At 41.9% G+C, this 72,089-nt stretch overlaps 1 long non-coding RNA gene across 1 annotated transcript; it reads right to left on the reverse strand.

The window, feature by feature from the left end:
* Positions 1–9,026: 9,026 nt before the first annotated feature.
* On the reverse strand, positions 9,027–58,212 carry LOC122459501. The gene is made up of 4 exons (XR_006280239.1): positions 58,131–58,212; positions 36,051–36,097; positions 11,285–11,365; positions 9,027–9,226 (listed from the first exon to the last, which is right to left on the reverse strand). It is a non-coding gene; the product is annotated as an uncharacterized LOC122459501 (long non-coding RNA).
* Between the last annotated feature and the right edge of the window lie 13,877 nt (positions 58,213–72,089).

Below are 72,089 nucleotides of genomic sequence, written 5' to 3' on the forward strand. Positions count from 1 at the left end.
CAGCTCCAGTGACCTATGCTTTATAGTGCAAAACTTCACTTCATTGCCCAGTGGCAAGAGTGCAACACTGAGGGGCACTGTTAAAACTGCCCCTAAAGAGAAAAGTGTATGTGTACATTCCTGCAGAGAGCTCCAAAGCAAGAAGACCAGTAAGATATCATTGAACAGACTGTCAGTCACAGTTTAGCATTGAAGTGCACTTCAACATTACCCTTAATGAGTCTATACACCATTACATGTGCATTGTTGTGCCCTAACGTCCGTCCCCCACCCCATTGTCCACATCTGAAACCCTGAAAGCATGTTGCTGAAGAACAGTCTAGTGGGCGAAGGCGAGCACGCATGAGGGGTGTGCCTATGTATACATCTCTGCTGTGGCATGGCCCCATATCCAATCTACAGAGCAGTGTGGATGGGGGCAGGGGATGTGTACCAGGTCATGAGTATTGATAGGCCTCCCGGGCTATTCCCACAATGTATTGATCCCTTTTCTGCCATACCCTTACCAAAGGTATAAAAGTCCCTGACCCATCCCTTGCCCATGGTAGTAGTGACCTGTGCTGGACACTTCAGAAGAGTTTTCTGTTAAATATATTGATCAATACAGGTGATCATGGTCTGAGAGCAGCTGCTTGGTCTCTGGAGAACACACAGGTGCTGATCAATTTATTCAGAGTATGCCTTCCTCCACAACTTTACCTGGGATGGCAGGAACACTCATTGCATGGAGAGATTTCACGGCAGTTGGAGGAGGCTGGCATTCAGCAGACTCTGTCCCAGGGCTGGGAGCACAGGAAGCACCGGAGGCTCCTGTACCAAACGGTGAAAGACTCCGTTGCTCTGGGGGGGGGGTGTATCACATGCCCATGCTATGATGAACTGGACCAGGTGCTCTCCACAGCTTCAAATATGGAGCCTGAAGTGACTCATGATCCCCTCCTCAGTCCCATTGGCCTCATCATATGATGGGATGCCAATTGGGGCAGGGCAAGGAGACAGCAGGAATCTCGGAGAAAGTCCTGGAGGAAGCCAGGGAGGAACAGGAGCATGCAATTCTGCACCTCTATCCAGTGGACCTGGTTGAGGAAGCCCCCTTTGAAGATCCTCAGGACCTAGAACCACTGCAGGAACCAGAATCTGATGCTGGTAAGTTTTACAATGGATCCCCCCACTGTCCCTGACAGTATCCCCTCTTCTTCCAGTGCTACATGCCTCAGCCCCACCACACCACACCACACCACACCTCATCTCCACCCCGACATGGTCCCAGAGCAACACATAGCTGTAAATCAATGATTTGATTGAAATCCCATGAAACACCATAAAGCACTTAGTGGAAGCTATAACAGGTTATTAACAAGCAGTCCCTGTGACCATGTCTGTGTAGTTTTTGGACAGCACTGACAGCAATAGTCCCTGGGCTATGCTAATTGGAGGGATGAGGGAAAGGATGGGTTTTACAAGGGCCCTGATGGGGGAAGAATAGTTTCATGACACTTATGGTTGTACGAAGATCCAGCACCACATCCGACCCACCTTCTTTCCTTCCCCTGGCGAACAGGAACCATGCAGAAAAGGGGGAGGGGTGGTCAGTGGCTTGTGTGTGGGCCTGCCTAGGTCTGTGAAGGGAAAGGGAACCATTTGGTGGTCCAAGGAAAGTCAGAGTTGTACATTCTCCCTGTGACTATTTCAAGTGTTTTGCACCATTCTCAGTCGCTGGTGTCTGTCCTTTCGCCATGCTGAGTCACTCTGCCAAAGCTGTTGTGGGTGAAGCAACTGCTCCACTGGTTGCACATACACAATGCCTTATCCCTTAGCAGTGGAGAGGTGACTGGCCTGTGGTGTTAATCCAAAAGTTCAGGGAAGAAAATACACTTCTGGAGTCACTCTCGCTGTTTCTCTGTCCCTTTCAGTGCTGTTTTCTGGACACAGGGCTGGACTTTCTGGTGATGTAGGAGAGGTGGGGTAGGAGGATGTTTTCTATGATTCTCTGTTCCTCTTCCATGGGAACTCCATCGGCAAGCATAGAATACAGTCAGTTTCCTCTCAAATCGCCGCCCAGTCCTGTAAGCACAATTCAGCAAGTTTTTGGTGTAGCAGAAATACAAGCTGGTTCTTCAGGTTTAACAGGAATGCAAAGGTGTTTTGTCCACCTTTCTAGCTCACCAAATCATTTCACTCAGCAATATGTGTGTGTCAGGGGGGTCACCATTAACTGAAATATTGCTCTGGCAAGGTGGCCGGGTCTTGTCTGCAGTACTGAAAAACACTTTTCTTTTCCATTTCAGTACCTTCAAAACTGCTTTGTTCTCCAAGTGATGGCCAGCCATTAAAGAAGAAAATGGTGACTGATAACATTATTTCTGAAGGAACGGAACTCACCCCAACTCTTGCTGCACTGTGAACATTACAACCTTTTAATAACAGAAATGTAGGTATCCTACCATTTTTACCCTCGGGTCCTTCCTCGTGGACTGTGAGAGCAGTCTGAAGGAAAGTGGCTGTAAAAGTTGCATTCCTGGGCTGTAAAAGATATCAGTATTGTGGCCTTCAGCCGCACAAGTAGGGGGATTTAGGTGCCTTCCAAAGAAAAGTAAAACATAATGCTACCCTTGTCCTTGACCTGGCAGGATGTCGCAGTACTCACAGGAGAACCACTCTGCTGGTAGGGTAGGAGCAGTACCACAGACACAGCAGAGGAACATGCTGAAGGACCCTGAAGACCTGCTTCTTGGCATAGGTAGGAGTCAAGAGCCATTAGACTTTCTTAGGGAAAGGGAGGATTGAACTCTTAGGCCGGATGAGGCACTCCTGAAAATGGAGAGACAGCCCAGGCAATGGGAGTGTGCACTCATGCTGTCCCTAGTCCAACTGATGGAGGAATGCTTCCAGGGCCCACCCGCCTCTGCTCTTCTATGGGAATGTGCACTCCTCCTCCTGCTCCAGCTGCCACCCAGGCTGCTGCTCACTCCATGACTCCCACCCGCTCCCACCCCAACAGGGAGGAGCATGCTGAATGCCCAGCACAACATCCTTCTCAGGTACTTGAAACCCTTTGCAGGGAACCTCCCAGAGCATTCAGGGGGAAACAATGAGCCCAATCCAGTCCCTGTAGCCCAGCCTGTGTTCAGTCCCCAAACCGCATCCAGGAAATGTCCTTGTGTGTCCCCTCCAACAGTGTTATGCAGCTGTTCCTCACCATGTCAGAGCAAGGGGAAGGGAAAGGGCGAGGAGATATGTCCACAGAGATTAATGTTTGCCCTCTTCTCAGGGAATTTGACTTTTTTTTCTGGTTCATTTGTTCCTGTTATGAACCATTTTAAGTCTATGTTAGATGCATATATGTAAACAAAAGTCACTATTTGCTGGTGTGTGCACTTTTTTTTCCGAGTATGATCAACGTGATACTTCCCAGAGGTTTGGGATAGGGTAGCAGAATTCACAGCACATGGCTGTGATTTCTTAAAAGGTGGGTGCCATGGAAATGCAAACAATTTCATTCCCCTCCCTCCCCCCGCCAGCCATGAATTTGCTGACATTTTTAAAAAAGGGTAGAGGTTCATGATAATGAAGTAAACTATGAAATAATTGTTATTATGCAAATCACAAGAATAAAAAAACAGAAGATAAGGTAACTGAACTATCTTTATGGCTTTGTTAACTATTTAAGTAATAACACAGACCACAGAAAAAAACTCATTAACAGTGAAGTTATCTGACACTAAGCAATGCTTTTATGACCCCCCCCTCCAACCAGACATGCATCACTGGAAACCGTGGGAGTACTCATTCATAGTAACTGATAAGCACTCTGAGCAATGGTGTCAGAAAACATTGGGAGGAAGGAATGTATGAAGTCCCTCCCAAAAGTTACTTTAACAATGCTTAAGTGCTCCCCATAATGCAACCCAAGGCAGAGCAGTTAAGGTATGACAAAAACATGGTGCAATTATGCCCTGAAAGTGTGTTAAAACTCTCCTCAGCACAAAAATTACAGGCAAAGGTTTTAACCTTGAGCCCCTCCACAAATTATCTGCTTTCAATTAGTATATTAACATCAACTGCACGGGTTCGAAACCCACTAAAGTGTCTTGCAAAGAAGGATGCAGCAATGCTCTGTTGACCTTTTCCAGCACCACCACAGTGTCACAATAGTGTCCCTTGGCACAGCTAAAAGTAATCATCTGGCTCCCCGCTGTTCCTTGATGTACAAGCACACAGCATCACGAATTTGCCTGGCCTGCTGGAAATCAAGTGCTGTTTGCACCTGGGTGGGATCAGGCTGCCTGTATAAGCTTTGAAAAACAGATCTGTTCAGTGCACACTTGCTATGGAAGTATTCCCTTTTGGCCTCACATACATTGTGCAAGGCACACCACGTCACAAAAATCCAAACCACATTGGCCACACTGGCATCTAGATAGGTCCAGAAGCATAATTAATGGACTTTCAACTGCCTAAAGGCCACTCTACCACCATTCTGCATCTACTCAGTTTGTAGTTGAATCCCCTTTGCCTTGGGTTGGTGATGTCAGGTCTGGCTTCATGAGAGCAGGTCTGAGGGGTCCCCCAAATAGAAATGCCATACACATTATTTTGGGGCAGTAAAGTCCTTTCCTCTTCCTCCTCCCCACCCTGAGGTACAACTTTGACCTCCTGAGTGCCCATGTGTCCAACATTCATGTCCCTGAACTGACCTCTGTGGTTCACTAAGCCTTGGAGAACCAATGAACTTTTCAGTTCATGTATTTACTGGTCCCTTTCGGTGGGCAAAGTATAGGGATGTGTATTCTATCGATGGGTCCTGCACAGCTTAGAAATCCCATTTTCTGAAATCCCATAATTCAGGGACTTGAGTTATGGCAACCCCCGTGAGGTACATCATAGTACTGACGATCTGGCAAACTTGAACAACCACTGCCCCGACAATTGAATTCCCAACCCCAAATTAGTTTGCAACTGACTGTTAGGGCAATAGCCACCTGCTTTTTCACTGGTATGGGTTTTGAGTGGTCTGGCACTGGAGGGTTGTTGCAAGTGGCCTGCACAACTCCATGAAGGTCTACTTCCTCATTCTGAAGTTCTGCAGCCACTGATCATCATCCCAGGTTTCCAAGATGATGTGGTCCTATCACACTGTGCTGGTTCTCCAGGACCAGAGGCGATGGTCCACCCAGTGTTGCAATCCCAGCACTCAACATATCTGTTCCTTGGGACTATGGTAGATTTTCATACTGTCTCTGGGTCAGCAATCTTTGCTGACTCAAATTTTTATGGACCGATTCTGTCCAGTATCCGGTAATGCCCCACATGAATATTAGTCCAGAAAGCAGGAGCACGAGGAGAACCACATCATCATACACTTGCTCCACCTTTCAAATGCAGTTTAGCAGAAGGGAGAGATGAATGGGGCTGCTGTCACCAAATGCGTGAAGGTGGCATACAGTACCAGCAACACGCACCAAGATGGTTCCCAGAGTGTCTCTGGTGACACATAGGACTTCAGGATACTGCCCCTGAAATAGCAATGCTGCTGTCGTATACTACAAAGGGGTTGAGTGGATGTGAGTATTTGCCCGTGTACAGTGTGTACCCACGCCCACCTCAGCATATGTGGACACTTGGCATGGGTACAGGGTGTCTGGGCTAGAAGTACATGGACAAATCCCCAGGGAAGCACGCAAGTGTAGATGTAGCCTTAGACCCAAGGCTTACAATTGCCCCCCACTTAAAATTTTTACTTACAACCACCCCAGTTCATCTGAAGTCCCCTGCCACTGGAAGTGGTATTCTTCTCTTCCTGTCAGAAACAGTTGTGTACACTCGCTGGCTCTGTTATAATTGGTCAAAAATTTTCCAATTAAAACTCTTTTCATTAGAAAATAGGGTTTAATCAGAAATTGAATTTGTAACAGAAAAATTAGGGTTTCTGACAAAAATGTTTGCTTTCTGAAATTTTTTTCAAAACCAAAAACATGAATTTTTCAAAATTTCAGGAGGGATTTGGGGGGAGGGGGAATTTTTGAACATTTTTATTTTGAAACCATGGGCTTTTCCCCATTTTCTGACATGTTTCCAACTTTTGCCAGTTGGCAAACAGTCAAAATGGGGGGGAGGGGGTCAAAAGTCACCTTCCAAACTTTTACCATTTTGCAGCTTTTGCCAGTGTAAATTTTTGCAGGAAAAATCCTGTTTTTCCAACTATATGTACTGCAATGGCTGCCATATCATGCTCTACCAGGACATAGCCTTAAGCAGATGCTCTAAGCAGAGTAGAGAACAAAGATAATTGAGAAAGAAAGAGAAAAATAAGGTAAGGGGGGAAGATTAAAAGTAAAGGACAGGGAAAGAGGGGAATAAAAGGATAGGGATGAAGAGAATGAGCTATTTTTTTACCTTTTCCCATCCACTCCCTACTCCCATTGTTTGGGCACAGAAAATTTCTATTCCCACGTATCTAATCAGTTGCTCACATCTGGTTCATCAGAAAATCACCTCAGTGTGGTTTTGGAATATTGGAAAGCACTTAGCTGGGTTTTTTTTGTTTTTTTTTCAAGTCAGAAGGTCTCTCAGGATAAAATTCACCCTTTTGTAGAGGGCTTGCAAAAACATATGCACCTCTTAAATCCTATTTTGAGATGTTAAGTTGGACTTCAGTGGTGCAAAGGCCTTGAACTGGCCCTCTGTACAAGAATTAATGTCACCCTAAATGTGCAAGACCAGTGGCTGGTTGAGATCCAAGGGAGGAAGGAATAACAGGGGTATCGTGCACAAATAGGAAGCTACATGATTTGGAAGGATCTTGGGATGTGATGGCGCCAATGACATATTGCATGGTATCAAGCAATCACTTCTTTTATTATGTCTCAGTCAATGCAGCTAAATCACACACCCCCACCCCTGCTTGACATACGTTTCACCAACATAAGCGCTGGTGTGGACAGCGCTATGTCGGTGGGAGAGCTTCTCTCACCAACATAGCTATCACTGCTCACAGGGCTGGAGTAGTTCAGCTGACAGAGAGCTCTCTCCCATTGGCCTGGAGCAGCTACATTAGAGAGCTTACAATGGCACAGCAGCATCGCTGCAGCTCTGCCGTGGTAAACTCTCTAGTGTAGCCATGCCTTAATTAAGAAATATCTGTCCCGTGGTGAAACAAATTACAAAAGTAAAAAAAAAAACCCTCTAAATGTTGCTTCCCTTAAAAAATGAATTCAGGCCACCTGGGAAGGTTTTGAAAGCTACAAAGGATCGACACACAGATGCACACTCTGCAGGATAATCTCTGAAAATCCCAAAGGGGATAATCTTTGAACATTTCTACTGGAAATTTGAGACACTCCAAAAAGGGCCACACCCAAAAGCAGAAGGTCTCAGACGTTCAAAAGTGAGCAGACCCACCCTATTTCTTGGAAATGAGTTTACTAGTGTCAGTCATAGGAGAAGCAAATGCCTCTTGGTGTACCCTAAAAATTGCAAGACTAACCTTGATTTTGATCGTCTGAAAATTGATTTGGTGGGGATTCATTTGGCTGAAAAGGCACCTGCAGCACTGAGTTTCTCTCTTAGAGAAGAACAAGAGAGCAGATGTAGGGCCAGTGTAAATCCAAATTAGCAGCATAACTCTGAATTTACACAAGTGTAAATACGAGCAGAATTTAGCCTATTGATCTATCTTGCCATTTTATTTTCAGCTGTCTAACTTTTTCTATTCAGAAATAATTTTGGACCAGAGAGAAATATTTGAAACATCTTGCCTGTGGGGTCTTTATCAATAAAATGATTATTATGTATTGATGAACTGGGGGCCTGTCAGGCTAAATAAAGACAGCATTCTATCTCTCTTCCCCAGTTGAAAAAATAATTTATTGAGAAATTCAATCTGTAATGAAAATTCATTCTCAGGGTGAGCGGTTAGCTGTCTGAACACATACTATATCTGACTCTTATATTTTTCAAAGATAAGGAGAGTTAAGTGGAGGGAATAGTGACACCGCTGCAGCATTTTAAATGCAGGCAAGCCCTAAGTTATATACATGTGCTTTATGCCTTTAGGATAAGTAATTTCACTCCTGTCTGTGATACACAAAACAAAATGAGTCAGATCCTCAGCTGGTCTAAATAGCATTTAAGTCAGTGGTGCAATGCCAATTCACACCAACTCAGGATATGGACCAATGCTAAAGCATGTGATAGCCAGTAATATCTTTCAGTATTACTACAGTACCTTTCACTTGAGGATCTCAAAGCACTTTATAAACACTAATGATTAATTAAGCCTCACCATGTCTCTGTGAAGTATTATTATCTTTGATTTAGAAATGAGTGTCAGAGCAGTTAAATGATTTTTGCTGATCATGCAGCAAACCAAAGCAGAAGTAGAAATGTAAGACTTTCGGGTCACCTGCTCTAACCTCCATAGCAGCGATTCTAGTCTCCACAGAATCCTCAATGGCTACTGATCCTTCTGTGAGTAGCTCGGCACTAGACCACACACTTAATGATTATATGGTAGCTGAGTGGGTTTTGTTATTTAAGAGTGGTTTTATGGGGCAATACACATTGTTGCTTTTCATTAAGTTCAGGCACCACCTCCCTGCATTCTTATCAAAGCAGGGTTTTCTGGCTAACACTTTAGCAGGTTCATAGCTTAGCAGGCTAGAATCCATCAAAAGAAAAATACTATTTTAAACATAACTTCTATTGTTGTTTGCAGCATTGTTGTAGCTGTGTTAGTCCCAGGACATGAGAAGAGACAAGGTGGGTGACGTAATATCTTTCATTGGACCCACTTCTGTTAGTGAAAGAGACAAGCTCTTGAAGACAAGCTTTCTTCTTCAAGAAGAACTCAGTGTAGTTCAAAAGTTTGTCTGTTTCACCAAGTTGGTCCAATAAAAGATATTACCTCACCGACCTCGGCTCTATTTTAAAAGTATACAGTGATAGAATACGAATGGTGAAGGGTGAAAGAGAATAGAGAACCCTAAGAAAATATTTGATGACTCTTTTATTGTAGTTTCCTAAAAAGGTATTAAAAAGTTCCCTGGCACATCTAATTATTACCAAATTCGTTGCAACCGCAAACGTGTTCATGTCTTCCAGAGTGATCTTTAAAGTCACAGGTGTTCTAGGTTTCTGCTTGTGCAATATGTAGTTTTTATGAGTGCATATGGAAGCCAGGATCTTAAACATCGTCTTTTTTTCAAGTTAACCAAACTTTGTCATCCTAAGAAACAGAGTAGAAAAAAAAGACACTTCTTTGGTAACCATAGACAGTCCCATAGCTATTTACAGTAATACATATCCATGCTTTCAACTTTCAGGTATTAAAGAAAAATGTTTCTATTGACACTTACATGATGCTTTGAGCTGTTTGGAGGTCAAAGGAGTGGTATGTCATTTGAAGGAGCAGGTTTAGACCGAGAGGTAAGAGGTCTAAGGTTAAGGTAGGAACTCATTATTACAACAGTATTCTGCAACAGTTTTCTTACATGCCAGAAGGCATTAGACTCACACTGGGTGTTTGTTAGCACAGAGAGTTAAGCTGCAGGTGTTCTTCACTGTACCAAGTCTTCAAAGATCAGTCTCAAATGTTTCTGTTACTATAAAGAGGATTAAAAGGATTTTAAAACATAGCAGGTTGGCTTGACAGCTAGCATATTTGCCAACATTTACAAAGGGAAAAGAAAAGTTATATCAGGAAGAAGAAATGGTAGTTTGGGGAAAGCCATACGCTATCTTTCAGGGGTTTTTTATGACCCAAATGTGGAACTATAGCACTTTCAACTGGAACTCATTAAGAATTCATGGGGCAGAAAATGCAAGCGGTTCTGGAAATGAGGACTTTGAAAGGCCAACCGTGAGCCATAAATAAAATGGAGTGGATATTCAATTTTGGCTATTAAACATTACATCAGACTATTTTCTCAGATCACGTTTTTAACTAAAAATCCTCCACCCCATTCTTAAAATAAATGGACACATAGCAGGACTTTTACAGACTCACATAGTTTAGAGAACTGATGGAGACTGTAGTTGGAGACTAATCTTTTAAAAACCAATGTCATTAGAACATATAGATAGTAAATACTAAAAGGCACCTTTCATTTGTGCTTTGATTCAGCACAGCACTTAAGCACATGTTTAATTTTAAGCATGTGCTTAAATTGCATTGACTTCAATCCCCACTGATATCTGTTGCTGAATTAGGCCTTTAGGAAGACACAGATTTCCTCTAGAGAACAAAAGAATCAGGGGCACCTATGCTCTATTAGGTCAGCAAGGGTACATAAGGGTTTTGAGAATATAAAGCTTTAAGAAATACTGTACCAGTCTATTGTAGGGACCAAATCCTAACTTTCTTCCCATTACAGATTCTGAGATTGTCACACTGAAACTGGTAATTATCCCCCCAATATAATTTCTAGAAGACAGGATGCAAGGCTTTTGCCGTTAGGAGCTTTATGCTTTGGGGAACATTCTACTCTTTGGTATATTCATTTTTGGAATCCCTCTGATGAAAAGGGATTTTTATTTCCATTTTATTTCCTTTTTAGTATTTGTCTCAGGATGCAAAAGCCAAATTAGTTATGGGGTTTAGGGTTGTGAATTTTGTCTGTATGCACTGAAAATATGATTTGGGCCAGACCTCAGATCGGGCTCCAAATAATACAGGTGCAATTAACAGTGCCTTCAATTTAATGCCACCTCAAGTAATGGCACCTGCACTTGCACCCATTTATTTGCCCAAGTAGCTGATTTGCAGGTGCAATTTTGTGCCTGCATTTAACTGTGGATGCAACTTTATGTCCTAAATTTTGAAGGTCATTTTTGAAAGTGTAGGCCTTTATGTATAATGTACTCTAGGTTTTTATTTGGTAACTATTGGTTCTAGCTACATTTTTAAAACACTCAAAAGCCTTTGGGGCCAAGTATCTAATAAATTATTTTATTTTTATCATTAATAATGATGATGACTAAGTAATTGGTAGCAACATATCATGGTTACCAAAGTTACTGAACAAATAATGAGGAACAATACTACCAAATTTAGGGGAATTTACGTCTTTCTGTGAGCTGGGCTAGTCTGTGGAGAATGCAATTTAATGCAAAGAAATGTGAAATATTAAATCTGTGAGTAATAAATTAAAAGAGGGGATACAGTCACTCCCAGTTATGGGAAAATCTGTTAAAAGAACACTAAACTTATAAGAACAGCTCTCAGAGGAACTGATTACTGCCTGTGATTTTCAGTGGTGGCGTTTCCACTTTAAAGAACAGTTACCAGCTTACAAGAACATGTTGAAAAATTTCCCTTGCAATTTCAGTTCATTTTTTATCCTCTCCAGTCAGTCTTTCTTGCTTCCTGCAAGAAGTGAGGCCTAATAAATCTAAAAGGAAATCCTCCAGACCATCCATGCAATCTGCTAATCTGTACATAATGAAAAGTGGCTGGAATTTTACTGAGGTGCCATCTGCCTGAATCACCTGTTGGTAATTCAGCACTGTCTGACTACAAGAACATTCTCTCTGAATATAAGAATACAGCTGGGTTCACCTACCTCACTGTTCCATTGTGAGACTCAGTTAATGTTTGTGAAGTATTTTGAGATCCTGTATGGAAGCGCAAAGCATCAGAGTTTAAGCAGAGACAACAGTACATAGCAAATATGAAAAAGTGACTTCCAGCTAGACAGCTAGTTAGCAGGGCTCCTACTGACTTATTTAAGGTAGAATTTCCATTTAGGCTCACCTAATTCAACTGTGGTCTTCAAACTATGGTATCCCATATTTGAATATTGCAGGTTGCATACAATGAGTCCAATTCCCTACAACCTGTGAACACCACAATTTTCAGAAGCGTTCACTAATATAATGTGTCTCAAAGATTGGGTGCCCATCTTATAATGCCTAAAACCTGATTTTTGTTTAGTACTGCTGAAGACTCACACTGCCTATTGGGAGAATATGACTGCATTGCGACTGTGAATGAGCAACACTTATTGTGTATGATTACTGTGGCTTGTGTCCAGCCACTAAGCCAGGAGGTGGTAGCCATGTTTGCAAGGCAGCAGCAGCTGCATGTGTGGAAAGAAGAATCTTTGGAACAATCCAATAGACAGAAGAAGCAGGGAGAGAAGAGGAAGAACTGTCTCCAGTTTCACAGAAATCTTGTAGAGACAATACCACATTTATATGCAAAGTACCCAAGCTGCTAACAGACTCCTCTGCTAAGCCAGAGTCTCTCCTAGATATATAAAGAATCTACTGCTTCTTGACAGTTGACTGGGTCTTTTGCTATTTCTTATAGGCTGTGAATCCAAAAACTAACCAGGGCATTTTGGGTTTTTGTTGAAAAGCTAGTTCAAGATATAAAATAAAAAGAATCATCAGCAAAGGGCAGCTCTCCTACTACTTATCTCCAGGGACTGGGACTATGTAGAGATCAGCAGCACAGCCCCTCTAGTCATATAGACTTCTCTACCTTGCTTAGACAATACACTGCCCCAGCCTTGTGTGGCAAGACCGTGTGGCATACTACCTTGACCTTGTGCTTATATCCATCCTTTTCCAAGCAGAGCATACATCATAAACAAAGACACTCAGGGAATGAGTGAATTTATTGAGGGTGGAATTTTCAAATGTGAATAGCCGTGGGATTTATGTTCCTAAAAGACTTTTGAAAAATCACACCATGTCTGTATGTTTTAATGTCCAAAAGGAACATTACAGTTCAGCCAACAGTTCACATATTCTCCCTATTTATTTCTTAGTGAAATTCATTTTGTATCCTTACCTGGCCTCTACAGAGGTGAGGCCAGAAACAGACAGGGAAACATAGGTTAGAGAGGGACTAGTTGGGAGAATAAGTCAGAGTTGCACTTTGCCCCATTTCCACCCCTTCAGTTGAAAACTATTCTGAATAGTCATATGGGAATGCTCTCTTTCTGTTGCTCTGCTCATGAGACTGGAAAACAGGAAAGGGAAGCAAAAAGGCTGCAGTCTCTAGTGGGCTGTTGGACCCTGAAACAGAGGCAGGTTTGCAGTGGGACTCCACAGGGTGTTGGCAGAGGTCCTCTTTGTGGAATACCTGTCCCAAATGTTTCAGAAGCGAGAACTATCCCCCTGCTGCAGAAATTATGGTTTTTGCATCAGTGGAGGTGGATGCTGGAGAGGAGCTCCACCCTTAAAAATATGAAACGAATATTATGACTCAAACTATTTCCAGGTCCTTTTTGTCTTATAAGTATGAAATGTTGGGCTCTCTCATTCCTTCCTACCTGTCAATGATCTGGCCTTTCTTCTCTGTTCAGGCCACCAGAACTTTTATCTAGGCTCTTATCATATTACCTCTTGACTTCTATAACCTCTTCCTCTCTGATGATGAGTTCTGCAATCTTGCCTCCTCAAAATGCTAAGATCAATTTATTGACTGATTGTTCTAGCCAGCTCACTCCCCTACATTAGTTCTCCTTGTCCATTTTCCTATGTACAATCTTCTTATGCTTATCTTCAAGACCTTTCCAAATTTGGCCCCACACTACCTGTTCATTCTATTATCTAATCACATCATCAACTGTCCCCTTCATTTCAGTAATGATGCTGGCCTTCACTGCTTGTCTGTATGTTTCTCCCATAAGCACCTGTGCATTTTCTTCCATGCTTCCCCTTATGAATAGATTAACCTGTCAGAAAACTTATTTGTAATGCTACCATACGATTCTTTCTTAAATCTCTCATTAGGACTCATTTCTACCCTGGCACCTACAGAACAATATATGCTGATAAGAGCTATGTAGGTGGCAGGCTGGGATTACTTCTAGTGACCTGCTTTTTTTTGGTCTCTAACTTAAAAACAAAACCTTCTTTACATATAAACTCCTCACATGACAAATACACCGCTACTACACCCTACCCTATATTTGTTTCACTCATCTGTTACATCTTGTTTTCAACTAAGATTGAAAGCTGCCTGCTGCAGGGATTGTCCTGGTCTAGGTGCTATTGTAATACTAAGACTGCATCATCAGCATCAGCATCTACTACTAATAATAATAGAAGATAACTATAGGACCAGAAGCAACTACCTGTCTAGTCCTCTACTCCGCCTTCAGTAGAAGTCCATAATAGATGCTTCTGAAGGTGGAAACCACTGTATAAAGCACCATAACAAACCATTTTTTCCATTACTTTTGCATAGAGGGAAATTTCTTCTTGACTCCAGCTGGGGATCCACCCATGTCTTGGAACATGGGAACTAACAGGCCTTTAATTTTCAGTAGCTCCCTTTCAATACATGAATGTTCCTCATTCTCTCTTGGTGTTCTATGTTACCCTCCCCAAAGGAGTTCCTTTCACTGGTTTACTGTCCGTTTCCTCATTACACCAACACTCCTTGTCTTTATCTTCTGGGGCCTATGTTAACCATCTCCCACTTACATATGAATTCTCATTTCCCTCTATTCCCTTCCTCTACATTCCTCCAAATCTTCTTTGCTCTTTTCTTCATATCCTTCTCCCTTCTTGAGTCTGCACTTTCTTTCATGTTCCCCCTTACACTTGGAACACTGTCCCAGTTCTTGTTTTCCAAGCATTCTCTTTCCTTCAAAACACATTTCTTCCAGAAATCCTTCTACCTTGTGTTGCTCACCATGCCATCTCCAAATCACTATTACCTAAACTGTAGTCTTGTCTCGCATAGTAAGCTCTTTGGGGCCGCAAACATAACTTACTTTGTGTTTTAGTAAGCACAGTATACATTTGCAGCATATAGGTACATTTGCAACATATAGGTATTTTGGAATAATAATAATTACATTATATGATATTGTATTATTGCATAGCATATTCTTAATCATAAATGTCTAATACTTACTTAAAATCTTACTAAGGTATTTTCCTCAGTAACATCCTGCATAAATGAGTTCAACAACTTAATTGTAAATTGTTTTAACAACTTATTTCCTTGCATCCATTTTAAATTAGTTCCTTTTAATCGCATCAAATCTTGTCCTGTTTTAGCAGTAGGTGAATAGGAGTAATTAAATAGTTTTCTTACCCCATTTATTATTGGATACATTTTTATCCTATCTTCTCTCAAACTAATTTTCAAAGTCAATAATCATAGCCTCCTTCATCTCTCCTCAAATGAATTTCTCTTCTTAATTTTCATTCTCAAGATAAACTGACCGGAACTTAGGTGCAATGACAGCATAGCAATACATCATATAATGGCACGTTAATATGTTCTGCATTATTATTCCTTATTTTAGTACAGCCTTAGTGTTATTTGCTTTTTTGACTGTCACTGTGCATGGAGCAGACATCTCTGTTGAGCTGGCCACGGTGATCTCTGCATCTTTGTTCTGAAATGTAGAGTTAAAACAGAACCTACCAGTGAATGCATATAATTTCTTCCAATGTGCATTACCTTTAAATTGCAGCATCTACATTGAATTTCATCTACCATTTCAACTACTACTGCAGACAAAAAAATGTTTAGAAAAATGTGTGTACTGTTTTTAAGTTTGGACCATCATTCAGTCAGCTGGTGTATTATGTATCTGTCCTGTATTGTCTGTCTAACGTAAGGCCTGATTCATAGATTCATAGATACTAAGGTCAGAAGGGACCACTCTGATCATCTAGTCCGACCTCCTGCACAGCGCAGGCCACAGAATGTCACCCACCCACTCCTATGAAAAACCTCACCCATGTCTGAGCTATTGAAGTCCTCAAATCATGGTTCAAAACTTCGAGGGAGCAGAGAAGCCTCCCTCCAGTCAACCATGCCCCATGCTACAAAGGAAGGCAAAAAAACCTCCAGGGCCTCTCCAATCTGCCCTGGAGGAAAACTCCCTCCCGACCCCAAACATGGCAATCAGCCAAACCCTGAGCACATGGGCAAGATTCACCAGCCAGATACCCAGGAAAGAGTTTTCTATAGTAAATCAGATCCCATCCATCTAATATCCCATCTCAGGGGATTTGGCCTATTTACCCATAATATTTAAAGATCAATTACTTACCAAAATCCCATTATCCCATCATACCATCTCCTCCATAAACTTATCGAGTAGAATCTTAAAACCAGATAGATCTTTTGCCCCCACTGCTTCCCTTGGAAGGTTATTACAAAACTTCACTCCCCTGATGGTTAAAAACCTTCGTCTGATTTCAAGTCTAAACTTCCTGGTGGCCAGTTTATACCCATTTGTTCTTGTGTCCACATTGGTGCTGAGCTTAAATAATTCCTCTCCCTCTCCTATATTTATCTCTCTGATATATTTATAGAGAGCAATCATATCTCCCCTCAACCTTCTTTTAGTTAGGCTAAACAAGCCCAGCTCCTTAAGTCTCCTTTCATAAGACAAGTTTTCCATTCCTCGGATCATCCTAGTAGCCCTTCTCTGTACCTGCTCCAGTTTGAATTCATCCTTTTTAAACATGGGAGACCAGAACTGCACACAGTATTCCAGGTGAGGTCTCACCAGTGCCTTGTATAACGGTACTAAAACCTCCTTATCCCTATTGGAAATGCCTCTCCTGATGCATCCCAAAACCGCATTAGCTTTTTTCACAGCCATATCACATTGGCAGCTCATAGTCATCCTATGATCAACCAATACTCCAAGGTCCTTCTCCTCTTCCGTTACTTCTAATTGATGCGTCCCCAACTTATAACTAAAATTCTTGTTATTAATCCCTAAATGCATAACCTTACACTTCTCACTATTAAATTTCATCCTATTACTATTACTCCAGTTTACAAGGTCATCCAGATCCTCCTGTATAATATCCCGATCCTTCTCCGAATTGGCAATACCTCCCAGCTTTGTATCATCTGCAAACTTTATTAGCACACTCCCACTTTTTGTGCCAAGGTCAGTAACAAAAAGATTAAATAAGATTGGTCCCAAAACCGATCCCTGAGGAACTCCACTGGTAACCTCCCTCCAACCTGACAGTTCGCTTTTCAGTAGGACCCGTAGCAGTCTCCCCTTTAACCAATTCCTTATCCGCCTTCTGATGTTCATATTGATCCCCATCTTCTCCAATTTAACTAATAATTCCCCATGTGGCACGGTATCAAATGCCTTACTGAAATCTAGGTAAATTAGATCCACTGCATTTCCTTTATCTAAAAAATCTGTTACTTTTTCAACCTGATTAACCTGATTAGGTTACTGAATCTGAAGGTTGTTAAATACTCCAGTAGAATTACTTGCACAGTAAAGTGTTAGTCAGAGTGTTAGATTATTTGGTCACTGGGGCAGAGACTTTATCTCCTGCTGTGTATTGTTCTATGCCAAAGCACTGTTAGTACTCGGTAAATAATGATATTGCCCATTTCCTTTGGAGTACCTCAGAGTTTTCTCAAGTCTTGTCCCAACCTAAATAATATGTGCAGTAAACAAATACTTCCATCTCATTATGATCCCCCCGTTATCTGGACTGTTGTTAAATATGTCGAACAACATTGTCTCAGTACTGATCCCAGGAGCATTTTCCTATTAACCTCTTTCCACACACAACTTTCACATGCCTACTCTTTGCTTCCTACTATAGCTGGTCAAGATAGAAATTTTTCTACCAAAATAATTTCATAGAAAAATATTATTTTGACCAGATCAAAATGTTACATGAAATTATTTTGATTTATGCAAATTTTCCCATTTTTCAATGTAAATTGAAAAAATATGCCAGGATAATTTTTCAAAAATTTTGTTTCATTTTGGTGGGAAGAATTGTACTTTCCTATATTTCCCTTCTTCTCCCACTGCCCCCCAGGAAAAATGGAGGAAGGTGGAAAACGAGGGAAAGTGTTAGGGGAGGGATTGCCATGGAAATGAAATTTCATTTAGATATTTTCCCACCAAAACCAAAAATTCATTAAATGTTCAACTTCCTCTCTCAGCTTTTCATTCTTGACTTCACCTCTTACCCTGTGATTATTTCAATGCCTTGACAGCCTCTTGTGAGGGACTATATTAATAATCTTTTGAAAGTTTAATACATTTGCTTATATCCATTCCTATTCACCGCAGCACTTAAGTACATGCTTGACATGAATGGTATTAAGTACTATTCTGAACAGGGATGGATTTAAGCACATGCTGAAAGTTAGGCACATGCTTAAATAGTTTGCTTAATCAGAGCGTAAACTTCCCTGCATTCTTAGTTGGATACAATTTGCTTAATCATTTAGTCACTAAGCAGTTATGTAATGTCACTCTATGGTGTTAAACAGCTGCTACATTCTGCCATAGATGTATTATGCTTGTTGGTGGATTAAGTATATATTATAGCCTATCTCAACGTTTCGACAGCTCTTTAGATCAACATGGATGAAAGGCGAAATATTAATGTAAGATCAAAGTTGCTGTTTTTATGTGGCAGACAACTGCTGTCAGAATTCATAGAGCACACTGTAAATTTATCATGCGCTAGAAAACTTGTACTGAGAATTATTTCTCTTTTGACGGACAATTCAGAAGTTCTGAACTTTTGTGATAGCAACTAAAGCATGTATACTGCTTTACCTTACGGGGTTTCAAAAACAAAACAAAGTACAATGCAAACACTTAATTACAGCCTCATACTTCCTCCACAAATATATAACACACCACAAGCTCAACCTGTGCATGTGTCAAGCCTGATTTTTTTGCTTAAACTGCTGTTGTAATTAAGGGTTTGTATGACACTGTGGGACTAATGTGCTGTGTGATGTCTGCTTCATTATTGTTTGGAAGCAGAAGGAAGTTCTTTGTCAAGATATGGTGTGTCAGTGGAAATGTGCACTAGAATACAGCTTAGAAGTCTTCTAAAACTTGGTACTTAATTTGGGGTTTTGATCCCTTTTTACTGAAGTTTTGTTAATTATTTACTTTGTGCCACTTCATGACTAACCCTAATGTGTTCATTGAGGAACATAAGGGGGAGTTAAGATCCTTTATTCCACCGGTGTGGCCTCCTTGGATCATGGCCCTGGGTGCAGGGGGAATGTACCCAGTACTCTTCCCCCAAACACACAACCAGGTGGACTGAGAAAGTGCAGAGGTGGGCAGCTCTGAGGTGACGCTGCAGGATGCGGAAGAATTTGATCTTAAAAAGTAGTGAATAATTTCTCCCTGAAGCAAGTGGGGAACAGAGAAGGAAAATGAGTCACAATTTCCTCCCTAAGCTGCTCTGTCCCATACTCTGGACATTGAGCAAAAGGTCAGTCTACCCCATTATTTATATTCCAATGAAACTTTTTTAGATTTCAAACACTTGTGATTTCTGTTCTCTCTTTAACCCTGTGCTGTAAGAGGCATCTGAATTTGCAGTTGGGTAAAGGCAGGATCCAATGCATGTTGCATGTCTGCAGAGCTTCTAAATTAAAACCTCAGAATGGATGGACTTATTTGAGTAAAAGCAAAGGAAGGAAAGAATCGATCTGTCTTTGCTAATTTGTACACATTACTCTTGTGGGTAGGAAATTTAGTTGAAATGTCACCAGATTTTCAGAGGTGCTAAGCACTCTCCAATCCCATTGAAGGACTCAGCACCTTTAAATAGCAAACCAGCAGTTATCCAAAATAACCATTAAAGCATGTATTAAACCCCTTTGATGCACAAAATGTTCATTTTTCTTGCTGCTGGGTTTTCAGAATAATCATGCAAATGAATTGTTCCTGAATGACATCTTAATTTCAATTAGTAGGTGCTAAAATACTTAATTACCAGGTTAGCACCAAAGCCATGCTCCATAGGAATGATGGAATTAAATTACCATGAAGACATTAGTGAGTTAGTTGCCTTTTTAAGCAAGTCAATAAGAAACAAGCCAATATGTTAGCAGAAAAGACACACACACAGCCCTGGAGCTGAAAATCCCACCTGTTCTGGAGGGAGGCAGTGTCTTTCTTTGCAGCACGTGAAATCACATGCGGGGTAGGGAAGTATAAAGAGGAATATAGAAAGAGGGGGGAGAGATTTATGAATCTGACTGTCTGCTCTCTGGTTCAAAAAGCACACAAGGGAAAAAGTAGAACTCCAAAATGTGCCAGAAACAAGGAACACAATTTACTCACAATGGTGCAGTTCAAGTGCACTCATCCTAGTCTGTGCACATCCACACAAAGGGATCTGAAGATAACTGAATGCACCTTGCCCACAACCGCTGTTGATGAAGCTTCTATAAAGTTGTGAACATTGATGGCTCATGTTCACAAAGGAGGCAGCAATTAAGGAGTACCCCAATGACCAGTCCTGTGCTCAGCCTGTCAAATAGCAGAAACACTTTTCAGGTGCTTAACGAACCAGCTACATTGCATTTTCTCCCCTTCCTAAGGATATTGTGCAGAGACAAGAGACACCATTGTTGGGGGAAAGTTATTTAAAATCTGATGGGGGCTAGGTAAGTTTCATTCAGTGCAGGATGTGAACAGAAAGGAGGCTATAAATCAACTTTTCACTCCCTTGATGATGTGCCTTGGGGGCTAAACTGGCCCATATAGTAACTAATAGCAGCCAACAGGTTGCACTAAATTATGCCACTTAGCATAGTCCTCCATGCCGGTCAAGGATCAACGTTCTGATATGTCCTGCCTTAGCTTATCTTAGAATGCCTTAAACTTGTGTAGAGCTAGATATGCCAGTTTCATGCCATATATCATGGCTGCTTTCTGTTCCATTTGCGCTGCCAGAGGAGCGTCATGGGGACAGAACTTAGGGCCAGAATTTGGCCTGATTATTTAATTTATTTATTTTTAAAATGTCAGTATAAATATGGATAATCTGAGGGTGCTTCTTGTTAATAAAGCTTTAAATTGTTAGTACCATCTCGGTTTTCTACTGGCCAAATATAGCTTTGCTATAATTACACACATTATTAAACACGTTTATTATGGTAGTGCCTAAGCACCAGTCAAGTCTGGGGTCCCATAGTTCTAGACACTGTACAAATACAGTAGTAAAAGGTCCCCACCCTGAAGGACTTACAATCTAGATAGACAGGACAGGTGCAGTGTAGGGGAAAGAGAAATAACACAGCAGAGTGAATAATGTACAATAAAGCAGAGTGAATAAGGTAACGTTTGGCAAGCATCATGTTAGTACCATGATTTTTGGGGGGGTGTAGTGTGGGTGGGGTGAAGGTTAATTGGAAGGGGATACACTAAATAGAAAGCTAGAGGAAGGGAGCAGTGACATTGACTGGTTGGGATAGAGAGAACTGGACAGGGAATGAAAGATAAAGGTACAAGGGTAAGTGGGGAGTGAGGCTAAGGTGAAGACCCTGTGAGGGAGAGGCCAGGAGGAGTTGGAAAAAACAGCCAAGCAAGACATGGGAGGAAAAGGTAGCTTTAAAAGGTAGTTTTCTTTCTTTACTCACTTATACCTATCGCTTTTCTGCACTTATGCATGTCAGCTGAACTCTAGTGGAACTACTCAGATCTCTAAAGTTAAGCACTTGAGTGCATAAGTCTTTGCAGGATCAATGCCAAAAGGAAGACTGGTTTCAGAGTAGCAGCCGTGTTAATCTGTATTCGCAAAAAGAAAAGGAGTACTTGTGGCACCTTAGAAACTAACAAATTTATTAGAGCATAAGCTTTCCGATGAAGTGAGCTGTAGCTCACGAAAGCTTATGCTCTAATAAATTTGTTTGTCTCTAAGGTGCCACAAGTACTCCTTTTCTTTTTAAAAGGAAGACTGTCCCTCCCCTGGATAGTTTACATTATAAAAGCCCCATCCTGCAAACACTACCAAGCACAGTGCCTGGTCCATGAGTAGAACTATTGACTCATGGTTGGTATGTCTGATGGTAAGTGTTTGCAGGACTGGGCCATGTATAAATGAAGTGGAGAAAACAGGATTGACTGGGAAATCCAAAGGAAGTGGAAGAAATGAGATTTTAGCAGGGACTTAATGAGGAGAGAGAGAGCTGGCTTTGTGAATTTGGATGGGGAGGGCATTCTAGGTACAGTGAGTAGGGTGGAAAAAGCACATGGACAGGAAGGAGGGAAAAAACACAATATTGGCATCTTTGGTGAAGCAGTGAGTGAGGAATGGGGAAATGCCAAAAGTGACATGATGTGAGAGGCCACAGCAGAGTTTTGAAGAGCCTCGAAAAACAGGACAAGAAGTTCAGCAATAAAAGGAAGTTTGTGGAGGAATTCAAAGAGGAGAGGTTCATACAGTTGGAACAACAGGCAAGAGAAAATAATTTGGTCATTATTGCATGAATGGGAAGCATGTGCTAACTGACCTGAAACATCTTTCAGCTTGGTTTAATTTGGAGAATGAGAACATTGTAGTCCCAATTTTCATTAAAAATAGTTACATTTGAAATGCAAATTTTAGAAAGTCTAAAATAATCTTCCCCTGGAAACATATTAACTCCCTGATTACTAGAAGCTCTGGACTTCCAGGATAACAAATTAAACACGTGATATTTAATGAGGCCTAAACTTGGCCTTTCTTTTTGAGGCAGAGGGTAAAAGTCCTTTTTTGGGGGCTCAATTTATTTTCAACAGACTGAGTGTGCTGCAACCTAGGTACTTAGACATCCAAATGATATCAATGCCTTCCTGACAGTAACCATTTAAAAGCCCCAAAGAATACATTTAACTTAATTTGCAGTTCCTAAGGCAACCACTGAAAGTCAATGTGTGCTGCTGCTTATGTTCAATTTGCAGCTTTGAAAACCTCTCCTTTGCATATATATAGATAGATTAAACCCCCAAAAAGTATTATAAAAGAACATTATTAAGGTTGAAAAATCAAGCACTCATAAGCTGGGAAATGCTTTTATGCAACCTTAATTTGGCCCCCTTGTGCATATGCATTCTGACACAGTCTTAATTGACATGATAACATATTTTTTCTATAGGACACCTGGCTCATTCAGTGCACAGGATGGACCTGCTTTCCCCACTGCTTCCCTCGTGCCGGAGTCTTTCAATGACACATGTAGCTACACACCATAAGTGTGGGTGCACCTTGCTTTTCACTGGGGTGTGTATCTACACATACCCTACATGCCACTGAAAGTGGTGTGTAATATAGCTTTAGCCTCAGGCTCCCTGCTCTCAGTTCCCATGCTTGGGCCCACTGGGAGTAGCAATTGCAGGGAAAGTTCAGCTTTGCCTCTGTAGCCCTGGGACATGTTCGGTTGCTCTGTGGAGATGAAGCACACACAGTCTCGTCAGCCCTACTAGCTGAGAGTGCCTCTGACATGCTCAGTGAGGATGGAATCTTGAGGGAATTTAGCTGTTAAAATCTAAGAAGTCTCTACTGAGAATGTGCAAACTGCAATTTTCAAAGGCTTATAACTTAGCCAGATGTGGATGGATTATTGTAGGGATGGCAAAAGGCACACTCGATACAAAGACCACCCCCTGGGAAAATTTCAAATTCCTGTTCTAAAGCATGGGAGGGCTAGAACATTTCAAAGAAAACGTTGTCTGAATTTTTTTCAACCTGGGCAAAACTTTGCATTTTTGCCTAGCCTCATTCTTGGAAATGGCTGAGCCATTTTGGTAGACATTTTCCAAAAATATTGAATCTGAAGCAACTATCTAGCATGGAAAACTTCAGCCCAAATGGTTAAAGTTTCACAAAGTTATAAGCAACTGAAAACAGGTCTTATAATGGGAAGTATCAGGTAAACTTATTAAGAGGTGGTGTTACCAACCCTACCTTTAATATATATAGGTTAATACACAATATATCATTTTAACCACTGAGGGGACTAGCATTCTGGGTGTCCTCTCCAGACAGCTCATGACTATAGACAGTTTCTCCCCTCAGTATTCTCCAGAGCAGAGCTGGGGCATCTTTCTGGTGAAGCATGTTTTCTTAAGTTAGTATTGAGATGCACAGTATTATTTGGGAATGTTGCCCTGTATCTTGTTAATCATGTTTTCAGTTATTCTTTAAGGCAATCAGAGGCCTTAGCAACTAGGTACCTTACAGTGTATTTATTGTAGCTCCAGTGAAAACAGTAGTTAACTTTTCTATATGGATGCCATAGAGACATAACAGTAAACTTACAGCAATTTTCTGTATTGCTTCCATTTATTTGCAGTTCCTGAGGCAACCACTGGAAAGTTAAAGGTTTTATTTTGGGCTTTGAAAGGGACATTGTCAGGTAATTTAAACCCACAATTTTAGGTTTTGATGGGGAAGCGGAGATGGTTTACAAACCTAATATTAATTTTAAAATGATAAAGATTTTTAAAATAATCAATTAATACTCTCTCTAAAACATTCCCCTGCAGTGTTTGCAACCCAGACAGAAGATCATTGTGTTAGTTCATAAACACGAGAACGTAAAATTGACTAGAAACAGAGTGAAACTGAATAGTTCATTTTTGGATGTCCAAATTCAGTAAAGTACCAAAAAGCCCACAAAAAACCCAAAGATAAAAAACCAACAGCATTGGCGTAAAGAAAGAATATTACATGACTTTCATTTTCAATAATCTAAAATGTTATTAACTGAGATAGAGAAAACTTGTGGAGTTTGGAGTTTAGCTGAAATATTTTTTCAGTTTGCAAAAATAATTTGAGTTTGCAAACTTTTCTCCTATCTTTTTATTTCCAGCAATGACATGGTTTAAAAACTAACAACAAAGTAACATGATTTTCTAGCCACACAGAAGCTTATGCTCTATATTAGTGAGAGATGAATATCCCTAAAATATAGGCTGGCAAAACAGGCTACCCACTGTACAGTACATAATCGAGGTCAAATTCTGTTCAGTTACACTGGTGTAAATTCACCCAATTCTATGAAATCTAGAATTAATCCATGTTTATATCAGTGAAACTGAGAGCAAATATTGGCTCACTGAATCCTAATTAGGGCCCCCATCCTGCAAGCTGTTCTGCATAAGCAGACCCCTGCACATACCCACACCCCTGTTGAAGTCAATTAGGCTGTGCATGGGTGCAAGAATCTACTAACATGGAATAGCTTGAAGGAATAAATTAGTGACTGAGCCACTAAGTATGAGTCCAAACCAATGCTTCCCTGGTATTCAAGGAGGTTCAGATATAGTGTTTCAGTCTGGATCCATTTTACAGTGATAGGACAATGCTGCAAAATTCAGACTGGAAGGTTAAATCAACCTATAATCCTAACATATGCTGTAGTATAAAATGTTAGCAAAGTTCCATTGCCTGACCACTGTTGGCAAACAACAGATTTCACACATTTTTATTCACAAATGTTTTTCCTGGCTTTTTCATCGTGGATCCATCTATTATTTTTGGTATTTCATGTGGCTGTGATGCAAATGAAAATCCATTTACTGGAGGGACAGAACTTGCCTTTAACTCCAGCAGTAAAAATACTAAATCTTGTTCCTTTTTCATTATCCATAGCATATCATTAAATTGATTGTGAACAAATTAATTGGCCACCCACTTCTTCAAACCTCAAATTACTGATTAAAAGTTCTCAGGCATGTGAACTTTAAAAAATAAAAAGATTAATGGCTGTATTAGCGTAAATCTTACAGTAATTATCTGATCTTGTAGCCACACACTGCTCTGTGCCATGAAGACTTGATATTGAGTTTCCTTTTCTGCTATAGAGAGGAGAGATAGGAGTTTTAGACCACCCATTGAGCACAGTCTGATTGCGCAGTGTATAATGCTATTTCTGCATCTGATGATAAAACCATAAAGCAACCAAAATGCATTTTTCTATGTGTGTTCAAATGTGAAGCTACAGGGCTCTATTTTACAAAATACTTGCATACCTTTGAGCATTGAAATATACCGTTGTTTATATTAAAAAAAATCAAAATAAGGGCCAGCATTCCAGAAATTCTTTACTTTTCAAATCCACTAGGACTGTATCCTGTAAGTTCCTGAGCCCACCCGCACAACCCCTGCAAGGGAGTAGTGCCCTCAATTCCCACTGACTACAGCAGAAGTGGAGAGTGCTTAGGACATTGCAGGAGACACGCCAAGGCTTTTTGTTCTCTTTGTGGGAATAGAAGCAGAACTGAATAATGCTAGAAAAGAGAGTCGGGGGCAGGAGTTGTCTGCCCAATATTGTTATTATTTTCATTAATGGAAGAGGGAAGGAGATTTTTAGAAAAAAAAATATATGTATGTGGATGAGACTTTGTGTTGCCTTTTTAAAAATTAACTGCTTAACAAAAGCTGGGCATGTTTAATCTTGAGAAAAGAACACTGAGGGGGACCTGATAGTCTTCAAATCTATTAAGGGCTGTTCTAGAGAGGATAGTGATCAATTTTTCTCCAGGTCCACTGAAAGTAGGACAAGAAATATTTGGTTTAATCTACAGCAAGGAAGACTTATATTAGACCTGAGGAGAAACTTTCTAACTATAAAGAAGTTAAGCACATGAATAGGTTACCAAGGGAGATTGTAGAATCTCCATCACTGGAGTTTTTTAAACACAGGTTGGACAAACACCTGCCAGGGATGATCTAGGTTTACTTGGTCCTACCTCGGCAGGGAGGATAGACTAGGTCAATGGTTCTCAATCTTTTTTTCATTGGAGGACCCCTAAAAATTTTCAAATGGAGGTGGGGACCCCTTTGGAAATCTTAGACATAGTCTGTGGACTCCAAGGGGTCCATGGATCACAGATTGAAAACCACTGCTCTATGTAAACGACAACCTTTCACGGAACCCTTAGACATAGATGTGAACCCCCAGGGGTCCTCAGATCACAGGATGAGAACCACTGGCCTAGGTGACCTACATTTTTATTATTCTATATAATTTATTTCCTTCTCTCCACTCCCCAAATATACATTTGCATCCTCTCTGACTGCTCATTGTGTTTTACTCTTTGTTATTTTGGGAGCATTGCCCTTTTCAGGGCCCTGCAAGTTGCAGAGCACCCTCATCTCCCCATGGGTCCAATCCTGAGAAGAGCAGAGTACTGTCAGAATGGTGAGGACCACCCCTGAATTCCCACTGCAATCGATGGGAGATGAGGGTGATCAGTGCCTTTCAAAACCAGGCCTTTTGTTTGAACTCTTGTTTATCTTGCATATTTATAAGGAAGGTGCACTGTTTAATTTAGAGCATGGGATCGGGAATCAAGAGATCTGGGTTCTATGCTTGGCCTGACTACTGATCCATTGTGTGATTCTGGGGAAGTTACTTTTGCTCACACTTGGGTGCTTAAAGTTAGGGCCAATCAAGAACCCCAGTCAAGGATTAGGATACCATTTTCCTAGGTACTGTACAGACAAGTAACTAAGAAGATAGTCCTTTCCCCAGAGAGCTGACATTCAAGGTGTCAGTCAGGATTCAACTGGTAGACAAAACAGGCAAGCAGGGTGGGACTGTTTTGGGAGATGAGGTAACAACAACACAAACAGACTTGAGCAGTGAACACTGCCTGTGAAAGAGGTGATTCTAGTCCTCGTGTGAGACGAGAAAGCCTGGACAAGATCCTTGGTAATCTGGACAGACAAAAAAGGCTGAATCTTTGAAGTGTTACTTAGGCAGAAGGGTCTAGACTTGGACATGGCCTGGGTGTGTAGGTTAGTTAGAGATCCTTCTCTAGGCTCCACGCAGCTGATTCACTTCTCACTGATCTGTAGGGTACTCTTCCCATAGACTTCAGTGGGGTTAGGATTGGGTCCTCTCTACCTCAGTTTGCAGAATAGCATTAAATCCAGCAATTCCAAAGTAGTAGTATTATTTCAATATAAATATACTTTTTACAAGTGGTAAAAAGAAAAAGCTGCCACCTTTATACTGAATGAATCCAGCAAGATCAGGATGAATAATTCTGGTCAGTCTCATTTTGGCTGCTCTTCAAATTCAGCAGAAACCATGTCTATCACTAAAACGCTCGGTTGTGTAATACATTCTGCTGGACTGTTTTCATCCATCTATGCCACACACGTAGAGAGGTAATGAATGTCTCAAGAAACATGTGGGTGCTGGTGATAGAGATATGTGAATAAGTCATAGCTGAATTCTACCAGAGTTTAATTTTTAAACATGTCACAGGGAAGTGAGTGTGACCTTTTGAAATACTTCCTGGGGTCATCCTACTGCCATAGTGAAGGCAGGCACATACTCTGTATGTGTGCATTTAGTTAGAGCTAGTTGTCTATATCCCTAGCTGCTGATACTGGTATGAGAAATTAAGGTGGCTTGTAAGAAGGTGAATATACTTTATTTCCCTCTCAAAAACTCCACAATATTATCATGACAAAAACACTATAAATTCAGTCCCTGGTCAAGAGCCCATCATATATATCTATTTTAATTATTTAAGCATTTAGGGCTAGCTTTTATATGGCCTAATCCTGCACCCTTTAGCTTTAGGGACGTTTCCGCATTCTCTTCAACGCAGTGTGCAGGGCTTTAGTCCTCCCTTGGTCTACACTCCCTTTGAAGCCAATATTTAAGATTGCAGTAATTGATCATTTGGAATTCTTCATGTGCTGACATATCCAGACATGAATTTGACAGCTGGTGAGGCGATAGGGGAGAGTGGGGAGGGCAACTGCAAATGACAACCCTGTTTGAAATCCATCACGTACCACAGGAAAGAGCATTCTTATCTTGGATGTCAAGATGCCGAAGCAGTAAATGTGGCTATCCTGTTGGATATCCGTCGTTTACAGGTAATAGCTGTTATGGAACTGATCTGTAATCAGGAATCTCCCCTCAATGACTGCGTGACAGCCGCTAAAGTGAGTAAGGTTTAGATATATTACTTTGCACAAGATCACACCATACTTAGGGATGGCCCTAACCAATTACTTATGAACAACATAGCTACTGAGGATTAAAAACTGTGTAGTGGAGATATGCAGCTACTAATGACCTGTATGTCACAGTTTGCTTTGAAGAATTAATTGGTGTTGGAATAACACTGAAACCTCCCTGCAATTGATCACATGGAAAATCTATATACCTTAAGGAACTTATAAGATGCCTGTCATGCTAGTGTCTAAAGGCCATATGCCCATCTGATCCTAACAGATAATCCCGGTAACTAGTGCCAGAAGGAGTTAAAAATCCCCATGGTCCCTGTCAGTTTGTTGTGGGCTAAAATTATTAGGATGGCTCCCCAATGTACCAACTTGTGCATGAGGGAAAATTTCTGGAAAAACATACCATAAAACCAATGATATAGCTAACATACTTTGATAATATTTTAATCCTCTGGATCTAAAGTGCCTCATAGGTCTCCACCACAACTTAAGCAACCACCACCCATCCATCAAACTCTCTCTAGAACTCTCCTGCACCAGCATCAACTTCCTGGACATCACAATCAGCTTCAACAATGGAACCCTACAGACAGCTATATACAGGAAACCTATGGATCACCACACTTATCGCTTTACATCCAGTAGCCACCCCAGACACACCAATAAATCTAAAGCCAGGCACTCAGATGCCACAGAATATGTTCAAAGGAGAAAATCTGGGATACACTCCTAAGAATACTTTACGCTGCCTTCACCAACCAAGGATGCTGCACCAGAGAAGTAGATCACATGACAGAATGGGCCATCCAAATATTCCAAGAGAACCTGCTTCAATACAGAAAAAATACCCACTGACTGCACACCCTTCATTGTAACCTACCACCCCACATGGGAACCCACATGGAGTATTATCAAAGAATTACAATCCCACACTTAATGGGGAACACATCCTGAAAGAAATCTAGTGGGGTCCTGCAGGGGTCAGTCCTGGGCCAGCTGGCTAATAGAGTGGAGGGTATGCTTATAAAATCTGCAGATGACACCACGCTGGGAGGGATTTGCAAGCACTTTGGAGTACAGGATTAGAATTCAAAAGGATCTTGACAAATTGGAGAATTGGTCTGAAATCAATAAGGTGAAATTCAGTAAAGACAAGTGCAAAGTACTACCCTTGGGAATTTAAAAAAAAAAATAAAATGCACAACTACAAAATTGGGAATAAATGGCTAGATAGTAGTACTGCTGAAAAGGATCTGGGGGCTACAGTGGATCACAAAATGAGTCACCAAGTCAACAATGTGATGCAGCTGCAAAAAAAGACTAATGTCATTTTAGGGTGTATTAACAGGAGTGTCGTAAGACACAGGAGGTAACGGTCCTGCTCTACTCAGCACTGATGATGCCTGAGCTGGAGTATTCTGTCCAGTTCTGCCACATGGAGAGAGATATGGACAAACTGAAGAGAGTCCAGAGGAGAGCAAAACGAGAGAAGGCTTAGAAAAATCTGACCTGTGATGAAAGGTTAAAAAACTGGATATGTTTAGTTGTGAGAAAAGAAGAGTGAGAGGAGACCTCATAAAAGTCTTAAAATATGATGAGGGCTGTTCTAAAGAGAACATTGATCAATTGTTCTCCATGTCCACTGAAGGCAGGACATGAAATAATGGCTTAATTTTGCAGCAAGGGAGATTTAGGTTAGATATTAGGAAAAGCTTTCTAACTATAAGGCTAGTTAAACGCTACTATAGATTTTCAAGGGAAGATGTGGAATCCCTGTCATTGGAGGTTTTTAAGAACAGCTTAGACCAAACACCTGTCAGGTGTTTACTTGGTCCTGCTTCAGTGCAGGGAGTTGGACTAGATGACCTCTCAAGGTCCCTACCAGCCCTACATTACTATAATTTTATGTGCTTGCCCTGCAAGCCAAACTATCCCTTGACTTGGATTACCTTGCTCTTAAAAAATGAATGCTCTTTACAGGAGCTGCCTCCTACGTGTCATAAGCCTTCATATATTTCAGTCTGTGGATTATCTTGGCCACCTCTGGTATCTCTGTCACCTCCAAACAGCTCTTTCTTTTAATTCACATTTTCATGTACCTTTCTGGCAAGCCTATAGTGAATATTCCGTAGCTTTTATGAATGTAAGGAATGTGGTGGTGAACCACAGGATTCCCCCACCTACAGCTCCCCCTTTCAGCTGCCAGCTGCTTGTCAGATTTTAATTAACGAGAAAGTCGCTAGTAGTTATTCATGTTGGTTCTCTCTGTTCCTCTCTGGAGAATTCCTAAATAGAATTCAGAACATTGAACCTACTCTCTCTCTCTCTCTTTCTTTAATGCTCCTCTTCATAGCAGTCAGTGAAAATATTATTTATTATTAATTATTATTATTATTAATAAAATATTATTAATTTAATTTTTGCATTCAGTTAACAGGAGGTGCTGTTAACCAAGTACGGAAGGGGCAAACAGGACCACCTTTTCTTCCACCCTGCCCTACCACCACCATGCAAACACACAAAACTAGAATACCTGTTTGACTGGAGCAAAACGATGGCTGCTCAGGTATTGTCTTTCCCTAGCATACAGGAGCATAATTTGGCAACAACTCTGCAGAGCTAAAGGACTGGGTATACTGGTTCCATCAGTATGAGCATGTCTACAGGAGGTTTGGGCCATGGAACCGCCCACTGTATGCATTGGGATGGCTGTACTTCCTATGTTCCCACCAAGGCACTGCTGCTCAGGAGGTGAGCCTCCTTCCCTTCCCTCAATTCGCCTCCTCAAAAAAGACATTTTTACTCCATCCTGCTGGCTGGTGTGCTGAAGCCTATGGGCGGAGCGGTAAATGTTCTGCCTACCGATCTTGCAGAACAAGGGTGGGGTGCTGCCAAATTTTTGGCACCACATCAACAGGCATAAGAATGGGACTAACACAGCAGTGCAGGAAATGCACACTTGTTTCACAGTCTGGGCAGTCAAGTGGGCATTTTTAGTTTTAGCCCAACTCAAAAATCTCTTTATTGAAGATTGCACTACTGGTGTTACTAAATGAACAAGCCGTGTTTCTCAGCATTGGCTACCAGCCCTGGAATATTATTAAAATGCAGTAATATGCAGAAGTTATTCTAATTGATCAGCAGAGAGCCAGAGGGCATTTATGTACCAAAGGAGTAGCGAAGGACAACCATTTGGTAGCAGTGATTCCCTTTTTAATAATATTGGTAAACTGCAGAGTGCTTACTTATGCAGCCACAAGTAGCTGCCCCATAGTTAAAGTTATAGAAGTTTCCCTTATGATCGCAGTTTTGATTCCCCTACCCCAATTCATATTCTAACTTTCTGTAAAAAGATCCTTTCTGTCTGAAATTTCTGATGTGTGGTCTCTAACCAGAGAAGAGTTTGAGGATGGTTTGAGGTTACTCACACAAGGCATATTTGAATGTGGGATTCTGAAGAGGATGTTTTTCACTTTTGGAAAAGTCTTCAAACTTTTTCTGGGACAGTCAATTTCCCAACAGTGCGTATAAAATGCTCTCCACATGATTTTTTTTTCTTTTAACTTCAGTCCTGAAAAAGAACTGGGATATAGTTCATAACGTTGGGTTGAAAAATATGGTTTTATTTGTTATAGAAACGTAAGTGTCTAAGACAGTGGTCCCCAACCTTTCTGTGGGAATAGCAGATTCCTATGCCCAACAAACTGTGGCAGGCGCCAAGCACCCCGCCGCCGAAATGCCGCCAAGAAGCGGAAGTGGAAAGAAGCCTCGCCGCCGAAATGCCGCCAAGAAACAGTGTCCTGAGGGCACCGCGTTGGGGATCCCTGGTCTAAGAGATTCATTAGAACTTGTTGGATATTATAAACTTCCACATACCATAGAGAGATTATAAACTCCATTGCACTAGTTGCAAGATCCACAGGTATTTCCTATGGAGTTGATAAGTTCTGCAGGTCTACCCTTACAAACCTTTGTAGATCTATCCTGCAGAAATTGTAGCACTTACTGATATGGAGATTACTCACTATATAGGCATTACCTACAGAGTTTATGCAGTCTGCAGATGCAACACCACTTTGCAAGATTGCAAGATTGACACGATCACCTTTCCCTAGCAACTATAAAAGTATCCACTAAACAGACACAATATCCTTGATATTCTGGACGGATCCTGACACTGGTACACCCTTGCAGTAACCCTTAAACTGGCAAATACTGAGGCCAGCTGTCTCCTATCAGAGTCAACAGTAAAAGTCTTGTTAATATGTTATTGTCAGCTTCTTTATCCATATGGACAGTGAGGAGGGCTCTTGCTGCTGAAGAAAACTTCCACAGAGTTCTTATTAAGAGGCCATTCACTGTCTGCTAGCAGAACCATTGCGGTTCTAAGCACAGGTTGAAAATAAACCATTCTAAGTGTAACAGAAGCAGCAACAATCCTCGCTTCTTTTTACAGATAATGCACATGGGTCCTGGACTTGAGAAACAGGCTCCAGTTTTGGGGGCACAAAATTGCAGCCACATAGGTATGTTGACACTGCAGCTGGGAGCATGCCTCCTATCCCAGGTAGACAGACACATGCTAGCTCTGCTCAAGCTAGCACACTAAAAATAGCCATGTGGATGTTGCAGCTTGGGCAGAGTCGCTAAGCCAAGGGGTTAGGCAGATTTCTACTCAAGTACTTCCCAAGTACTCAAGAGTCGTACTTCCCATGCGGCCAGCATCCACACTGCTATTTTTAGTGTGCTAGCTCAAGCAGAGCTAGCATGTGTCTGTCTTCCTGGGCTAGGAGGCACACTCCCAGCTGCAATGTAGACATGGCTGTTAAGATGCAGGGACAGTTCATAGCACTGAGACACAAACTATTTCACATTTGGGGACAATATATACCTTCAAATCAGCAGCACTGAGATGGGTACCTGCATGGCCCCACAGTATGCCAACATTTTTATGGCTGACTTAGAACAACGCTTCCTCAGCTCTCGTCCCCTAATACTCCTACTCTACTTGCGCTACATTGATGACATCTTCATCATCTGGACCCATGGAAAAGAAGCCCTTGAGGAATTCCACCAGGATTTCAACAATTTCCATCCCACCATCAACCTCAGCCTGGACCAGTCCACACAAGACATCCACTTCCTGGACACTACGGTGCTAATAAGCGATGGTCACATAAACACCATCCTATATCGGAAACCTACTGACCGCTATTCCTACCTACATGCCTCTAGCTTTCATCCAGATCACACCACACGATCCATTGTCTACAGCCAAGCTCTACGATATAACCGCATTTTCTCCAACCCCTCAGACAGAGACAAATACCTACAAGATCTCTATCCTGCATTCTTACAACTACAGTACCCACCTGCTGAAGTGAAGAAACAGATTGACAGAGCCAGAAGAGTACCCAGAAGTCACCTACTACAAGACAGGCTCAACAAAGAAAATAACAGAATGCCACTAGCCATCACCTTCAGCCCCCAACTAAAACGTCTCCAACGCATCATCAAGGATCTACAACCTATCCTGAAGGACAACCCATCACTCTCACAGATCTTGGGAGACAGGCCAGTCCTTGCTTACAGACAGCCCCCCAATCTGAAGCAAATACTCACCAGCAACCACACACCACACAACAGAACCACAAACCCAGGAACCTATCCTTGCAACAAAGCCTGTTGCCAACTGTGTCCACAAATCTATTCAGGGGACACCATCATAGGACCTAGTCACATCAGCCACACTATCAGAGGCTCGTTCACCTGCGCATCTATCAATGTGATATATGCCATCATGTGCCAGCAATGCCCCTCTGCCATGTACATTGGTCAAACTGGACAGTCTCTACGTAAAAGAATAAATGGATATAAATCAGACGTCAAGAATTATAACATTCAAAAATCAGTTGGAGAACACTTCAATCTCTCCGGTCACACGATTACAGACCTGAGGGTGGCTATCCTTCAACAAAAAAACTTCAAAAACAGACTCCAACGAGAGACTGCTGAATTGGAATTAATTTGCAAACTGGATACAATTAACTTAGGCTTGAATAGAGACTGGGAGTGGATGGGTCATTACACAAAGTAAAACTATTTCCCCATGTTATTTCTCCCCCCACCCCACCCTTCACTGTTTCACAGACGTTCTTGTTAACTGCTGGAAATGGCACACCTTGATTATCACCACAAAAGGTTTTCCTCCTTTCCGCCCTCCTTCCTGCTGGTAACAGCTCATCTTAAGTGATCACTCTCCTTACAGTGTGTATGATAAAACCCATTGTTTCATGTTCTCTGTGTGTGTATATAAATCTCCCCACTGTATTTTCCACTGAATGCATCCGATGAAGTGAACTGTAGCTCACGAAAGCTTATGCTCAAATAAATTTGTTAGTCTCTAAGGTGCCACAAGTACTCCTTTTCTTTTTTACAATGGTTAAGATTTTCAAAGCCAGCTAGGATATTTAGCCCCACAACTCCTGATTTTCAAAGCTGGGGAGAGGATACAATTAGACAGTTTCCCTTAAATGGCTGAATCCCTGAGTCAGATTTGAGAACCTCTGCCCATGTATTTATATCTCTGCAGGTGCAGAAAGAAGAGCAAATAAGTCAACTTAAGTTGACATTCAACAAAATTAATATGTATGGGTAGGATGGTTTCACATATTCCAATAAATTACTGTTGGCCTCACTTTAGAGACTACAGACTTCCATTCATCAGCTGATGTTTTTCTCTTTCGTTGGAAGGTTCCTGTAAATCAGCTTATAAACTTTCGGCTTTAAATAAAAAGATGCCAGATTTTTTTTTAAATCTATTGCAACTACAGTTGCAGAGCTCTCTCTTTTCACCAAGGCTCCCCCCTGGGAGATAAAACCTCAGCCTTACAAAAGGTCAGAAAAAAGCCTCCACTCTTCTCCCCGCTTCCCCAAGGAAGCTCTGACTCATTTCTTTATCAACCTTTGGCTTTTATGTATCCCAAAAATGATTCAGAAAAGTGTTTTGAGGTTGTCCCATGCAGGAGGTGATGGCTATAGTACTACAAAGGCTCTTCTGTCAATTTTGCAGTCGTCTAGGAAGACTGGCTTTTATTTCATCAGCTATTTCATCTCCAAAGAGGGCTTCTCTTTTATGGCCACATTGCATGTGTCCTGCCCATCTGATTCATACTAGCATTCTTTTTATTCACTGAGCCCTGATTAAGGGCTTTAATTACAAAAAAGTTAACACTTTGTATTCAAGATGCCTCACGTACTTTTCAGGATAACGTGCATTTTAATGATATAAGTCAAATCCCATTCATGCAATATAAGTAGGACAGGATTTGCCTTACCACATCAGAGCATTGGCCCATGAAGTCTTGTATCCTTCATCCAGCACCTGACGTGTCAGAGGAAGGTAAAAACAAAATAAACATTATCCACTTTAGCCAATTGTGCAATGCTGCCCACCAGGAAAAAAATTCCTTCCTGATCCCTGCGGTGATCAGCTTACACTAGCCTAATTAAAAAGGGCTTCTCAGCTCAAACTCTGCAAAGAATGTATGAAAATATGATAACAAGGGGGAAAAAAGCAAGAAGATGCCAAGATGCTCAGAGCCAGCTTCAATTTCCCAATCATGGGTTTAAATAATCTACACACAGCTATTTGGGCAAATGCAACAGATACAGGTACAATGCACTGTAAGTGCAATACATATTAAAAATGAATAAACTACCAGCAGCAGCAAAGAGAATGAAATTATTAGGTTTATAAGAATTCAATTCTGTGGGAAGATAGGCTCTCCATCCATCTACTTTGTTACATATTTCTAGCGCAACAATCATCATAGTCTCTAAGTACCTGGCCCTTTTATGATGCCATCAGAGGTGTACATTTCATGGCTGTAATACAACACCCGTAAATTATGCCTGTTTTGAAAGAGAGAAACTCCTAACACAACATATGTAGCATTAACTTGTATAGGATCAGATCATCAAAGGGGTTTTTGTGGATCTGGCTAGTGTCATAGGTAGAGCTGGTTAAAATTATTATGCATGGAAAATTTTGATATTTTTTAGGCAGAAATTAGAATAGGAAATATTCTGGCCCAAAAATCAAATATTTCCATTTGGAAATGCTGCTGTGGTGCTCCATGGAAGTTATCGTTTGGGTGCTTTATTGCTCCCATTCTCCTCTCTGGCCAGGTTCCATGGTGAGACTTCATCTCCCATGATACACTATGATCTCTCTTCTTGGAGGTGGAAAGTAGCATATCATAGGAGTCCCTGGTCAATGTGCACCATGGGCGCTGTACTCTGATGAAGGAACCCCAGCCATGGAGAATAATGGAAGCATGATGGCCCCAAATTGAACTGCCAAGAGGCACCATAGCAGCATTTTCAAATAAAAATATTCCATTTTTGGATGAAATATTTTAGGGTTGATGCATTCAATTTGTAATAACAAATTTTTCCATGGAAGAAAGCAGACACTTTTCACAAACAATTTAACTGAATCCTGTTTCTCCACTAAAGAATAGCTTAAGCTCTTCGTCCAGCATGTGCTGTCTCCATGATCTTTAGTGCAACGAGTGCATTGGTGTTGCTCTCCATTTGCCCTCCATTAGTGAATAATGAGCTTCATTATCATTATCATTTGTCTTCATTGTATCAATAGGACAGACACTTATATGAATAAGGGTATATGGGATGGAGGCCTAGGAAATGATGACAATTTTGGAATGTGTTGTGTGTCTGAACTGCATGATCCTTTAGATTTGGCAAATTACACTAGATCTGTTCCAAGCTAACCTAGGGTGTAGGAATTTTAATCAAGTAAATAACAGGGGATAGATACTCAACTCTCATCTCAGATGCTCTAAATTACTATTTGGTACAGGGTTGGGGTTTTTTTTTAAACAATGTCAGAATTTTTCTACAGCTCAGGTCTACATACAGTTGCTTGGTATTATCTATAATAAACAGAGTCCTGTCAATTACAAAACTCCCATTGACCTCAATGGGAGCAGAATCAGACCTTAAAAACCAGTGGGCCAGACTTTGGGGCAGGAGCAGATTTAAGAATCAGAGCATGGTCAGCAAACACGCAGCATGGGGCCCAATGGTCACATCACCTTAGGCTTTTTTAAATATTAAAAAAAGCAATAAAACAAAAATCATGGGCCTACACAAAAGTGGCATCTCACTGAAACTGGCTTGCGTATTCCCATTTATTGAAACCTCATGCCCCAGTGACACTTTTCCTTAGCAAATTGTTCTGTGATGCTGTCCAGCTTCAGCCTTGCTTTCTCATCTTTCTCAGGTGCAAGAAGAGCAAGGTCACGCAGCTGTGTCTGTGATAGCAGTGACCACATATACTTTCTGACATGTCTGAAAGTGCTCATTGAGCATTTGGCACTAGCCACTCAAACTGATATGGTTAGAAAGAGTTGACATAACATTTCCATTTCTGGTAAAACATTATCAAGAGAACTTGATACTGTGAAATTCAAATAGCTCAGGACTCCAAGTGACAAACTGAACACCTCTGTGCACTTTCTAAAATAATACATCTTGAAAGACACAATCTCATATACCAGGTCTAAAGAAAAATATGAGTTTTTCCCCATGAGTTTAAGAACTTCCTCTTTTGACTCTTCTAACGTTATATTTTGAAATCGCCTGGGATGGAGGAAACCAAATAGAGTAAGCTACTTCTTAAAATCCTTCACATAAAACTGAATCTTTAAAGCAACATCAGATGCAAACTTCAAACCTATTTCAGCAATATGACTGCTTTGACCTGCTTTATTGTTGACCTGCCCACCTCCAGTCTCTTGGTTTTGCTCATTTCAAGTTCATTTACAGGGTCTTTGGGATTTTTGGTTTTAAGATTATCTATGGGATCTTTGGTTTGTTGGTTTGTTATTTACTCCTCATAACACAAGAACTGGAGATCACCAAGTGAAATTAATAGGCAGAAGATTTTAAACAAACAAAAGGAAGTATTTCTTCACATAACACATAGTCAACCTTTGGAAGTCCTTGCCAGAGGATGTTGTGAAGGCCAAGACTATAACAGGGTTCAAAAAAGAACTAGATAAATTCATTGAGGATAGGTCCATCAATGGCTATTAGGTAGGATGGGCAGGGATGGTGTCCCTAGCCTCTGTTTGCCAGAAGCTGGGAATGGGCAACAGGGGATGGATCATTTGATGATTACCTGTTCTGTTCATTCCCTCTGAAGCACCTAGCATTGGCCACTGTCAGAAGACAGGATATTGGGCTGGACGGACCTTTGGTTGATCCAGTATGGCCGTTCTTATGTTCAGATATTCTCATCACAGGATCTTCAGTTGTGCTGGTTTCAAGCAAAGTTTCTCTCGAAATATGATCAGCTACTACTACAGGCGCAACATCAGTGCTACTGCACAAATAATTTTCCTGACTTAAACCATGAGACAATGACAGATTCATGCTTGCTGCACTGAGATGCAGTTCTTGACTTTTCTACTTCAGACTACAGGAGTTGATCAGGAAGTTTACAACATGGTAGCTTCTACAGCTTAGGATCTTTGAAGGCAGTTTATAATAACATTTTTTTTTCATTTTCTAAACCCAGATTTGTATTTGTATTTATGGGTTTCATTTTCAGATATCTTCCAATGTGAGAATAACTAAGTTGGAAATATACGCCTAAATAAAGTGTTTTTTTTGTGCTGCTTAATTTAGCCTTCAGTTGTGGGGGCAATCCCCCCAAAGCGCTGATTTTCTGTGCAGCATCTAGCAGAGATATGTAGAACTAGAGTGTGCGGGAGAGAGCAGGCAGATACATACCTCTCCCAGTGTCCTGCTGCAAGAGGAAGATATGGAGGATATGAAGAAAAACTACAATTCCCAACAGCAGCTCCTTCAGCGCTGGAGCATGCCCCTGCAGAATGGGGTAGGAAACTTCTACTATTACCAGACACGTGTTCTGGGCATGCTCAATGCTGTGGGATTTTGCAAAGGCACTTCAGGACAGGTGGGTGTGGGTCCCCTGGAACCTCTATAAAAAATGGAGGTTGATGGCCAAGCGCAGCGATCAGTGCCGGGTTTACAGTGGCTCCAGTGGCTCCATGGAGCCGGGCCCCGGCCTGCTCCGCTTGCACTGTGCCCCAAGATCCTGCTAGCTCCCCCTGCCCATCACTTGCTCCTCTCGGCCTGCCAGCTGGCCGAGGGCTCCTCTCCACTCCCTGGTCCCACCCCCCTGCTCCTCTCTGCCCCCTGGCTGTACCCTAGTGCACCTCTGGCTCTGGGCAGTCTCTGCTTCCCACCACCTGTGAGGCCCCACCTTTCTCCCCAGAGCTGAGCCACCTGGGACTGGTGCAGAAGCCTGGCCAGTCTCAGCCAGGTATGGGAGAGAAGACAGTGTGGAGGGCTTGGCTGGGCCCCTCCAGGCAAATTCGTCTTGAGGGACCCCGGCCGGGGCAGGTCCTGGCCTGGCTGATTGTGCCACTGCTGAGGGGCCAGAGCGATTCCCGGCCCTGGGACCAGCCCTGGCTGCGCTGCCAGCTCAGCCCGGCAGACACAGTCGCCTCCCAGCAAGGCTGGTGAGTGCGGCCAGGAGGCAGGGCTTGGGGGAGTGGATCTGTGGGAATATGGGGAGGTGCTGGGCTGTGAAGGGGCAGGGAGGATCTGTGTGTGTTGAGGCACTAGGGAATGGGGGTTCTGTGAGGGGTGCTGGGCAGTTGTGATGGGGCTATGGGCAGGGGTGGTGTTGGGCAGGGCGCTGTGCATTTGTGGGTGAGTCTGGGGTGGTGCTGGGCATAGTGGGTCTGGAGGGCCTCTGGCCATAGGGAGTCGGGGGGGGCGGGCTGTGTGGAGTGGCATGGGCCCACCCCCAAAGGGAAGGGGCATGCTGGCAGCACAGGGCCGGGCAGGCCACTGTGCGTGTGGCAACTGCCGGTTTTTAAATAGTGCCCTCGCATTGCGCGGAGCAGGGCTGCCCCTGCCCTGCCATGCCCCATTGCCTCTGGCTGGCCGGCCCCTCGCTCCGGGGACTGACCTCCCCGCACCATGCTCCATTGCCTCCATGGGGGCCCACAAATATGTTTGGTGCCTGGCCCACAAAAGGTTAATCCAGCCCTGGCAGTGTTAGACAGATGCAACCCATGCAATTGCATCAGCCGTAAGGCAGCAAGGGGGCCCCTTGCCATGGTGACTGACTCAATTACTTATCAGGATGGGACCCCAGAATTGAGCAGGGGAGATGGCAGTAACCGAGGAACAGCTAATGCAGCTGTTTAGGGGCCTCTGCACTTGGAGGGCCCTGGCAGGCTCAGAGCTGCGCAGCCACGCAACATGTGCCCGGCCCCAGCTGCTGCTGCCATTGTTTGCAGCCAGCTGCAGCCACCAGGAAAAACCATGCTCTCGTCATTTGAATTTGCCCAGGGAAGGGGCCTCCAAAATTGTAGCTCTGCCATGAACTCTTATTAGCAGGACCACCAATGACCGAGCCTTCATATTGGTTGGAGGCCCCTCCTCCTCTCTCAAATTCAAATGCGGGCAGCAGGCGTTGGTGTGCTGCTCTTCCGAGTGACTGTGACTCTAGCTTTGGTGGTGGCAGCTGCAGTGGTTCATGGCTCTGCCTCCTGCCACTGCAGCTCTGCCTTTGGCGGGAGAAGTGGTGATGGCTCTAGTGGCAGTGGCAGTGGTGCAGAGGGAGCAGATAGCATGGCATGAAACTGGGCCAGGGCATGGGGGACATGGGAGGGAGAGTGAAAGTTTATTTGAATGGGACCCACCATAAAAACCTGCATTGGGGCCCATCTTTTTGTTTTTCTGCCACTGTCAGGTAGGAGGAGATGAGGGACCCAGATCAGGTGTGGCCCAGTCCGCATTTGGTGACCTTGCTGACTATTAAATCTGCCACTGACTCTGGGTAAAATCATGTCTCAATTGATCTCAGTGGGGCCAGGATTTCATCCTCTGACTTAGTCACAGTCACTGACTAGAGTTCCTCCAGATTAATGCCATAGTAACTCAGATTAGCATTTTACCCATAAATACCTCAAATCTGAAATTAGAGCCAGATTCTGCGTGCATTACTCATGTTGAGTAGTACCTTAATCCACAAGTAGTCCCACTGAAATCAGCAGGTCTGCTCAAAGAGTAAGGTGCACAATGTGAGTAAAGTGTGACAGAATCTGGCCCTTCTTATCCAGGAAGTGCAAGTATGGGATGTGGGGGAAATGTCACTCTGGGTTTATTTTAAAAGATGAACACCTCTGATTTTCCCTTTAGCTTTCATAAGAGCTGTAATTATCCTGAAAATATGAACTTCTGTTATCATCTAGTTATTTAAATCCTCCGATATAAGTACTAATTACTTGACAAAGAGAATGTCATTCTTTAAAATAATAAATTAAGTCATTTTTTATTTAGGAGAATTAACCTCAGGATTTGCTTTGTAAAGCCCTTATTAGTTAAACTTCTGGAGCTCTGCAGTCAGTGTTAACTTGTGTGGTCGTCTTATCATTGTTTTTTGCATCCCTTAAATTCAGGAGACATTATAAGGGTGTGGCTTTTTCCATTAAAGGCTGCTTTGGGCAACACTAATCCAAAACCCATTTTCTTATGCTAGCAGCCAAAGGCCTTGTAATAATAATTCCTGTCTGGCACCATAATAAGCAACTTCACTTAAATCTTCACTCACTCTATCTCTGTAGGGGTGGTAAAATCAAAAACAATTCTTCTGGGAAGTTGTTGGGTTGGTTTTTTTTTAATCACACATGGGATTGTAAAGGAAGAATCCAAGAAAGGAATGAAAATAAATTACACCACAATCACAGACAGAAAACAGCCAAATGTTTGCTTTCCATTGCATTTTCTTTCTTTCATTAAACTTAGTTGTAAATTGCTCGGGGGGGGGGGAAAGGGAGGGGGCTCGGGCCTGTCTCGCTGTATGTCTGTAAAATGCCTAGGACCTTTTGGACTCAGACAGATGTACACACTGTTGCTCTGCACCTTAAGTCCAAAAAATCGTGTGCAAATTGTTCCCATTTTTATTTGGTAGCTTGTTGCACCCACTCTGTGCTGATGTAAATGACAGCACAAGGTGCAGGGTAATAGTGAATTGGTGAATATATATAGAATATACAGAATTTATATCTATAAATAAAATTTCTGGCTAGTGAATGTGTAATTGTAGCAGTTGAAATAATAGACCAGGGTGGCCAAACTTACTGACCCTCTGAGCCGCATATGATAACATTCAGAAGTTCGAGAGCTGGGCATACATGCTGGGCTCAGGGCTTCTGCCTTGTGGTAGGGTGGTGGAGCTAGGGACTTCCACTCTACAGGGAGGGGGTCCCATGGGAGGCAGCTGCTGGGATTTATGGCTTCAGCCCCACTTCTGCTGAAGCACCAAGACCCACCAGGTGTGCCCTGCGGGGCTGAAACCCCAAGCCCCGGCAGATGCCTCCGACAGGGCTGAAGTCCTTAGACCACCATCCCTGCTGAGCAGAAAGCCCTAGCCCCACCACTGGGCAGAAGCCCCCAGCTCCCCTCCCCCCAGTCTGGTAGGTGGAGAAAGAGGGTGGGGCATGAAGGGCTCCGTGAGCCACACTTTAACTATAAAAAAGCCACATGTTTTGGCCACCCCTGTAATAAACCTTTACCCACTGCCTCACCTTTATCATACATTAGCACTTTTCAGCTCTTACCCTTGCCCTAAGAACAATCAATATGGCCAAGGGGAGAAGGAAGTTTGTCTTTTGGAGAGGTAACGAAATTAAGATTTTGGAGATGGAGTTCAAAAGTACTTGAGGGATTTAGGAGCACAATCCTAAATCCCCAAGGCACTTTTAAAACTCTCCCCCATAATATTAATTTAATCTTATTAAAAATTGTATCCAGATGGTAATCCAAAACTAATGGGTTTACAGCAGGGATGGCCTTCTCCCTAACCTTGAAGGAGAGTCACTGGCATCACTTAAATTCAAATGGCTTTCCTTTTGTGCTGCAAAGTATCCACAGACAAGGAGGCACCAGGCTAGAAGTGGGTAATTCTCCCCCAATCAATCCTCCAAGGCACTTGACATCCCTCCCACCACAATCCAGGTGATTGCTGATGCTGTTGTTAATGAATCTTGAGTTTTTACAAGAACAGACAAGAGTTGAACAGCACATTATGTTCTATGCCAGCTGAACGCTCCTGAGATCACCACGCCCTGGGCACTGGAAAATGGTCCCTGAGAATGTCCCTGCTGAAGTTTATAAATAAGTGACCCAAAAACCAATAGCCCATCCCAACCCCAACATTAATTTGTTTTCAGAACTACAATGTGGTAGTTGCAAGCTCATTGGAGCAGGGATCATGTCTTCTTTCTTTTTTTAACTTCTTTGTAAAATGCCTAGCACATTCTTGGTGATAAATAAATAATGAACAAAAATTATGAAATAATAATTAAAAAATAATCCAGCCTAGAAAATTCTTTTCTAAAGGGGAAATAATTCACCTGTTGAATCCAGAGCTTCCTGATAGCTATTTGGACAGGACGTTATTAATTGTACAGCACAGATGATATTAATACAAAAAATGGAGAACTGTTCTCATTTACACACATTCACAGTTTTTACTGAATTTCCCCCCAAAATTCCCAAGTTTTGAAAAAGCAGATATTTGGCTTTTACTGGTTTTTAATCTAAATTTTGCAAGTCCATGGATCCAGCTCCCCAGTCACAGAGTCCTGCCAGATGGCACAGCACATTTGTGCAGAAAAGGGTAACTACTGGTTGGCAGCTGCTGTGTCTTTATGGTTCTCACATAGCATTTACTGACTTTAACATTCTCCATCTCTTAAAAATCTATGCCTTTCAACAAGCTCCTCTGGATTTTCCCGGCTCTGTTTCATCTGATTTGCAGTTCAGCTTTCCTTATAGATACAAGACCCTATAACGGCTAGACCTTGGCCCTGCATCTCTCCCTGGTGGTCCACCATGACACTGTGGGCATCCCTGCCTCAGTTTTCCTTTGTAGATTCAGCGATGCAACCTAAATTCATCCGTCTTCACCTATAACTCCACTCCTTTCACTTTGTTACTTGTATCTTTCCCCTTCCAGGACTGAAAGGTGTCTAGCCTCACTCAAGCCCCACCAGTCTCCTTAGTGGCTGTGGCAGTTCAGTCAATAGTACCAGGAGTTTGCCTCAGGGCCTCTCTTAATCCTCTTTTCAACATTGCCCCTTTGCAGGTTCCCTCCCTTCTTTGTTCACCAGGGCAGAAGTAGAGTAAGTTAAAGCAGGAACACCAAGGCAAAGTCCAATATTCCTGTTTTTATTGCCACCCCATATCAGGTCTTGGCAATCTCTGCCCCCATCTGCGCTGGGAGTGAGTAGGGGGACCCAGGCCTGCCCTCTCCACTGGGTCCAACCTGAGTGGTGTAGTCAGAGACTTGTTTATTTAAATCTCCTACCGCTTCTCTGGGCTGCTTCCTTCCTTGGGTCCTCACAGGTATCTTCCCCCTGGTAATCTTTTGAGCCTCAAACTGACTGTTTTTTTATGGGCTACTTCCTCTTGTCTGACCTTGTGGAACCCCTTCACTGTGGCTCTCTTTCTGGTGGCAGCCACCTCATTCTGGCTCAGTTGCAGCCTATTTATCCTTCCTGTTGTTAGCCTGCCCATAGGCTACAGCTAAGGAGGCTTCCTTTTTAAGCCTTTTATTGTCCATTCCCTTGTACGGTCTATATACCCCATCACAGACCTGATCCTGCAATGTACACAAGCAGTCCCAAATGAGCCAGATTTATCCACTGTGTTACACCACCAATGAATTTCACCCATACTCCTCAGGGGAACTACTCTCATGTGTAGGAACTGCAGGTTTGGGCCCACAGTTTCCTTATTATAGTAATCTCCATTGACTGTAAGTTAACTTGATTAGACTCCAACAGTTGGCAAACACGAACTTTTTTTTAAAGAGTAAATTTGCATATCATGTAGGCTTTTCTCATCCTTGCCCAACTCCAGGAAGAATCTCTTTATGATGTACAGTCTCCACTGGGGCATGGCAAGATGTACCAATATCACACACATACTTGCCTAACTTGTGGGGAACAAGCATTGTGTGGAGTGAGCGATGGATGTGTTTATCCAGGTGAGCTATTAACTGAAACATATTGATTCTCCTGAGCTTAAGGTTATCTTCTACAGCATGCCAGGCATGCTTCTTATGAAAAGACGCACGCTATTCCTACATTGTTCCTCAATAACATGATATGTGTGACCAATAGTGGCAGTTAATCCAGTATCAGTGATGGTAGCATCCTGATCTTGAATACTTCCTCTCTCTAAAGCTTTAAGTCATGGTGAGTGAGCTTCCTGTAACCTAGCTCTCATTCAGGGGCCTCATAAACCCTTCACTCGATCCCTCACATAATTATTATTTAACGATTACTCTGTTCCTATGCAAATGCCTGGTTAAGATTTTCTGGAGCAGCTACACTTTAAAGAAAAGAAGTAAAGCAATTGTGGAGTGGGACAAAATTGGATTAGCTTCTGCCACCAATTACTGAAGAATGCAGAAAGTTCAATGTTTCAAGCTGGAAATAAAGTTGTATTTCACAAAGACTGGAATGTTCAGTATTGTTGAACTCTAGCAATAGCAGAAACCAACCAGAAAACAAAAATGGCAATATCTCTTGCTCTTGGCTTACCAGCAATATTTTAGAGCAAATGAGGACTTGGCAAGTTTTTGCCCGAATGCACACTTCTGTCCTTAGGTTAAAGTGCTGTAGCATTTAAAAGGGATGAAAATAATACGGGTTTACTTTTAAGGCCTGATCCGTAGTGCATTGAAGTCAGAAGAAAGATTCCTATTGACTTCAATGGGCTTTGGTTCAGGCCCCTTTAGAGAGAATTGTGGTGGCAACATATTTTTTCTCCTGCTGGAGAAAATTAGAACAGATAAAAAATGTAAATGTTAAATAAATTTGTCAATATTTTTACAAATAACCCCAGTGAATTTGCTCCACTGTTTGTTATTGTTGGGAACATATTTTTTGTTGTTCAAACTAGTCAGATAAACCCCAGTTTATTCATGAAAATGTTTGCAAATCCTAAAAGTTTCGCAAACTTTAGCATGAATGATGATTCATCTGGAAAGTCATATCAGAAGTGTATTATTTGTTATTCATCGTTCTTCAGTCTCTTGTGTAAAGATTTTCACGCATCCATTTGGTGGCAGAAATTATATCTAAGATTTATGACTCGGGTGACAAATTACATACTACAAATAAGAAATAGCGGTGGACAACAAATAGTCAACGACATTGTTTGCAAGCACCCCATAGGCTAGAATTTGAATGCATAAACTTTCTTTTAGACTCCAGAGGTACATACTCAGGGTAGCTATCCCATGTCACTACTCGCCGATGCCCACGTTACCGCAGCCTCACTACTATTCGCTAACGTGATGAGAGCTAGTGCAAGTATGTCTATACAAGCTGGAAGAAAAGGAGTACTTGTGGCACCTTAGAGACTAACAAATTTATTAGAGCATAAGCTTTCGTGAGCTACAGCTCACTTCATCGGATGCATTTGGTGGAAAAAACAGAGGAGAGATTTATATACACACACACAGAGAACATGAAACAATGGGTTTATCATACACACTGTAAGGAGAGTGATCACTTAAGATAAGCCAAAACCTTTCATGGTGACAAGCAAGGTAGGCTAATTCCAGCAGTTAACAAGAATATCAGAGGAACAGTGGGGGGTGGGGTGGAAGGGAGAAATACCATGGGGAAATAGTTTTACTTTGTGTAATGACTCATCCATTCCCAGTCTCTATTCAAGCCTAAGTTAATTGTATCCAGTTTGCAAATTAATTCCAATTCAGCAGTCTCTCGTTGGAGTCTGTTTTTGAAGCTTTTTTGCTGAAGGATAGCCACTCTTAGATCTGTGATCGAGTGACCAGAGAGATTGAAGTGTTCTCCAACTGGTTTTTGAATGTTATAATTCTTGACGTCTGATTTATGTCCATTCATTCTTTTACGTAGAGACTGTCCAGTTTGGCCAATGTACATGGCAGAGGGGCATTGCTGGCACATGATGGCATATATCACATTGGTAGATGCGCAGGTGAACGAGCCTCTGATAGTGTGGCTGATGTGATTAGGCCCTATGATGATATCCCCTGAATAGATATGTGGACAGAGTTGGCAACGGGCTTTGTTGCAAGGATAGGTTCCTGGGTTAGTGGTTCTGTTGTGTGGTGTGTGGTTGCTGGTGAGTATTTGCTTCAGATTGGGGGGCTGTCTGTAAGCAAGGACTGGTCTGTCTCCCAAGATCTGTGAGAGTGATGGGTCGTCCTTCAGGATAGGTTGTAGATCCTTGATGATGCGTTGGAGAGGTTTTAGTTGGGGGCGGAAGGTGATGGCTAGTGGCGTTCTGTTGTTTTCTTTGTTGAGCCTGTCCTGTAGTAGGTGACTTCTGGGTACTCTTCTGGCTCTGTCAATCTGTTTCTTCACTTCAGCAGGTGGGTATTGTAGTTGTAGGAATGCATGATAGAGATCTTGTAGGTATTTGTCTCTGTCTGAGCGGTTGGAGCAAATGCGGTTGTATCGTAGAGCTTGGCTGTAGACAATGAATCGTGTGGTGTGGTCTGGATGAAAGCTGGAGGCATGTAGGTAAGCATGTAGGTAAGCATAGCGGTCAGTAGGTTTCCAGTATAGGGTGGTGTTTAGGTGACCATCGCTTATTAGCACCGTAGTGTCCAGGAAGTTCATCTCTTGTGTGGACTGGTCCATGCTGAGGTTGATGGTGGGATGGAAATTGTTGAAATAATGGTGGAATTCCTCAAGAGCTTCTTTTCCATGGGTCCAGATGATGAAGATGTCATCAATGTAGCGCAAGTAGAGTAGGGGCATTAGGGGACGAGAGCTGAGGAAGCGTTGTTCTAAGTCAGCCATAAAAATGTTGGTATACTGTGGGGCCATGTGGGTACCCATCGCAGTGCCGCTGATTTGAAGGTATACATTGTCACCAAATGTGAAATAGTTATGGGTGAGGACAAAGCTGGGAATCACATCTCCAGCTCCAAATCCAGCTCCAAATGTAGATCTAGCCATAGATTCAAGTGGATATTTCTAATCCTCATGTTTGGGACAGAGAGCTAGGCATTACATTGGGAGGAGCTAAAATAAAATATTTCCCTTTGCATAATAAGGCTCACCCTGTGGCTGAAGTCTTGTGCGCTGTTCACACCTGGACATGTCTCGAGGGTACCACATATCTGTACGTCATGTCACAACAGAAACTTTGCTGTTCAATGTCCTAATGTCATGTTGTTATTTACTTGGTGGCTGTGTGAAGTGCCTGTCAGTGGGGGAGTGGACTTTCAAGCAATTGAAAAGGGTAGTAACAGTAACACTGCTTTATGGTATCCCTAAACTATAAAAAGCAGCAGCATAGGTAAGGAGGTGAGAAAGAATAAACTTTATGGATAAGTTTGAATTTTGTTTCTATTAGAAATATTATTTTATAGTACAGAATTCATGTCAAATAAAATAAACTCCATATTGAATAGCCACTGAAAAGGGAAGCACACATGGGTACAAAAGGAATTTCAGGTAGAACTGAAAGACGGACTGGATTGTTTTATAATCATGAATAGTACTTGTGGCTATGGGAGCTACAAAAACAATAAAAGTAAACAAATTTCATTATTTCTTCACTAAAGGAGGTCAGAAAGGAATTTCACACACCCCTCCCCCATCCTCAACGTTGCACACTAGGCTGGGTGCATCATTGTGTTTTTTCTCACAAGCATCAACTGCTGGAAACAGGATATTGAGCTTGAGGGACCAGTGATCTGACCTGGCATGGCAAATCCCACATTCCAACCTCCTACACAACATGGTCACATGCATGCCATTGTGTTACATAAGAATCGCATTAATAGATGTTTATCAAAAATGGCTTTTCCCCCTTTATTAGTTCATATTCTTTATTCTTTGATGATTCATCCAGAAGTGCTGCTTATGCACCAGCTCTGAGCCAGGCAGGCGGCCTTCCTTCTGGGTGCCTCACAGCATGTGAAACAAATTCAAGCAGTAAGAATGTTCAGATAGCGCAATCGGAAGAACGCACTCCCATAACACAAACACAGACTTCCACTCTTTCTCTTTAGTGCTGTGCAAAGGATGTACATGTAAGTAAAGAAGATTCCTGGTGAAAATGAATATTCCGCTATGAGAATGAGGATTGACGCTGATTTCAACTGCAGACATTGGCACGGAAAGAAATTTTTTTTCAAACCCCAAAGCTTCCCCTGCTAAAGCAGTTAAGGTTGTATTTTCATGCTAGAAGGAAAAAGTGATGAAAAGTTCTTAAAACTGAAGAAACAAAATCCTTGATTCTTATCCAAAGTTCTGCAAAACAAGATCCCATATGCTAATGGCTTGGCTTAGGAAGAGGGATAAAATGGGTACATCTTTCGGTCTCGCTTTTTTCTCCCTTTCGTACCTTTATTATTTTGTATTTCAGTTTTTTAAATTAGTCTCCGCAAGGACATTTGTTGAAACTTTGATTTTTTGGAATTTTTAGACTTGTTCTTTGTTCATAAGAATCACATGCTTTATTAATTGTGGTTTTGTGTGTGTATGTGGGGTACCACTGAGGGCCTCTGTCCAATTTTAATATGTCTTGCTACGTTTGCTCATTTATAAGTTTTATACATTTATGTTGCCTTTCCCTTCACATACTAAATTGTATGCTCTTTTGGATAGGAACTGTCTTATTTATATGTGTGTAGCATGCCTAGCTCAAAGGGGCCCTGAGCCCTAATTGGAACCTCTGTGCACAACTAGAAAACCAATAAATAAACAATAATAATCATATAGCCATTATGGTATGTTGTTATTATTTGTACTGCAGTAGGAAAGGACTCCATTGTTGTAGGTGCTGTACAAACAAATTGTACAAGATAGCCTCTGCCTCAGAAAGGTTGCAGTCTAACTAGACTAGACAGAAAGAGTATCCAGATATTCTGAGTCCCACTCCAGTGCCTTAACCAAAAAATGATCCTTTCTCTTGTTTTATAAGCAAAACAAATAGCTCAGAAATGAATTTAGACCCTGTTTCTGCACAAATAACTTTATACCCACGAATAGTCCCATTGGTGACTCAACTACTGAAGATATTAAAAGAGCTTAATTTTTGTCCTGAAAAATTCAGAGCTTGAAATGAATTGGGCAAAAAAAGCACACTGCAATAAAGAGATGAAGCAGACATGCAACATTTCCAAACATTCTTGAAAATCCAAGTAACACAGGCAAAAATCCTAGACTCAACTTGCTGAACCTTATTTCTCTTAGGACAGTTGGGATTTCTGCCCCCCTCCCAAGGCATCTTAGATAAACTCGAAGGAAAAATACTCCAGAGCTTCTATGTCCTGTCCTTTTATTGTTTCTGGATTCTCTAATAATTATATAGATGCAGACCAATGGAAGAGTGCTAATTTTGTAAGGTTATGCTTCTGTATGCAAACTAACGTAATTAAGGAATCAGATCCATCTACTGCTACAGTGTGTAAATTGATGACATGCAAGAGTTTCAGAAGGAATTTCCTCCCCATTAATAGTATTGCACTGCAGGCAATGAGCATCATGGGATTTTAATGATCTCCCCATGGAACATCAGGCATTCAAGCATCAAATGCTGGTCACTGCTGGAGACCGGAAACCAGACTAATTGAACGAACAGTCTGATCTGGAATGAAAAATCCTGTTTACTTATGTGGAGGGATTTGTTGGATATTTATTAAAGCCTTGCCAACATCTTCATCAGGTTTGGCCTCATCCTTCAAGCTAGGGACCAGTGGACTTCTGTAACCAATGCTTGCGGTGTCTCACATTCTGAGCCAAAATCCTAGGATCTGTTGGTAATATTGTTTTAAGAAGTGGAAACCCAAGTCTGATGCTTAAACAGCCTTCACAGCTGGCCCATTGATCCCAAAGATGGTAAAACTTGGTATCTAAAGATGTTGAAGAGGGGATTTATATTTACTCCTCAGAAGATGCAAGATGCGGAGCTGCCACAAGGAGAAAAGGAGAATTCATGCAAATAAGCTCCTAACCCCTGAATACGGCATTCTCCCCTCTCTGGTCCCTTTCTCAGCTCCTGAATATTACTATGTTGCTGACACTTTAGTAATCCATTCATAGATGCTACAGTGGGAGAGACAGGACCTAGGATCAAGTCTCTGTTAAAAAAAAAAGTCTTTATAAGAGGTTTGGGTAGAAGGTGTCTAGAAATGGCTTCATCTTGATGTCATTGGAGGAGGCCGACATTTCATGCCCATGAGAACACAAAGAAGCCAAACCCCTTCACTACCTCAATATTTTCATGTCCAATTCTTAAGATGGTTAGAATAGGCTCTTTCCTAAATGTCTTCATCAGCTAGGTATGGGATTTAACATTAACTTCAGCCACTTACTTTACTACCTCCATAGAGGCTTCTCAGACTCTTCACTGAGCCATGAGAAAGATTGAAACACCTGTTTCCACCATCAACACAAATGCTATCATTATAATCATCAAAAGTACAGATGGGCCCAAGCTGCAAAATTCAGACCTGAGTCTGAATTCCAAACTTGGTAAAGTTCAGAGGTGGCTGGTCCTGGGATTTTGGTTTATGTTACAAAGAAATGCTTACATTTGGATCCAGAATCAGTACCATATTTTGAGCTCCCTCCAAAGTATGGAGCCATTCAGAACTTATTTCAGAGTAGCAGCCGTGTTAGTCTGTATTCACAAAAAAGAAAAGGAGTACTTGTGGCACCTTAGAGACTAACAAATTTATTTGAGCATAAGCTTTTGTGAGCTACAGCTCACTTCATCTGATGAAGTGAGCTGTAGCTCACAAAAGCTTATGCTCAAATAAATTTGTTAGTCTCTAAGGTGCCACAAGTACTCCTTTTCTTTTATTCAGAACTTAGTTTACAATTTGGGTCCATTTTTAATTAAAGGTATGAATATTAGTCTATGAACAGATCACGTAAAACAGTAATGGCTTGTCAAATCTGGCATCTGATGTCAAAAGGTTCTATTGTGCTTTGTTGTTTCTATAACTGCTTGAACTTTCACTTCTTGAACTGCATAGTTGAACTACACAGATTGTATAGTATGTCCTCAGGAAAACTTGCTTCTAGAAATTTCACAAGATATACTTGTGACAGATATATCAATTTCCTGCAATATCTTGCAGAGATCTTACTGTATTAAGTTTATGTACCATTGTGGGCCAGGGACCTTATGTACTTACATGTGAAGGGTAACCACAACCCCTCCAGGAACTAAGAATAGTGAGGGATGGTTAGGCAAATTCACTCAGGTTGAAACACCACCAGAGATCCACCACCACCCAGAGAGAGACTCACATATACTGGCTCAACTGAATTATCTGGAGACCAACAGACAAAGAAAGGATTTTTGTATAAATAACCTGAGTTTAGACTGACATAGGACCTTCATTTTGATCCAGCAAACGGACAAGACTCCCTGTCCAAGGGGAGGGCCCCGATCTTGACACTGACCAGAGCTATTGTGTAAATGGTGGGAGGGGGTGATCTGTGGTAAGCTTATTACCATGCATATAGGTTATTTTATTGTTTTAATATGTTTTTTCTATAGTTATTTTACCTTAAGAATAAATGTGCTTGCTTAGAAAGGGCCGTGTGATATCTTAACTGTGGCAATTATAAATCCTAAAAGAGTCCCAAAGGTGTTTTTTCAGTGTAGAATAGTTATTAATCAATCCATAGATTGCCTGTTCCTGGCCAGGACTTAGGGAGACCCTGTGTGGTGACACTAGATAGCAATGACTGTGATAGCTGTGTTAGTCTAGGAGCTAAAGAGCTAGAGAAAACTACAGGGTTTTGCTTGCATCCAGCAGCCTCAGTAAAGAATCCCCGTAATGTTCATTACAATTAGAGCTGGCAATAACAAAAACAAAAAAGCTTTTTCCCCTGTGAAAGAATTCAACTTTCTGGAGGAAATTCAAATAATGGAAAAATTCATCTGAAACTGAAATATTTTGGCCAAAAACAGAAATATTTTGATTTGGAAATGCTGTGTCCATGTCTTAAGTTCCCATTCTCACCTATAGGCCATGCTCCCTAGTTGAACTACATATCTTAAGATGCACCATGATCTCTCTGTGACAGACTGACAATGTCCTCTAATATACTGAACAAAACTTATGGAATTAAAGTAAATATTTAGTGAGTTAAGTTAAACCTTATTGAATTAAGTTAAATACCTTTGGGGTCCATTGTATTACAGTGCAATTGGGTATGTGTTATTGTAATATTCTATGTACTTTCTCTAGCAGGGCAGGAAGATTCTAATGAACTTCCTCACTTGTCAGCCTTTGAAACCCTGCCAGGGAGATAGGCATGTACTGGTTCAAACTGGATTCTCCAAAGACCGACAAAGAAAAGACGAGATTAGACCGACTCGGGGCCTTCTTCCTGATCCCGCAAACGGACAAGGCCCCTGGTCCAGGAAGGGCCCCAATCCTGAGGTCTCATAAGACTGTGTGCTTGTTCTGAGCTGAAGCTCTGTTGAACTTGTGACTATAAGGAAGCCCACAGGGTGGGGTGTTGAAAGATTGCTCTTGCCTGAGCCCATGTGAGAGCTGGAATGAACTCTGGTAAGGTTATAAGCTTGCAGGCAGGTTCCTTCATTTTTTAAAATACGTTTTCACTTTAATGCTTTCACCTTAAGAATAAAGTGGGCTCGCTTAGAAAACTCTGTGTGGTAACTTAAATCTGTAGCAATCACTCTTTTATCAGTCTCTGAAGAGAAAGCAGGCAGGTCTTTTTAGGCTGACTGTCTAACAGCCATGGAGCTGGAAGCCTGAAGGTTAGGTGCCCTTGCTGAACCACTGAGGGAAATACAGGGGTAGCGGCCCTGAACTGTGACACGCCCCTGTTGGACAGGAGAGGTGGTGCATCACAGGAGTCCGTGGCCTTGATGTATTGTAGGAGATACAGTGTAATGGGGGAGCTCAGCCAAAGAGGATAATGGGGAGGTGAGGCAGCCCAACTACAGCACCATGACACACAGCAGCAGCATTTACAAATAGAAATATTTCAACTTTGGGGCCTTCAATTTTCCAATGAAAAACTGAAATTTTCCATGGATTGTTTTTGCAAAAATATTCACTTAGTTGAAAACCCAATTTTCTGTTGAAACCCAGTTTTGGTGGACAATTTTTGACTTGCTCTAATTATAACTGAGCTGGGGCACAACCAGAATTTTCATCAGGAGGGGACCCAGAGCTCTCCCTCCGCTGTTCTACACCCAGATCCAAACTTTCTCCCCTTCTGTGTCCCCCTGCACTAAGCCCCATTCTCTCCCTCACTGCCTCTGCACTCTACCCCTGCATGCAGCTGTACACACATACTCCCCTCCCATTGCCTCACATGTGCCCCAAGCTCTTCCCCCAAATTTACCCCGCACCCAGCTCTGAGTTTTCCTTGCCCCACACCTAGCCCTGAGCTCATCCCCCCACACTGCCCTGCACCCTGCTCTGAGCTCTCACCCATCTCTGTGGCCTTCCCACCCCACACACCACCCTGGACTCTTACCCAAAGATGTGATCAAGCTGCATCATCCCCAGCAGAGGCCAGGCCATTCTGGCTGCATCCAGACCTCCTTCTGCATCTGTTTGTCCCCAGGAAGCATCAATTGTCCAGATCTAATTCTCCTACTCCCTCTCTCCTGGGCACTGGGGGTTCCTGGTGCCCCCTGCTTAGCTTCTCCCTGGGAACTAAGGGTGCCCAGTGTTCATGGGCACCAGAAGGACTACAAAGGAAAGGGGCCAAGCAGGTGTACGGGGGTCACAGTGCCACTCAAATTAGGCCCAGCCATCCCTCTATCCTGACAGAGGGGCAGCTGGGCAAAATTTGAAAAAGTGGCATTGCAGGATATGGCGCACAGAATTGCTGTGCCACTGAGATTTGGCCCAGTTGATCCCCCATCCTGATGGAGGGGTAGCCGGGCCAAATTTCCAGATTCAGTCAGGGATTAAGGCAGGGGCCTGGATCCCCTGACTCTGTCCCCCCATTGTTACCCTGCGATTGATTCAGTTTCTTCTCTCCTGTGAAAAATGCTGAAGAAATAAGAGCTAGATGAGCCACTCTGGTAAATGGCCTGAATTTGCTGACCTCCCGAACAAACTACAAAACCCATCTGTTTAAGCCTGCCTTGGCAAAGGGCTGAGGCTGCTGAGGGTGAGGTTTCTCTCTGGTGAGAAACTGCCGTGAGGTGAGTAGGTTAAGTCATATTGTGCTGACGACGGGAAGGAAAAGCGCTAACACTGCTCTGGATGATTTATAATTTTTAACTCTGGTGTTATTGTGTTTTTAAATGTATGCCAAGGGCACCTAGAGCTTTGGAAATGTCCCTCTTGGGGTGGAGTTTCTTTTACACTGAAATCTAAATAAACTACATTGAAATTCCGGCGGGAAAACAGGAATATTTACAGCAGAGAAACCTACTGTGTAAGATCATACATATCTGATTCACAATGTGTATTATGTGGTAGCCCAAGGAAATGCAACAATTGAATTATTTAAAAATTATTAAATTAGCACTTAATTAGATCTCACTTTTTATTTAACTCATTTTATTCTGTAGGTAGAAATATAATTTAATTGCAATAGACTGATCAGAATAAGAAATTAAACTCAAACAATTACTTAAATATAGTCCCAGAGTGGACTATAATTTAGGACTGTCTGATGTATTGGGCTTTTTTATAATATAACATTAAAACTAATGGGTAATTTGTAGGGTGCATACATATGAAACAAATTAATTTTAAAGCCCAATTTGTACTGTATATCATGAAACAGAATGCTACATCTATATTCATATAACACCACTGAGCAACAGTATGTTGAAAACTAGACAAGAATTCTTCTTAATCTTACATTATAGCTAAAATGAAATACACAAGGGGGTAGTTGTTGTTGTTGTCATAAGTGTTTTAATCAGTATTGCATCTGGCAAGACCTCTGAAGGGCTTAGAACACTTTCCTTATTCCAAACACAGAAGTCTGGGTTAATTTGGCCTACTTTCAACTTGCCACCTGGTATTTCTATTGACCTGCACTGTCCTCTATTTTTGGCTGTTGTATTAAAAATACAGGAGGGGGAGCCAGTTTAAAATCTGGTTTTGTTCCACTGATTGCGTCACTCAATCACAGCACTGTCAGGCCTTCTAGTTACTTCTGTTACTCTTTGGACCCCTGAAACTTCATTAATTTCCATTTCAGGTGGATGGCCCCTTCCCTAAAAAGGGCTCCTACATAAGAACCTGATCCTTGAAGGGCACCTGGTGACATGTACTGAGTGCTTTCCATACTCACTGACCTCAATGGGAGATAAAGGCACTCAAACAGGATCAAACCCTAATGGCCTGATTTTCAGAAGAGTTGAGCAATCTCATTTCCCACGAAAGTTAACTGAATGGCAGGAGTTCAGTGAGTTTGGAAGCCAGCCCATAAGATTTCAAACGTTAATGAGCAAAAAATGAAAATAAACCAACCTAACCAAACCAAAAAACTTAATATTTTGCCTAATTTCCTGTGTTCTTATTATTTTCAGTTAAATGAATGTCAAAATAAAGTGTGTGTGCTTTTGAAGTACTAAATTAAAAAGTACACAGTCACAATTATCCCTGTCCCAGTTGAGAGAGATGGGAAATGAAACTGGTGTAACAGAGGCATAGGGAAGTTTGGGTATAAAAAATAAATCTGCTGACTGAAATACCCCCCCACACTATTTTATTTTCTTCAGACAGCATAGTGACAACTCTGACTTCAATGCCATAATGAGATGATGGCTCCACAAAGGGCACACCAAGGTAAAGTCCATGTCATCCAGAAATGGGAGCAAGCAGTTTTCACAAAAAGACAAAAATAGCCTGTTACCTAAGAGCTGAGCAGCTCAGCTGTTTGTTTTTTTACAAAAAGAGGAAAGGGAGCAAATATAGACTGACCTGGCTTCTGATCTGTTTCCATTCTTGACCCTACAGTCTTTCTTTTATATATGATATGAAATTCATTTTCCTGGCAAATGAGAACACCATGGAAGTTTTTGTCATCGACAAGGGTGGAGGGCAGGCTAGAATGAATAATTTAATGGGACTTCTTCATCTCTAAATTCTACCACTTCGTGAAATTCTGTGAGGAGCTGTTGGATTCATTTTGTAGCATCTCGGTGGCCAGCTTCTGAAATATGGTGTGAAAATCTGTATAAGGAACATACTATATTGTTATCGTTATTTGTTTGTTTAGTGCTAAAAATGTGTACAAAAATAAAGACAGCCCTTGCCCCAACAGGCTTAGAGTCAGATCCATGCACATGTACCATCATACCTGTGTGAAATTGCATTGACGTCAGTGGGTCTCCTCAGAGGTGCAGGGATCCCTCCATGCTGAGCATTTGTAGGTTCAGGGTCCGCAAGACAGACACAGAGATGACAAGAAGGCCTTGAAAATGCAGAGGAGGGAAGAACTTGAGGTCTGTTTTTTTAAAAAAACGTACTTGTTTTTAACTCACTTCTGTGGGCAGCATGGGCAATGAGTCTGAGGAAGGATTTGCACAAGGGGAGTCTGGTTTCTGTGTTCTCCTAGCAGTGCACAGAAGGAAAACTGACTTGAAGTGAAGAAGCTTGGGGTAATCCTCACAACCATAGTTCAGCTTCTGGTTGGGCTTCACCTAATCCGTGTAATGATTTGAGGCTCTTTAAAGGGCTTCCCAGGATTAGCCCTGTTTGAAATACAAAGGGTAGGTGGTTTTAAAAGGGCAAAAACTGTTTATCTTTATTAACTGTAAATTACTGAAGCCCTGAATTATGGCCATTAATAGAACAAAACTACAACACTTATAGTACCACTGTAAAAGAAACATTCCAGAAAAGTGGGGAAACTCTTGAGAAAAAATAATGAATATAGATAACTTAAACCCTTCCCCCACTGCCATTAGCAGTTCCAGAAGAATGAAAATCTTATTTGCATCCTGTCTGATAGATCAAAAGATCAAGCTAATTAAGTAGCTGTTATTGTTAGGAATGCTTTTTAGAAATGAAACATTAAATTGTATTTAGCACTCAACACCTACACACCAAAATACATAACCCAGATGAGCTAATCTTTAAGACTGGAGTAGAAATGAGCTAATGTTGTTAGGGGATTGTATGCACAATATGGCAAGAGATCAATAAGGACAGAGAAAAAAAAACCCACCCCAAACTACTCAGCTGCTAGCAATAAAGAAGCACCAAGTTGCAAAATGCATTAACTATTTCTTTGACTTCCATATTCTATATTCAGTGCAGTTTTATAATGCAGGCTCGCACCTTGGCTCCAGTGCTGCAGCATGTTCATTGCGACAGTATGTTCCTCTGCAATTCAGAGCTGCTATGTAAAATGTAGTAAAAACATGTTCCCTCTGCAGAATGATAGAAGGACATTTGTAATGCTGGACAGTATGGAAGCTGAACTGACAACATGTTATATGAGTTTTTTAAAAAATCCCAAAACCTAATTTTAGTTTTAAAAGCATGAAGCTGGCCTCAGAAGCTAAGCAACTGAATTTGTGAGCTGTTAAATGTCAGAGCTGACCTCTGGGAGTTTGAGGAGGGATGATGTGGTGAAGGGCAGGCTTCAGGTCATGTTTTATACAAAAAGTTTAATTGTTCTGGCTAGGAAGCAAAAGTGACTCATTTACTTGAAGTGGGTCCCTATCTCCCAATGCAGATTTTGAATGGGGGAGGATATGGCTAGCAATAATATCTTTAAAAGAATTGGACTGGTTTACTTCAGTATTTTAACTACTTCCATACAGATTCATTTGTTTTGGACACATAATTTGATAGTGGTCCAATGATAGCAAAACACAGTGCCTTTGTCACCCTTTTTGAACCCAAACAAGTCTTTTCACTGTGTTTAAAGCAGGGAGCTTTTTTGCCAAAGAAAATTGTATGCTATTGGGCCTTTTCTTAGCCTTTTATTGAAGAATGTTAATTAGTTTATAGCTATATGGACTGTAAAGTCATCATGACACCAAGTTAGTGGTATAGTATTTTCCAGTTGCATTTTCTTTATTGTCTCAGAAACTTCCAAGTCTAGATTAAGCATGTGCATTTTGAATGTGGCTAAAGATGAGTAACGTGAAAATAAATAAATAATCCCTCACTCTTTGCATACCAAGTACACAACTAAAATAGTGTGGGCATTTTTCATTTCAACTCAACTTGGCTATGACCTGTTCCACATGCCTTAATTCGCCAAGTTTTTGCCACCTGCTCAGTCTTGGAGTTCCCACTGCCATTACTAATCCACTAGTCCCCCCCCTCACCTCCACTTTAAAATGAAGAGCCACTGACTTGTCCTGCCTCTGAGAGGCCATCTTAGCAGAGTTCAGGAGCTGCAGGATTGGGAGGAGCAGCACAACAATTACAAAGATGGAGGATTTTTAAATGATAATAATGCTTTAGATTAACCACAGATTAACTACTGCTCTAGGGGAAGTCAACAGCAAACCCAACACTGACTTTGTTGGTGCTAGATGAGACTCATATAGTGCCTATCTCCTGTGAATCTCAACACACTTTATAAACATGAATTAATTAGGCCTCAAAACAATCTCTGTAAGGTAGATAAAATCCATTTTACTGACAGGTAAATTGAGGCACCAGGAGGTTAAACAACTTGTCTAAAAGTACTTATCTAACAACAGAACCTTGGAGCTCTAGCCCATTCTCCAAGCCTAACCAGCACTCCACTCTGAGATTCAAATGCTATGAAATGTGGAGACGAAAAAAGAGAAGAGGGAATTGAAGGGTGAAGGTATGAATGAAAGAAAGAGCATGGGATGGTAAAAGCAGCAAATGGATAGTGAAAGTAGTAAAGATGGGGCCAGAAAGCAAAGAAAAATAGGGTATGTACAAACTAAAAGGGAAGAAAGTAGATATGGCTGAAATTTTTCAAATTTATTTTTGTGACATTTTTCTTTGACGAATAACCCCTCCCCCCCAAAAAATGCAGACATTTTGCTGAAAGTTTTTTGCTCTCTTAAATAAATTTAAAAAGTAAATTAAAAAAATCGCACAATTTGTTACTGGCTTTTTGACCACTTTTTCTGACCACTGTGTACAGAAGAAACTCCTGAGTTTTTGCTAGCTCTTGGCCACCATAAAATGTGAACACAGAGCACAATCTAAGAATAATATATATACAGCATATGCCCACTATGTCCCTGGTCCTGTACCATTGAAGGCAATGGAAATGTTGCCATTGACTTCCATGGGAGCAAAAACGGGCCCTAAGAGCTTGATTTTTCAACCACTCCATACACAGTACTCCCACTGACTTTTAATACATGCAACAGTGGCAATGCTTAGAGTTGGCTGCACAATGGGTGGGATTTTCAGGGAAATTTCTGACCTTTTGGAGAAAAATTGAAAGCCAAAGATGTTCATCCAAAACCCAAAATATTTCAGACAAAAACTTTTGCGTTAAAACCAAGAATTTAAATTTAGAAATGACACCACAGTACCTTATCAGAGTTACAGTTCTCTTTTCTTGTGCCCCCATTCCCTGATAGGAACTGAGTTCTCTGACCAACCTGCATCTCCCATGATACATCATTGTCTCCCTGCTTGCTAAGCCATCACAGAGCATTATGGGAGACCTTGGCCATACTGCTTCATGGGAAATGTAGACCATCCTGGGAACCTGGCCCATAGAGGATATTGAAGGCATGAGGTACCAAAACTGCATCTCCTAGAAGGCACTGCAGCAGGGGTTTTCAGTTTGAGGTTTTGGCTGAATTTTTTTTAATTTTGTCTGACACTTTCCAGGGGGAAAAATCATTTTACTGAAAGCCCAATTTTTCATCAAAAATAAATTTGATGCATTTTTTTGACCAGCCCTTGAAATGACCCCTGCTTTCCTCTGCTCGATTTTTGCTATACTTTTAAAGTACATAAGAAAAGAGGCCTTAATTTGGGTTCCCCAGATGGACTACATCTCCCATGAAGCAGAATGGCCAGGACTCCCATAAAGCACTATGATTGCTCAGCAAGAATGAGAAAATATAAATAAGATATATGTATGCAAATTAAAAATGGACCCAAGCAGCAAACTTTGCAGCCATAATCATATTTGTCAGCCTATTATAGAGATAAGTGGGGGGCCAGTCATAAAGATTTGGTCTGGTTTCCCCAATGTCAGGTGTGCATTAAAGCATGTCATTGGTGTGAGCCCAAGTGTAGTATAAATGTTTTCATACACCATACCATGCACCTGTACCAAAAAAAACTGAGTTATCAACTGAAATGGCATCTGAAAAAGAATACACTATAAAGAAAAAGACACATCTGAGCACATCTTGTCTTATCTCTCTATCTGACGAGTTCTGTTTGTGCCTGAAAACAGTTTCACTTTGCTGGAGTTTGTTCCATGAATAGCTTCTTTGATTTCAGTTAGAGCGGGATGCTCAACAAAAATCTGGATCCAAAGCCTTGATCTGGTTTGCAACTTATCATTATAACGGACTGACTCCAAATACTGAATCTGAATAGCTAACAGTTTGAGAAAGTTCAGAATCTGAGCTGGAGTTCACACTCACAAAGAGAGAGAGAGTGGTTGTGCAGTTAGAACATGTCTCTAGTCTCTGTTTCCCAGAAGCTGGGAATAGGCGACAGGGGATGGATCACTTGATGATTACCTTTTCTGTTCATTCCCTCTGGGGCACCTGGCACTGGCCACTTTCAGAAGACAGGTTACTGGGCTTTGGTCTGACCCAGTAGGGCCATTCTTGTGTTCTTATTAATACGGGCTGTAGGAGACATGGGTTCAATTCCTGTTCTGCCACAACTATTCTGCATGAACCTGGTCAAGTCACTTAGATTCTCTGTACCTCAGTTCCCCCTCTAAAATAATACTATCCTACTGCATAAGGGTGTTGTGAGGCTAAATGGGGGGGGCATATAAATTCCTTTATAAAATAATTAGGGATTAGTTAGATCTGAAGGTTCAGTTCAGGCCATCACTAATTTTAATCTAAAATCCCCTCCAAATTTTGCTTTAAATGCTGTATTCTCACCCAAAACCTAAAAGTGACTCTCAGTCAAAACCATGCACTTTCATTTAGTTCATATCAAATCATGTGAAACCATAAATCTTCCCAGGTTTGTTCAACAGATTTTATGAACCTAAATCAACCTTTTGATGTACCCAGTCTGAGATTTGCGAATGGAAGAAAATATGAAAACAGGTGAGTTTCCCATTGTTCCAGATTGCATTGTGAACATTTTTCTTGGATTTAGCTGACTCAACACCTCTGAAAAGTGGAGACTGAAATCCTAACTGGGATCCAAAATTCACAACTAATCCCTATTGCCATGACATGCTGGATTCAAACACCCAGAAACTTTGGAAGCCTCAAAATCAAGAACTGTCAGAGCTGTTCCCTTTCCATTTATTATGTTTTTGACAATATCTGTTAGGATTTTTCACAAGATGTTTTTTAACTTTGCTTGTGGCTGCATATCATTATTTCTCATTCACAACTGGGTTCCACATTATTACTTCCTGACTGAGTTTTATGAACATTTCCTTATGTATAAAAAGCACAAGCCGTAAGAGACCCAATTACATAAGCAAGAATGAATGTGAGCTCTGATATGAGAGAAGCAGGTTGCATTATCTTGATTGCATTTCTTTTGAAGTAGAACGTGTCTTCCGGACCTCCATCTGCCATTCAAAATCTGCCTGTGAAAAAAAGAATCCCAGAAAAGCCAAATACTGAACTTAGAATATGTCCATACTGCAATCACCAGATGTGATTGTAGCTTGTGAAGACATCCCCCAGCTAGCTTTAATGTAGGTAGTTCAGATACCAAAGCAGTGATGCCGCAGCAGCCTGGGGTTCTGCATGCCAAAAGAATACTAGCCCAAGTAATTATTCGGTGTTCTGGGCTGGCTTCTACAGCCCATATTGAAGCCTATGCTGCCACAGCTTCTCTGCTCTGGTACCCAGGCCAACTAGATTAAAGCTAGTTCATATATGTCAACATGAGCCGCAGTCACGCTCTGTGATGGCAGTGTTGTCATACCCCTGGACAGTTAAATACTAGCACTAAGCATTGAATGCATACAACTAGTCTAAATCATTAAGTGTTAGCAGCCAATGTTATGAAATGTGGTAAGAAAATGTGCTAATCACAGTGCTAAAGTGCTTGTCCATAACCATGCATGGACATGGTTTCTGGGCTCCTGAACTGAACAAGAAATACAGGAGGATATTTTTGCCTTTCCTTCTTAAGGGTATCACATTGTGTGTTTGCTTCTGTGGATGCCTGCCAGCATCCTGAAAAGGGAGACAGCCCTCACATTAATCTCCTCGCAATGGTTGTTTCATGGATTTGTTTGCTCAAGACTTGTTAAAACTCCTAGTAAAGATACGCTCTCTAAACCTAACTCTACAGGAGAGTGCAGGGGGCTGAGATGATGGATTTACTTGCTCAAGGGGGTGATAAAGTCAGAAGAGTTTAATGATATCTGATGACGAACCTCAATAGATTCAGTGTTTTGTCCAGGTGAGTACTTAAAAGCTTGGATACTTATTTAGAGCTCTTGGCTCTGCAAGGTAGAAAGCTCATGGGAACAATCTCTTTCCTGAGATTTCTTGTACATCCTGTTTCTCTTCCAGCCAAAAATGAAAGGTGAATGGACTTTCTTGCATTATTTGAGCACTGCCACTACCAGCGTGAATGCAGATGTGCACAAGAAAATGAAAAATAATGGGTTAATTTCACCATGGATTACTCAGGCTTCTACTGGCACAGGCAAGGGTGCAGGGCCTTGGGTGGAGGATAGCCCAAGTGACGGAGGTTGTGGAGCGCAAGGCAACAACTTCCCTCTTCATTGGAGAACCCGTAAGGAATCAGTGCAGCCCAATCACTGGGGGCCCCACTGGCCAAGATGTGGATGATGCACTTTTTCAATCAGCACATCTTTGCTGCACCCTTCACCAGCAGGATTTCTATGGAGCCCTGAGCAGAAACTAGAGCTGCTCCCATCTTGTGAAATCTCTAAGGAAAGGCAGCAGTGTAAACACCATGGTGGCAGCCGGCCTCTATAGCCTACTAGGGCCAAGTCAGCATCGGGATTTTTTTTTTCTGTAGCTCAAAAGAGATTTGGGTTGAATTTGCGGTAAAGGCTCTGTTCATTCCTTATTTGAGACCAATGCATTCAACCAGCTTTGGATTTCACATGGCTATTATGAAATTAGTATCCTGGGTAGCTTTTGTATGAGGTTGCCCTGTTCAATTTGCTTTTATGATCTAATAAAAGACCAGCAACCATGACTTACATGAGTATACAGAATTAGAATGGGCTTTTCAAACTATTCAGTAAGCATTTAATATGCCAGCACAGGAAGCATGATGTTATAGGAACTCAACATTGTACCTTGTAATGTGACTTATGCTCATCACTGGTTATTGAATTTATGTTGCTGGGGACAGGGCACTGAGAATGTCTGTCCTTCCACTTCCTTTCACAATATTGTTATTTATGAGAATGTTGTGAACTCTCTAAAGCCTGGTTTATATGAAGTGTTTGGAAAGGCATTTGCTATAATGAATGTGTAGTGGGGGAACGTGGAATTTTATCAAGTTACACAGGAGCAGATACTGTAAGGCAAAGAATTAGGAACAAATGAAAACATCAGACACCCCGTGTTATTTTAATTCTAAGGAAAGTAGCTCATACTGTGCATGTGACTTTTGTTTTTAAACTCTTCCCCCTCCAGTGCAGATGGACAAAAACTTAACATGTTGTTCTTTTTATTTTTTTTCCATGGAAGCGAAGAGCTAATATTTTAGGAAGAGATTTTACAAATGCAATTACAGCAACACACTGTAGTTTAGTTTGCACATGGGTAAACACATGCTTTCACACCAAGGGAAAAGTTTAGCTTGGCACCTGGGACTGAAAAGCATGACTCCAATCTCACTTTAAAGCCAAACCTGCAGAAACTCAAGCCATTTCCAAAAATAACATCAGAATTAGAGCCTTGAACCTCCTCAGACTGGTCATGCTGAGAATGATGATCCTGGGGACCAACAAAGCTACTGAGTCCCCTACGGAGACGTTGTGCATGCTGATTTTATGTTCCAGCCATGCAGAATGAACCATATTTCAGCAACTGAATACAAGTGTAAATGAAATAAATTCAGTTCCTAGGGTTTTTTGTTTGTTGTAAGTATGGACTTGCGTTTTTACTTGCAGTATCATGGCAAGCCTAGTAGAGCAATCAAGGTCCTATTGTAGGTGACACATTGTCATAGGGACATTGATTACCATGGGCTCAGCTGCAGGTTTCCTACAAGCCCTGAGTATCTATCGGCATCTATCTTAGGTACTAATATGGCCCCCATTGCTATGGTTTCTGACTGTCTCACAATGCTTAATACATTTAGCCTCACAACATGCCTGTATTATCCTCTCTTTACAGATTGGAAATTAAAGGACAGAGACACTTAGTGACTTGCCCAATATCACACAGAAATTCTGGTGGAGCAAAGACCTGAACTCAGATTCCCCAAATTGTAGGTAAGCCCCTAACAACTGAACCAAATTTACTCTACACGTAGTTGCACTTCCCCAGGTACAGATTTGTCATGTTCTGGGGTGCATTCCAGACCAGGGAGGGGTTGTGTCACTGCCTGCCCTGTAACCCTGGGTGCCTCACAATGCTTTGCTGCTGTAGCTCCCAACCTGGGCTGCTCACCTAGCAGCATGCAGGTTGCTTGTAACCAAGGCTGGTAGAAACCAGTGACTGGTGTGCTGCTGGCAGGCTGCTGGGGTCAGAGCTGTTGGACCAGGGCTGCAGCATGAGTGTCTGCGGATAGCTGCAACCCTGGTCCAACAGCTCTGACCCCAGCATCCTGCCAACAGCACACCAGTCACTGGTTTCTACCAGCCTTGGTTACAAGCAAACAGATGACCCCAACAACCTCCCAGTCCCGAATTTCCCCCAAACTGTGCACCCTGAAGTGTCCCACCATCTCCTGGATGGCTCAGAGAAATAATAAAGTGTGTTGCTCCTGTAAAGAGACAAAAACCAGATCACAGCTTATTAACTTAACAAGGATGAATACTCCCTTTCATTTAAACATCACTGAGTAGATTTATAGTAAAAATAAAAAAAATATTTAACAATAGGACTTAGGTTAAGGGATTCTAAGTAAAAGAAATACAGTTAGAAAAGGTTACAAGCAAATAAAAGTGAAAGCACACATCTTAAGGTCTAAAACTTAATCTAGCAAGATATAGGCATTGTTCAAAATGATGTCTCTCACCAGTCATTCTTTTTCCCAGCCATAGCTAACTTTCCCTCAGTCAGGACCTTCCACAAAAGTATAAGGTGCTGGCTTCCCTTGTCTTCTTAGGTGAAAGATCTTTGCTTAAGCAGGTGAACACTTATATTCAGTTCCAGAGACTTCAACCCCCACCTTGGTTGGAGAACCCATCTTTCTCAGCTTACAAGAGCTCCGGCCTCATGTGTCTGTCCAGTGATGGATGCCAAAGATAGCTTCTATCCTTGCTTATATCTTTCAAAGTTCAGTTAACTTGTTTCAAGAGGCAGGATGATCTCATGCTGTTCTTCCCTTCTTGTGGACTTCCCATCCGCTTGCTGATTTTTATGTAAATGGGGCTTCCATTGTTTTTGGACACCTTATTTAAACTCACTGGAGACAGGTTTTTAAAGCACGTCTACACTACCAAATTAGTTCAACCTAAATATATCGGTATACAGCCACTGCAGTAATTAAATTGTTTTTGCATGTCCACACTCCTTATATTGGCAGTGTGAGTCCTCACCTGGGACGCTTGTACCAGTACCAGTCAATATAAGCAACAAAGTGTCTATACTGACACTGTGTCGACCTAACTACATCAACTTTGACTCTACATCTGTCATAGAGGTGGAGTTATTAAATCAGTGCAAGCAACATTTTAGTGTAGGCACTTCCATAGTTAGGTCAACGTAAACGGCCTTGTGTTGACCTAATTCTGTAGTGTAGATCAGGTCATAGTTGTGACATTCCCTCCTGTCTGGGCAGACTGTAAAGCCTAGTATCAATGAGTATCCTTATATACTGTTAATATATACATTTCACAATGCTATCAATCACCAGTGGGTCATTAACTTTCAAAAAAGACCTCACTCTATACACTTTTACAATACAGTAATGTAGTATACAATCCGTTGTTTATTGCTTGAGGTTCAGCCCTGTCTCTATAGACCAGAAAACCTTTAAAATGGATTCTTCTGAAAAGTAAAACCCAGACAAAGCTTCTCTCTCCTGCTGGGCATGGACGCCATGCTGTCTTCTCCCCCACTTGTTAGTGTGAGGTTTGCCTCCATCTGTTGTTAGTTTGTTGGGTCTGTTTACTGCTAATATGTAAATTGACATAAACACACATTCCTTTGTTTAGGATAGACCTATTTAACAACTCTCCCTGACGTACCTAGTTTACACACATTTTAGTTATAATTCCAGGATGTATTAATAATTCTTAATACCCATTGTGTGCATATATCACACAAGAATATTAATGAGCAGTGAGTTATTAGTCTTCATATGATGCAAGGAGTATTCTATACAAAAAGTATACAATGGTGTGTAGGGTGTGAATACATGGCTGCTTAGTGTCACAGGAATGTGATACACAGAGTCACTGTCTGGTTCCTCCCTTTGCTGCAGTGGAGGGAAGTAGTCTGCACCAGCCCTGTATTTGGTGCAGATTACTTCCCCTGGTGCATGGGGAGCTGAGGGGAAGGAGGGGAGCCACAGCTCCTTCCACTCCCTGTCCAAATGTATGAACAGGGACTGGCGGCACCCATAGAGGTTGCTGTCTTCTGTGATGCAAGTAGCCCACATGAGGAAGGAAGGAAAGAAGCTCTTTTTCGTCCCCTTACTCCCCTGTTCAGGACCATAGCCACAGTGGTTAGATACTTCCTAGCCCTTATGTGGCTGCACAGAGGAGGAGAGGAAGTCAGTATCACTCCTTGTGCATCTCTATAAAGGCCAGCTACATTTGCAGTCCTAGCATACACAGAAACCAAGGAGCTATGCCCAAGATGCTTCCCCCTAGGAGCAACTGGACAGGTAGAGGCAGGAACAAGACAGACCCTTGAATCTATCCCCCATGTGCCAGCCAGTTGGACACACAGGGGAAGGATGCTTCACTCCTGACAGGGGTATTGCAAATTAGCCCCCATCCCATACACAACTGGGGAGCCACCTTTTATTGATGGCTGTATGCCCACAGCAAAGCCTTGCCCAACATTATTTAACATTTAGTATATTTAGCTGGTGGCACAATACGTTTTAATTTCCCCATGTATAGAGATTCTGCTAGGAGAAGCAACATAATTCACACAAACTATTACAGATCCTGAGCAGCATAATAAACCAGAGTGATTGATAATATGCATACACCCCGTGCCTTATTATTCAGCTCTGCATAAAAATGTCTACGGTATGTTAAGAAGGATGCCCTGACAACCAGAATCAGTGTTTATGAAACTCAAGACCCTGTCCAAGAGCCTCCTAATACAAATTTTCCTCATCAGAGGACTGTTCCCTATAGCTCACTTCTAGGCATTTTCCATCTCAATAAACATTCTGTTTTGCACGTTTTGGTAGCTATTTAAGCTACTTCGTAGGAGGGGCAAAAAATAGACCAGAAGGCCTTTCCTAAGGCCAAATCCTGAAGCCCTGACACAGGTGAGTTTTGTCTGCATGAGGACTGACAGTATGCTTGTTCCCGCATTCTTTCAATACTCCTCTTTATGCTTGGCACTGTTAAGTGGCCCTATACACATGCTGTTTCCCAAAGCTTGGGCCCACAGCATGAAAAGTAATGACTGTGTGCTAATTATAGGCAAAAAATATGTAACTATTGTGGCTGCACAGAATCCCTATGCTGCAAGTAACATGCCCATTGTACCGTGTCTCGGGGCAAGGACTGTAAGCCCTTCAGCAGCTAAGCCTTGTAGGCACTAGTGGATCCCAATAACCACTCAGACACATGGCTAAGGGAGAGGTTATTTTAATAATGCTGGCAGGAAAAGAAAAAGTTGCCAATATCCTAGGTATAGAGGCTTAAGAGTTACAGTTCAAGTGAATAATGGCGCTTGTTATCTAGGTCCCTAGGACAGTCCAACTGAGAGTCAGGACAATTCAGTCCTTGTGCCTGGGTGCCCTCTCCAGTTAGTCTCTATTCAAGCAAATAGGAGCTTGCAGGTTTCCAGGCCAGGCTTAGCTAGAGTCTCTCAGAGGGCGTAGGGTTGCCAACCCTCCAGGATTGCGCTACAGTCTCCAGGAATTTAAGATTAATCTTTAATTAAAGATTATGTCATGTGAGGAAACCTCCAGGAATGCACCCAACCAAAACTGACAACCTTACATAGGGGCCCCACTGCACTGGCTCCCTGCACAGCTGCTGATGCTACCTCAAAGTCCCACACAGACCTGCACCCAATTGTGATGTCTGGCACTCACAGTCTGTTCCACGAGCGACTCTGTCCAAAGTTCCTTGGGGCTTCTCTCCAGCTCCCTGCTGCCAAGCATCTCTCACTCACAAAGAGAGCCCAGCCACATCTTGGTTCAAGGAAAGGGAAGTGCAGTGGCGAGGAGATGGCTGATGGGAGATGTAGTCCCCTGCTTTGCAGATCCATCACAATTGTTTACAGTGCTCCAATATCTTATAGTGCTACTGAATGCACCACTGAATCCAATAAGGCCTCTCACATACTTAAAGCTACTTAAATACCTTGCTGGGCCTAAGTGAATTGCCGAAAATCAGGAGATAATGAGTTGCAGATCTGCAGAATCCAGATGTCTTGAATCCTAGTTCTGTGCCTGTGCCTTTCCTTCCTATTATCTTTCCCCTGTCGGAAGTATAGATAGGAATTCAGATTCAGTATCTTTCAAAATGATTTCTGTACTGGAGATGTACAAAATGGTAGAGATAAAAATAACAATGATCAAAACTTTGGCCCCAAGCTAAACATTAACCCCATTCCTTTTTTGAAGTACAAAACATTTCCACTGACTTAAAAATTATTTTGTCATTTTCACATTCATCTTGATTCTGGCCAGGACTTGAATGAGAAGTGCCAAAATACTGTAAGAAAGGATGTTCTTGCAGCGCTAATGAAGGCTTTCACTACTGAAAAATCTCACAACAAAAGCTGTTTTCACAAGATGTCCAGTCAGTTTTAAAGATGACAAAAAGTTTAGACAGTATAAGCCAGATCCCTGACTTCAGTAGAACTGTGTCAATTTCCATCGGCTAAGAATCTGGCCCTAAATTTGATTCTAAGTGTTTCCAACCGATCCTTCACCTTGGTATCTAAGGCTAACGAAGGCCCAGCCAGTCATCCTAATTTTTGGATGCTTCTCCAAATCTGCTTCTTTGCTTTGAATGCTGTCCCTGACTAATTCACATGGAAAGACAGAATGCAACCTGTAAACATTGGATCCCACTGCGTAATATGCTGTCGCCAATGGAAATTAAAGGTGCTCATCAGCTTGCAGAATCGGTTCCATTGCTGGATATTTTTAAAGGGATGCTGCAAACTGTGGGCTAGACTGTGACTCAAACTGGTAAGCCCTTTATAGTAAGAGAGTGAATGCTCACCAAAGTGAGTAAGGGTTGTACAGTCTAGCTCTGTTGGAAAAGTCATTGCACAAGCAGTATGCCTGTCTTTTGCAGAAAGTGACTTGCTTCATCAACTAGTTTTCCTTGTTAATCAGTATGCAACATCATTAGGCCACATTCATCTGTGGTGTTATATCAGGGACAGATGTGGCCATTCAGTGGATGAGTTAGAGGAACTGAGGAGAGGTTGAAGAGTTCAGGAAGGCAGTAAGCAGTATGCTTGCGGTATCCTTGGAATAATTGCTTTGTACCTATACCCTGCATCTGTGCCCATTCATAAGAGTAACACATGCCGATTCATGAGAATAATACATGCAGAATGTTACTTTTTCAGATGTTGAGGAATGTTTTTTGATGGACATAAAACAAGCCAGTAGTGAAGACAGAGTAATTTTGGGACAAAAGCTTGAAGAAAAGCAGGATACTGTCACACACCCACAGTACCAGGGCTTATCCATGTCTAATGGCCAGCTCTGGGGTTCATTGTAAATGAACACAGAGATCATGCTTTCTTTGCTGTTTCTAGTGAATTGAAACTGTGGGATAGTGCACCACCTGTCTGATGCTAATACAGATTTTGTAAAC

This window comes from Dermochelys coriacea, chromosome 3 (genome assembly GCF_009764565.3).
Source record: "Dermochelys coriacea isolate rDerCor1 chromosome 3, rDerCor1.pri.v4, whole genome shotgun sequence".
Classification (NCBI taxonomy): Eukaryota; Metazoa; Chordata; order Testudines; family Dermochelyidae; genus Dermochelys; species Dermochelys coriacea.